The 72,089-nt window shown below is 36.3% G+C and overlaps 1 protein-coding gene across 1 annotated transcript; it reads right to left on the reverse strand.

Annotated features, from left to right (window-relative positions):
- Positions 1–631: 631 nt before the first annotated feature.
- On the reverse strand, positions 632–46,981 carry LOC149805764 (N-alpha-acetyltransferase 20-like). The gene is made up of 6 exons (XM_089950437.1): positions 46,798–46,981; positions 42,565–42,589; positions 37,213–37,303; positions 31,685–31,814; positions 25,741–25,877; positions 632–868 (listed from the first exon to the last, which is right to left on the reverse strand). Exons 1-6 carry the CDS (start codon positions 46,848–46,850, stop codon positions 783–785), a joined length of 522 nt encoding a protein of 173 aa, XP_089806563.1. The 5' UTR covers positions 46,851–46,981; the 3' UTR covers positions 632–782.
- Positions 46,982–72,089: the final 25,108 nt, after the last annotated feature.

Below are 72,089 nucleotides of genomic sequence, written 5' to 3' on the forward strand. Positions count from 1 at the left end.
ACACACAAATATATCTGATTTTAAGTCAGATGAATATCCATGGACATTTCAATCGATTATTTACACACAATAAACTCCCCTCTTTGTCAAGAACAATCCCTTTTTTTAGCTCAATGAGATACTTTAACATGGAGCTTAATCTAAGAACTTTAACATTACTCTCACCTTTGATGTGAAATGGCAGACACAAAAGTGATCACAATTAAGCTTCCAACATGGTGGGCAAGACAGAAGTTGGAACTTTCACACAACTGATAAAATGACTGTCCAGACTTTGTTACAGTTTAGCATGATTTCTTCAATTCTTGTTAAGTCTTTTAAATTTTATAATGAAATGAAAAGTAAAGATTCCAAGGAATATTAAAATTATAATCAGTATCAAGCAACATGTTCTAATCTCTTTTGGCAACCATTTATTTCCATCACGCCATACCATCATCATACAAAACTCCCCTCTTCCATACCCCATCCCTTGCCCCCAATTCTAATCAGTAAAAGTTCTAAGAGCATTTTCTATATCTATCAATCATCCCAATTATTTTGCAAGGTTTTAAGTCTCATCTCAAGCAATCTGAGATAAACTGTTTTTCATTTTACTCTGTCATCATTCATGGCCATCTGTCAAAGTTCATGTGAGTGCTTCAAGTGTGATAATACTTCGCTCTCCAGTCTACTGTACTTCTCGTAAATTAAAAGGATGGCGAGAACCAGTGCTACGATGAGGGCTGCAATAGGACTGATCCATAGAAAGCCATATCCATGGAAATTCACCTGACTCATTGTTAGTCCAACTCTTCTGGGTGTACAGGATGACTCAGTGGAATGATGGACTTTTTCTCTACATCTCGAGACAAGGCTTTACGCATATCTGAGGGAGAAAAAAAAAAAGAAAATCCCTTATTTTTCAAGCTCATTTATAACATTAAAATTTGAATCTGAAAGATCAAAATTAAACTTCCATATTCAATGAGATAGGATGGAAAAAAATTTGTTGAACAAAGACAACAGCATAACATCTTGGCTGTATGAAGTTTGAACATGACACTGAACTTTGATCCTTTTGGACATTTGATTAAACACTTGAAAAGATATTCTGACTAAACTGACTAACATGTGAAAAGGAACGACTCCACTGTAAAGAAGAAACTTTAGAAGTCAGGTTGCAAAGTCAAATCAACAAAAAAAATTAATGTGAAAGTTTGTGAATTATACAAAAATAACATTCATAATTATTAATTCCTTTCATAGATTTAAATTAACACATTCTCTTGAATTATATTATATCAGTAGGATGGGCGAATCAGACACAGGTACAAAGAGTCCATTTTACAAATTAACATTTCAATCAAGGGTGGTTTCGACAACGCATAGTGAGAGGATACTGATTGCTGCAAATATAAGATTCCACAATTTTCCACACTGAAGAAAAAAAATGTGGCTGAGGCGAACAAGGTCTCTCAACCAGAAATTGTATCGAGATCAATGTGATATGAAGGCTGAAGATCATGTAAATTTATGATAACTCCATGAGGAATCGCCTGAGCATGTGAAAAGAAGTTTTTAAACTCGATTATATCCATGTCACCAGAACACCAAGTCTGATAAATATTTTGTAGTCGATGTGTATCAACACCAGCCAAATAATTACAATTATCTCTGATAACTTTTGGGATCTGAGAGTATCTCTGCGTGATATATATATCAGTGTTTCTATGTCTGCCTTGAGAAAAGATATGAGCTGGATCTGCTTGTTTGTCGAGTATTACAGTGTCGTATACTACTAGATTGTTGATGTCCTCATTGACAGATGGAGCATCATCGATATCAGTGATAAAATCGATAATTTCATTGGATGATTTATCACCCACGTTAACATCAGTCAATGAAGTGTCAGTATTATCAGTATTAAGAGATGATTATGGTCTTCCATAAAAAAAGCTGACAAAATTTGAAGGGGGCTTTAAAGGTCCTCCCCCAACGGGGTTTCGAGGGGCAGTGCCCCCTGATAAAAAACTGCTCCTGGTGCAACTTATACTCATAAAATAAACCAAAATAGTCATTTGAAAAACTAATAAACTTACCAAAAATGTTTAACTTGACTTTAATAATTTCACAATATTTATAGTCACATGAATTTGTTCTCTATTACTATTGATGATGAAGTTATTTCATGTGCATGCTAGTGTTCACATCGCAATTAAGATGCAATAATTTCTCAATTTTTGCAGCAAATATATTATACTTTTCTCTTTTCATGACAAATCTGTAAAATAAACACCCAATCAGAGCCTTTTTCCTTTCATGCTGGTGCTTATACTGGTGACATGCAGTGCGCATATTCTGACAGATGGCTACATCTGTTCCCTCATGCAAGAAATCTTTCTTCTTATGGTAATTAATTGCACTTTTTCCAGTTGCCTTCTGAGCTTTGATTTTTCCATATGCAGCTTCTTCTGCAGGTACTGTTCTGAACTCTTCCAACCGCAATTACCGAAATTCAGATCATTCTTGCAGAGGTCACAAAATGCCAGTCCTATAGCATTCAGTTTTCTTATAAACTGATCAACTAAATTTCTGTCAACTTTTCACTCCAGCCATTCCCATAAGGTTTTTAAACATTTATCTAAACTTTTCATGTCATGGTCTCTCTCAACAACTTGAGACACCATGTTTTGCAAGCATGCTTCTTCTTTCCATTGTCATCAGTTTCCATTGCACGAAGATTCTTTGGATTGAATTTAAACCTTTGACCAATCAGAATACTCTTTACGCGAGTCATCTGCATACTAATATATAGAATGAATAATTCTGAACGGTCGTTGCAGAATAGGAGCAGACAGACATTTTTTAAAAAACCAGGATCCGAGATGATATAAAAAAAAGACTATATCAAGAAAAATCTGATTCAAGTCAGGAGAAAAGCAGAATTCCGCTTTAAAACGGAGAAAAATCATGTCCGATTTAACTCTTAAGCAGTTTCATTAAAATCTTTCAGAACATTACAACATCACTGATCATCTACAGATGGTGCAACTAAATAAAGCTTGTCCCACTTAAGCCATCTCATTATCAGGTTAAGTAGCAATCGAGTCTTCCCAGATCCAATAGAACTTATGATAATTGCCCAGATAGAATTTGGTAATGCTGGATGATGCCTGACTGGCTCTTGCTCTTGTGTTGCTGAGAAGTCAATGATATTCATGTTATAGAAATATACAAAAATATATAAGTTTATTGTGTTTGAGCCAGAGCACCAACTGATACCAGTGGATTAAAACCAATAAATAGGAGGAATAACAAGTGAGCAATCACAGGTAAGTGCATGAAATGTGGTACAAAAAAAATACAAATTTGTTTCCCATTCACATTTAAGTTGGGATGGGGGTGATATTGCTGCCTCACTGAGGAAATTACCAGGGACTCCAAGGGATATGTATCGTGGTGAAAAACATCTTCCAGAATATAACTATTGTGGTCCTGGAACCTGACTTGATATCTGACTCAGTGAGAAAGATCAACCACAACCTACCTGGAGAACAACCAATAAATGCAGCTGATCAAGCGTGCCATGTTCATATCGATGTAAAGATCTGCAACAATGACATACTGCAGACTTGAAATTGATTCATATGCTAAAGCTGTAAAAAAATATATCTGCGACAATCTCTGGCCAACTGACTGACAAGATCTGCGATGAAAGGTAAAATAGTGGTTGGCAATTAATCACTGATAATTATAATAATGGAATCTATTTAATACAGACCAAGAGGATACTGGAGGGGCAGAGCAGCTATTAGTTATCCAGACAAGTAATATGGCAAATTTATCTACCATACCTAGAAAGATTGAATACCCCCAGTAAAGTCCATAAGGCAGATATTTTATTTTTATCACATAACACTATTAAAACAAGTAGAAGTCACATGCACACATACAAATATGCATTAACTGTCGTCGATGTTGCAAGTAGATATAAAGAAGCAGAGCCACTATCAAGTAAAACAGCAACTGAAGTTGCATCTGTGTTCGAACCAATTTATCAATGAGGACCGCTGCGACGGCCACATTTGCTACAGGTTGATCCAGGCTAAAAATTTCTTGGTGCAGTAATGTCATTTGAAGCAACATAATGTCAAAATCAGATGAAGGTACACCACGTTACATCACAGTCAGACAATCGTTGAATGATGTAATTGAACACTTGCTGAGCAATTATTTGGAAATCAGCATGCTCAGGAAATTTCCACAGACGAGATCTCATGAACAAGTTACAAGACTTTCAAGTGAGATAGCTGCACTAAACAATGAAGTTACTTGTGAAATTTTTATGAAACCCATCAATGCGATTGCAAAGAAATGCATACAAATCAATCAATGTGACTCTTCCTCACAACAATTTTTAATCTGTAACATGACTATCAGGTATTTTTATGAACCTGGTGAACTTAAAGGTGGTTAAAAAAGAGCAACTGATCTTATTTGGAGTGTGACCACACATAAAATTTCCAGCGTGGTAAGATCTACAGGCATGCATCCAATTTACCTATTAGATTCAACTACCCCTCAACGTGGATTTGTCTGTGAACAATTACAAGTAATTCCTGATAATACACAATTACAACTGCCTTCAATTCTGTGAAGAATGATTCGCTAGCAAATCAATGCACCAGCTCCTTGACGCCGATTACAATCAAGACAGGTCAGCATCACATTTTTACATGTGAGGCCAAGACTATTATTAATTCGGTCCACGGTAAATTGTCTTGGATTATTAGTTGAATACTGCCACAACATTACTGTGTTACTGCAAGCTCAGTGATCTTTTGTTCCTGTTTCAGTGTCAGTAAACATACATGAAAGCTGTGTGACATTGTTTTGTGAACAGGACTAGTAAAGATTTGGCAGGAATAGCAAATTTCGCAATATACTAGTCCTTCTGGCTACAAAGAAATTTGTGTTAAATTCGAGCCATGCATAATAAAATCAATAAAGATCAAACTCATTTATTTTTTTGTTGGCCATTTTGCTGATAACCAGTTAATTTTTTCCTTATTACTGTAGTATCATTTATTCTCATTGGACTAAATTTTCATGTTTTTTTTTTCTATAAAAAAAACGCATTTTCGTGGGTACTTAAATTCATGGCTTTGGCTGGCAAAATTTGCATATTAGTAGGTATTTAATTTCATAGTTTAACCTCTACAAATACCTAAAATAAATAATACAAAAGAATAACACTATATCGATGCAAATGGTGGTCACTTTAATGTTTAAAGCAAAACTACCACTTGTATGAGCACAAATAAAACACCTGTCAAGATCAATCACTTTAGGCATGTTTTTATTTGAGTGTTCAATATCAAAAGGAAGCCGACACAGCCAGCAACACTAGTCCATTTCGGTTATTAAAGTACATATGAATGAGCTCTTACTTAAACCACTGTCCATCAAGCTGCACCATCAGTACTTTCTGATGATCATGACATTAACCCAGTGGCTTAATAGTGGTAAAATTCAACTGAGACCGCCCCCCCCTCCCCAGCTGAATGGATAATGGAAGAAGAAGGAAAAGGTAGAGAGATAAGAGCAGGAAATTTTACAAGTGTATACAAAAAACAGCAGACAGATTCTATAGAAGAGAAGAATTAAAAAGGGGCAGGAGTGTATTTAAAGTTTGAAAATATAATGAGATAGCAACGGTCAAAGGTAAAATCTTGAATCACATTAAAAACTACTACACTGGTTTATACAAAACAGAAGAAATAGAAGATAAATCAATTGATGATTATTTGCAAGAAATTGAATGCGAGGTATATTGTCAGAACACAAAGACTTGTGTGATGAACTCACCTCGACGGAAGACATTTTAAATACAATCAAGATGCTAACCAAAAGGAAATCCCCAGATGGAGATGGACTCACCGCAGAATTCTATCAAAAATTCAGTGGTGAGTTGTCGTCCATTCTTGAATGGTTGTTCAACATTATTTTACTAAGAAATGAAACCATGACAAAAAGTATGAGGGAAGGAATAATTAAATTAATATATAAAGGGAAGGGTCATAGAGAAGACCTAAACAATTGGAGACCCATCACTCTCCTAAATACTGACCATAAAATACTAAGTAAACTACTAGCAGAAAGACTTAAAAAGGAGATGAACAAAATAATTAATAAAAATCAGTCTTGTGGACCGAAAGGTAGAGATATTCAAAACAATATGTTAAGTATAAGAACAATTATAGATTATATAAATGAATGTGGTCAAAAAGGTGCCATGGTACTTTTTGACCAGGAAAAAGCTTTCGACAGATTAGAGCATAACTACATACAAAATGCGCTAGAAAAATTTGGAAACAATTTCCAAAAATGGACCAAAATCCTGTATAACAAAATAACTTCTAAAGTGCAGGTCAACGGAGCTAGTACTGAGCAATTTGAAATCCAAAGATCAGTGTGGCAAGGATGCCCACTATCTATGCTATTATATGTAATAGCAATAGAAATACAAAGTATAAAAATAAGACAAAATACAAGGATTGAAGGCATAAAAGTTCCAAACATAAAAGAGGAAATAAAGATGTTACAACACGCTGATGACTGCATAAACATCATAAAAGACGCTAATTCCTATAAATACTTGATACAGGAATTTGTCAAATTTGGAAAGGCCTCAGGTTCAAAAATCAACCATGAAAAAATGGAAACACTAAAAATAGGAAACTGGAGGGGAAATCACCCTTACTTACCCCACCCCCATTAGATCTAGAAGAAAATCAAAGCACTACATATATATTTCGGAAAAGGAGAAGAGAAAGCAAACTGTAAGGAAATGAGAGAAAAAATTGACAAACATGTGAACATCTGGGCACTTATTCAACTCTGCCTCATGGAATGGGCCAAGTGGCCAAAACATACATATATACAAATATTAATTATATACTAAAGTCAAACGACATTAATAATACAACACTGCAAAAAATGTATAATCCCATCATTAACTATATTTGGGATTTTAAAACAGAATATGTAAAAAAACAAACTTTATATAAAGCAAGGGAAAAAGGAGGACTAGCAATACCGAATCCAATGTTAATTAAGCATGCTAATATTCTAGATAGATTTTAAAAAATACAGAGCCAGAATACCCTTGGGAAGGGATATATGTATATTGAGAAACAGAAAAGACATTCATCAAAATAATAAACTTGTAAAAAAACTAAAAGTACCTAGAAGATTTAGATATATTAAAGAACTACTACAGATGTATAGAGATAATAAAGAGCTATGGGAACTAGATGATAAACTTACATACAAATGGATAAGGGAAATAACTACAAAAAAGTACAAAAATAAAGTAGATGAAGATAAGCTATATATTAATTGCGAAAGAGCATGGGGGCACTGGGTTAAACCAGGCTCCCTTCAAATACTAAGCATCTGCTTCAAATACATGCATGATGCATGGTTGACGGGAGAGGTTGCAGTGTGATGGCATATGGTCCGAGTACCGCCAAATTGTCCACTGTGTAAAAAAGCTATTTTTAGCAAACATCATGTTATCACTCAGTGTGAGAAAAGAAAAGTAGAAAGACTCAGAGTTATAGAGAAAATTAGTAAGAACGACAGATATAAAAAAGAAAACTTACTATACTTAGATGGGAGATTTGACAAAGAAACACTATATAAAATAACTGATTATACTGTAGACACAATGAGAGCCTGTGGCCAGATCATAGTGATCGGGAAATAAAATTAAAATAAAAATTAAAAAAATTTAATCTTTTAATCGCAATTAAATTTCAAACATTTGACAAGTAAATATACAAATCTCCCAGTCATATAACTTCCTAAAACTGAATATTTGTAGAAATATCCCACACACAAATTCTTATTATGACTCTCAAATCTTTAAGTCATATAACTTATAAAACCTAAAGAATTTTTTTTTCTTTTCATCTTTCTCTCATTCTTAATGGGTATAGGAAATGAGAAAAACAGGGAGGGATAGGGATCCCTAATGGGGGAAGTACAAGATAATAACATCACGGGGCTACATCACATGGCGCTGCGCGAAGCGAACAGGCCCAGGAAGAAGTTTTGGAAATCACCCCAGGTGGGAAACTCAGGTATACAACACAAAGAAATAACTGCTCATATATACTCTCAACCTAATTCACTCTGTCTCTGTTATACAGCTCCCGTACAGTGTATCTATCCCCATTTAGCGGGAAATAAATTAAAAAAATACCTTTTGGTTTTTTTGGGAACATAATCTTAAATAATGGCGGACTAACTCGAGCAGGGAGAAATACAGTAAATAAAGAAAGTGTGGACCCCTGCCTGAGCCCAACCAACCTAATCATATTAATCTAAGCGAAGAAAGACACAGACCAACACACACATGAAACAATAGTTTCTTTTTTTTTTCAAAACTAATAGTCCACTGTTTCTTCGCCAAAATTCCAAATTTGAAATAAATATAACCATTAATAAAATATAAGATTGCAAGACAACTGGGTTAAAATTTGAAATAACTGGCTATCCCTACAAAGAAAACTATATATAGCACACATACATATAGCAATATACACATAGCACACACGGGATATAGGTGATCTCTAGCCAAGGTCAACTAGAAAATCAGGGATGGGACTTTGAGTAAGGTGACAGAAACCAGCTCGGAAGAACTACCCTGTAGAAAACACTAGGAAATCCAACAAATACCTCATCAAAAATTATTTTAAAATAAATTTTTGATTGGAATTCTTTTCTTAAAAAAAATATACAACACACCTGGGGGAAAACACATACATATAAACACTTTCCTTTTTTTGGGATAAGTGGGGGGGGGGCCATCTCTCTGGTTGCCCCCCAAAAAGAACGGATAATTACAGCTCATGCATGCTGCAGACATGTAGCATGATGTAACACCCAGTCACATTATCCTGACACCAGGCTGACCAGTCCTAACACTAACCTCTTAATGCTGAACGCCAAGCTTGTTAGCTGTTAGTACCATATTTATAAGTCTCTGGTATGACTCGGCCAGGAATTGAACCCACGACCTCCCGTTTCCGATGCAGACGCTCAAATCACTAGGCCATCGGAGTGGTGCACAGTGGAGAGTGAAAGATTGAACCTAATTATCAGTGGTTTTGAGAAATCTGGAGTTGCTTAATTCAGCAATTTGGGGTTTATTTATCTGAGAAGCATTTGTGAGTGCCATGAGACTTGATTGACACAATGTTGATACAGTGACTTTGTCTCAAAATATGTGAGATTTAATACTGTGCTGTAATTAGTGTATATACATAGTGTTTCATTAACACATTAACCCACGAGTGTTTTTGTCATTTTTACCTGAAATTCAAGCAGGAAACACATTTTGAAAGCTATTTCTGAATAAATCCTAATAAATCAACTTCCAGGTTATTTTCCAATAACATAATGTCTACTTGTGTTAAAAACATCGTTTTTCATTGGCTATTTGGCTTGCGCATGAGCAGAAGGGTCAAAGTTGGAGTTCTTTTCTTTTTTTGCTTAACGGACCCATTATTTTCGTATTGAGACCACTCTTTATTCCAAATGCCTATCTTATCCTACTTTTTGCAAAGGTTCATCTGTCTGTTTGCAGTTCATACCAGTCTACCTTAGATCTGAGACCAAAAAGTCTAAATTTCGGGAACAATATTGGATTCTGACCACGGGCAAATTTTGGGTGGAAAAAAATTGGGTAAAAAAATGAGGTTTTCCCTCTGTATTTTGTAGTGCAACTAGAACTTCCAGATTATTTGGTATCATTATAGAGCTACATCTGTCTACCTTGCTATAACACCACCCACTTTAGTGTATCATACATGACCTTGACGCTACAGAGCTCGGCAGTAGGCCATTTAAACTCGTCACCAGGGGTTAATGTATTAATAACAGAGGGGCCCCGAGTGGCCGAGTGGTCTAAAGCGCTCTTCGTTACGGATCACTGCCATCTCACCTCTGATTGCGGAAGTTCGAGTCTAAGATTCAGCCAATGTGGGCATGTGAGAAAGCCTGCCAGTAGCTTCTCGTGGGTCGGTGGTTCTTTCCGGGGTTTTCCGGGTTCTTCCTCCACCATTAATACTGGCCGCCATGTATAGCCTATCGTGCTGAAAAATGGCGTTAAACCCCACAACAACAACAACAACAACATTAATAACAGTGTATTAAGAAATAGTTATAATATTTTACAGGATTCTTATTCTTTTGGATTAAAAATGCATTGATACAATGTTATGATCTTTCAGATTTGTTTTACCTGATATTCGTCGATGAAAATTTTAAGTAATCAATTGAGGCATTTTTTTGCGACAAATTCCAGACACCACCTGACCAGTATGTCGCTGTGGTTAATTATTTATCAGCTAGTTCAAGTATAAACATTTCCTCAAATGCCTTTTTTAACACAATAGACATGGTTCCAGAAAGATTACTGGTTGAATGACACCATAGATATATGGTAAATATCCTAAATTTTTCAGCGCTAAATATGGATAGCCTGTACACACCAGTGACTTCGGCAGTATGTTTGAGGGTGTTATTTTGCTGTGACCATGTTGCTGATGCTGATGCTACTGTGTATACCACGTTGATCAGTCTTGTTTGGAATGCAAAGCATTCCAATACTTGATTTGACTGCTGATTTTTCAACGATGTTAGGTATTCCACTGAATATATCTACGAGTTTCTTTTTAGCATCTTCAATATCTTGTTGCACTATTACTCCGATGTTTGACTCAGATCTTGTATCTCGGATAACACTGAGTTGTTTATTAATTGTTTCAACGTTTGACATAGCTGTTTTAATATCGCTGAGTTTTGTATTAATTTCAGTTAGTCTCACGTCAACAACCATCAGATTTCCAAAGAAATCATCAGTGATTTTATCAAGTTTCTGAATGTTTTTACAAAGATTTGTAAACATATTCACGTGAAAGTCATAATCAGCGCATAATGTGGCTAGTTTGTCAATGACTACTGCAAACAATATCATCCACATATTTCTTTGTTGTGGCTTCTTCATCATTTGTTGCTTCTCTCAAAACAACAATTTTATTTCCATTCATACTGAGTTCACCTGTCATTGTATCACCAGTGGATCGTAAATGATCAGCAGCACTTTTTAAAATTTCATTTCTGATAGTTGCGATTGATACACTTGGGTCTCTGATTCACCCGCTGTCAGTAAATACAGGAATACAGGAAAGTTATCCACTGTAGTACTAATAACTCTAAGGATAATATCAATCCACTAAATATTGCTCATCTTTAACCTGTCGTACCTATCCCGAAAAATAACAACTTCATCTGGATCAACAACAGCGAGGCTCATAAGATAAGCAAGATCATCTTCAGTTGCATATACTGATAGATCAATGTCATCTATTTTTTTCCCCCTTATCTCTGATAGAGGATCTTCCGTAAATACCAGTCATTATATGAAGTGCTTTACACTCTAAGTGGTTATTTAAAATGACGGTTATGCCTGGGTTGCTAGCGACCTCACAATTGTGTAGACGTGTTCAACTTTTTGAGGTGGATCTGATGATCTCTATATAGCATTGAGTAGAGCAAGTGATTCAGGACCACATATAGGTGGATCTCTTAATGTCTGTGTTGGTAATGTTGAATACCAGAGTGGGATTGCTTGAATTCTACCAACATACATGAGAAATCAATGTGGGGCTAGCACATATGAATCATAATAAACAACACCACGAGGATCAACAGCATATGCAACCCAGTGAGTACATGGGCCAGAATGACCATCAAGATTAATAATACCTGTCTCCTGATTATTTGGTCGGTCCGGCTGTTGATCACACATAAAAAACTAAATTTTTTAAAATTTTTAATTGATGAGTAGCATTAGGAAAATCAAAATTGGACATCGGGATTTTCAGAAAGGAATTCCAGGTAGTCTTAAGCCTTGGCCATACCATGTTGGAAAGTCCCTGGTAATCGTATACCCGTTCTGCTTGTGGAATTGCTGCACTTTATGTTTTTTCAAGTGTCATACCAGCTGCTGTTCCAACTGCACAGAGTGCAGCTGGTTTTGCAACAGCTGCAGCTGCAGCAGCTATTGATGCTGGTATAGCTGCAAGAAGTGGAAATATAACACCTGTTTTTGCTAGGTCCTTAATGGCAGACGCAGAAAGATCAAGTCATATGCCGCTCTTTAATCGTTTGGCATCAATGAAGTGTTTCAGTTGACATTCTGTCGGTGACAATTTGTTTAAAGCCGCTGATTTCAGGGATATTTTCTTTCTCCAGAAATCATTTTTTGCTGCTAATTGTTTCTTTTCCTGTTTTACTCGTTCAGTATACTCATCTACTGCCTGGTTAAAATGGGTAAAATCTACATTGTCACTTCTAACTTGTAAAGCATTGAAGGCAATGCATTACACATATCTGCGCCAATTATCACAACTTTTTATACTTTCAACACATTCAGGTTTGACATATAGGTCTTTTTTTTTACCAAACCCAAATGCAGCAACATGAACTATTTGGTCTGATTTGATATCTGTAATACCTTCCTTGATAAATTTATCAATCATATCAACTTTGACTTTTGGTGGTTGATCTTCTGTTTCTGGTTCTGGTATACTATCCATAACTGTGTCGCTCTCAACAAGAGCTTGGTCAATACCCTCTAATAACTGTGTTTGAGTATCAGCTATCTCTCAAAGAATCTATCTGGTATTTTTAGTTCACTCTTGCAATTTTACCAGTTGCTTTAGCAGTTTCTTCTAGTGATGGAAGAAAACCTTTAGTAGTCTCTGTAACTCGTTTAAATAATTCTGTCGCATCTTCTGCAAATTCCACTTGAGCTTCATGGTGTTGTTGTAGTTGTTGCTTGACGCTATCACAGATGGGGAGATATTTTTTAATTGCCTCTTATCGTTGTCAAGCTAGTTTAGCTGTACCAGATTGCACAGTCAGTGCAGAATCACTCATTATTATTGGTATAACAATGATTTAATCACAGACCTTACTCACCGCAACCAAATATTTCTTTACTTCTGTGTGGAAAATAATGGAATCATATTTGCACCAAATGAGTATCCGCACACTACACATTGATTGTCGAACTCGTCACCCTTGATGTGTTAATTTGTAAATGGATACTTCATACTTTGTTGGATTTACACACACACACCCCTGCTATTTTATTTAATATTACAGATTTAAGAAAAAGGTTTTCAAAATTTTTATACTGATTTCTCTACTCATTGCAATGTAATCATTCCTCGCAACATTATAGTCAAGATAATGCATCTGATGTGTACTTACTGTAACTTATATGTGCCTGGTTGGGTTTTAAGTTTTAGCAGTACTTTAAACATATTACAGGCCAAATCTTGTGAAGGAAATGGGAAGGAGATAAGGTCCTTCTCAAGGATACAATGTTGCATCCAACATGGGCTTGTCTGGGAGGGTATCAAACCCACAACCTCTGGATTAGGAGGCTGATGCTGTATCTTATTTCTTATGGTTAATGTATGTGCTAAGTAACAGTAACCTTTTTCCTCTACATTTTACATGTTCTTTTAAGAGTCACCAGATTTAATGCAAAGATGTAAGGTACATGTCATGCAGGTCATGTATGCATGTGACACTGGCCATTTCTGATATTTGTGTCATTTCAAAAATATGATTAAACACACCTCTAAATGTGAATTATATAACCACACCATGAAGTACATGTGACAAAATAAGTGTTAAAATACGTGGACATTTTCAGACCAGGCCAACCAAGAAGTATGTAGTGACCAAGACAGGCACTTAAACCTGAAGTATTTACATAAAATGTCACATGAGAGAAAAGAGAAAGAATATAGTATATGTATTACAGAGAGAGACAGATTTAAGGATGAAAGCACAGAAATGGCCACTGACATAATCCAAGTACTGCTGAACAAACAAACACGCATGCTGGTACTCTACTTAAATATTTCAAGCTATACATATTATTAGGTTTCAAGGGTTGTCATCGCCGGGGGCAGATGTGGGAGATAAGCACCCACTTCCCTTGGAAATCTCCCAATGGCTTGCGTCTGATAGAACCTCTGACAACCAAATCCAGCTCCAGACCTTCACGAGTGGCGGAACCTGTTTAAACTGACTGGAGAAGGGATGACAGGCAAGCTTCTGGCACTTCAAAACCAGATGCTTCGGGCAGATGGGGCTCGTTAACCTTGGGTGGTGGCCCATCTAGGAGAAGGCAAACTCCGATTTCAAACCTTCACTGCCTTGCGACTATACCCTCTCGTGGGAAAGGCTAAGGGAGTAAACCCCAACAGAAAATCCAGAGACAGAGTCCCTAAGGCGACTTGGCATTGATTTCAGTGTCATCTCGGCAACTCCTGTGACGCAGCTGGTGCCATGACATATCGGCTTGTCCTTTCCCTTGGATCCATCAGCTGCATGGAGAGGGGGGATCATCTGCATGGGCAACAGTTGATTCTCCATATCACCCTGCCCAGGCTTGTGCCCTGGAGAGGACACTCCAGCTTCACTCCATAGCATCGACACAACACGAGAAGCAGCAGTTTACTGGCTATAAGCCACCGCTCGATTGGCATAGAGCCAGATGCCAGGGGTTGCTTCTGATGGTGGGAGAGACCAACATGTTTCACTGGACAGCTACCGCCTGCCTCAAACTGGGCAGCCCCCAGCCAATAAGGTGCTGTCCAGCCACAGTTCGCCTGCCATGCTGGGTGTGTAAGGCTTAAGGTACGCGAGTACCTGACAAGTGGACTGCAACTACTGCACCAAGAAATAACAAAATAAAAATAAAACAGAAGACTTCAATCCTCAAGCTAGGTACCTGGAATCATAGCTGCCAACCTTCCAGGTTCACAATTAGTGAAAATAGGGATAAAAAGTTGTGAATTTGTACAAGAATTAGTGAAAAATACCATGACAATAATTCCATCCACTCTGACCATCAATACTACATTATATCAAGTTCGCAATATAAAACTAAAACTCTACATATATGCAGAAATATTTATTTATCAAGACATGATACTGTGGCAGACTTGAACTTCCTCAACTGCTTGATCGTAAATTTGTTTTCTAAACAGTTCAGACTTCTTGCCTGCTGGTTGATCTTGGTGACTAAAGTTGCTGACACATTTTCTGCAGCTAAGGAGGCCCTAAAGTCTGTCTTTTTTTTCCCCTCACTAGAGAAAATACTCCTTCGCTGTCACTGTTGCTGTGGGGAATGCACAGGAGCTGCAGCACTTTATGGTTCTACAGGAAAATTTGGAAGCGATTTTCGAGTCCGGGAACATTTGTCAGAACAAATGTTTAGCATGGTCTCCAGCTGATAAAGGTAGATTGTTTTTGACAAGAAAACTCACAAATAATGCTTCAGCGTTGGTAGCCTGCAGGTCTTCTGCCAATGGCTTAAAATATTCCAGAGCTGAAATCTGCGAATTCTTAATTTTCCCAACTTCTATGTGTTTTTTGCAACCGACGTGCTTCCTCACATAGTCTTTGCGATGGCACACTGAGTGCAAAAAAGCATGATGAATATCAATGTTTAATGGCAGAATACATGGCCAATTTTTGATATATTCCAAATCAAACTTCACTTTTTGAGTAATACATTTCTTTTTCCTTGGTGGTGAAGACATTTTCAAAATCTTACATGCGATGCTGAACCGTAACTCAAATCAGTGTTGGTGACACATGCGCAGAGCAAAATTCCGGTTAGGCCCCAGTTTCTCTCAAAAGCATTTGTAAAACTACTCTTATACATGTAGATTCAAATAGGCTAAAATGCTTGCTACCGGGACAACTGTATTAATTGGCTGTAGACCTACTAATATCGTGACCAGCAGTACCGAACCGTTTCGGCAACTGCGAATATCAATACTAGCGCTTAACGGGAAATCGGTTATTTTATAAAGATTTAAAATAATTGAGGATTGGAGAATTCGTGAATTTTTGTCTTGCGGCATGAATCCGTGAATCGCTGAAAAAGTCATGAAATTCACACCAAATTCGTGAGGGTTGGCAGCTATTTGGAATGTCCGGACCATGCTGACTGGGCTTTCAGATGATCTCCAGACAATCAGTGATGTTCGTAAGACTTCAGTCATCAACAACGAACTTGCAAGGCTCCAGGTCAACATCGCCTCACTACAGGAGACACGACTACCAGATTCTGGGTCCCTCAGAGAAAAGAACTACACATTCTTCTGGCAAGGACAGAGTGCAGATGAAGTCAGAGAGTTTGGTGTTGGATTCACTGTCAGAAACACTCTGCTGGGGATGATAAAGCCCTGCCAACAAGGAGATGGAAGACTGCTATCCCTCCACCTCCACACCTCAAACAGGCCTGTCAACCTGATCAGCACTTACCCTCCCACACTAAGATCATCCACAGATACACAGTCACATGGATCTTTGGTAAGAAGCAATCAAAGAACAATGACTGGTTTGAGGCTAACTCTGCCACACTCATGCCAGCCATAGAAGAGCGTCACAGTGCTCACCTGCAATACAAACGATCCCCCTGTCAGAAGACACTACAGGCATACAGGTCCACTAGAAGCAAAGTGCAGAGATTAGCACGGCAGTGTGCCAATGAATACTGGCTTCAGCTCTGTCAGAGTATCCAGTCAGCAGCAGATATTGGAAACATAAGAGGCATGTACGATGGCATAAAGAAAGCAATGGGTCCCACAAAGAAACTGACAGCACCACTGAAGTCTGCCACAGGCGATACCATCCACAACAAGGGCAAGCAGATGGAGCGTTGGGTGGAATACTACTCCGAACTGTACTCCAAAGAGAACCATGTGACCAATGATTCCCTCACCGCCATTGAAAACCTCCCTCTCATGGCCGAACTGGATGAGAAACCTACTGTAGACAAACTAAAGAAGGCCTTATAGAAACTGTCCCTAGGTAAAGCCCCAGGGAAGGATGGCATCACAGCAGAACTCATCAAGTGTGGATGTAGCGTGCTGCTCACACACCTGAACGACCTCCTCTGCCAGTGCTGGGATGAGGGTGCAGTGCCTCAGGACATGAGAGATGCTAACATCATAACCATGTACAAGAACAAGGGCAACAGAAGCAACTGCAACAACTAATGGGGCATATCACTTCTCAGCATCGTGGGTAAAGTTTTTGCACGCGTCATCCTGAACAGACTGCAGACGCTTGCTGACAGAGTTTACCCAGAGTCGCAGTGTGGGTTCCGTGCAGAAAGGTCCACAATCGACATGATTTTCTCTATCAGGCAACTGTATGAAAAATGCAGAGAACAACACAGACCCCTCTTTCTGGTCTTTATAGACCTCACCAAGGCATTCGATCTGGTCAGCAGAGACGGACTCTTCATAATCCTGGCAAAAATTGGTTGCCCTCCAAAGCTGCTAAGCATAATCCAGTCCTTCCATAATGACATGAAAGGCACAGTGCAGTACGATGGCTCAACATCCGACCCCTTTGACATCCGCAGTGTAGTTAAACAGGGCTGTGTCCTTGCCCCCACGCTCTTCGGCATCTTCTTTGCAGTCCTGCTCAAGCATGCCTTTGGGACGTCCACAGAAGGGAATTACCTGCACACACGATCAGACATCAAACTGTTCAACCTGGCACGACTGAAGACAAAGAGCAAAGTGCGTGAAGTAACCATCAGGGACATGCTCTTCGCAGATAATGCTGCTCTAGCGACCCACACAGAAGCTGAGCTTCAGCGCCTGATGGCCCGCTTTGCTAAAGCATGCGATGAGTTTGGGTTAAGCATAAGCCTAAAGAAAACAAACGTGATGGTTCAGGACTCGGACCCCCCAAGCATCATCATCAACAACTACGAACTTGAGGTGGTGAGTCAGTTCATGTACCTTGGCTCTACCATCACCAACAACCTCTCGCTCGATGCTGAGCTCAACAAGCAGATTGGAAAGGCATCAACAACTCTCTCCAGGTTGTTGCAGAGAGTGTGGAACAACAGCATGCTGACCACGAACACTAAGATCACCGTGTACTGTCGATGCATGTTAAGCACTCTCATGTATGCCAGTGAAACCTGGACTCTGTACGCCTCACAAGAGAAAAGACTGAGAGCCTTTTACATGCGATGCCTCCGACGCATACTCAGGATCACCTGGAGCAATCGAGTAACAAACAACAAGGTGCTCGAGCGTGCCAAGATTCCTAGCATGGTCACACTCCTCCGCCAACGCCGCATCAGATGGCTGGGCCATGTACATCGGATGGTTGACGGACGGATCCCCAAAGACATTCTTTATTCGGAACTCGCCTCTGTCAAAAGGTCGATCGGACAGCCACATCTCCGCTTCAAGGATGTCTGTAAGCATGACATGAAAGCCCTTGATATCGATGTCAACACCTGGGAAGAGCTCGCTCTAGACAGATCAAGCTGGCGACATGCTCTGATCACTGGTCTGAAAGCCGGAGAGGACAAGCAATGCTTGCTAGCTGATGAAAGACAATCGCAGAGGAAGAAGAAGCAGCTCCAACCAACACATGACACAACTTTCAAGTGCAGCAAGTGCAGCAGGGACTGCCACTCCCGCATTGGACTACTTAGCCACAGCAGACGCTGCACAACCACCAACCGGGACATCTCTCATGGGCGCAGTTCCATCGTCTCTTGAGACTAACGGATCCCAACAAGACATATTATTAATTGCCCATTCAACCTCTTCCATCCAAAATTGGCTTCCCTGTGTTAGCTGACTTTGTATATAAAGCAAAACATGCACAAAGGTAGGCTTCTGGGGTTGGCTTGATTTATAATAAAAAAAGGTTTTGTATTTTATATCCTACCAGAAGATATTAAAAAAACAAGTTGATGTTAACTGATTACTACCAGGTGTGTTTATTCACCACACAGGTTTCTATTTGTTTCATTTTGCTACAAATGGGCATTGAAGTTTACGGGGTAAATAGTATACACATCATACTATTACACAGTAATAACAGTTTCTGTAATCCATGATAAAGAAAAGTTTGTCATTTGCACTCACAGTGAATGTATTTTCTAATAATGATTTTTATTTATGAGATATCTGTTATACTGTTAACATGTCATGCATAAATGGGAGGTGCCTTCAAGCAATCAGTTCATATCTCTCTCTCTAGTGATTTTCTGGATAAAGTTTTCAGTCTGATAATATATTTAAACCTTTAAGGCCAACCAAAACATTAAATCAAATAAGCATTTTATTTATCTATTTGATTTTTTACTGTGATATACAGTAAGTCAAATAAGGATTTTATCTATCTATTTGTTGATTTACTGTGATATACAGTTGCGGAGGCGCTATTTCAACACAATTTATATTTCGTAAGTCTTGGAACATTTAATCAAGATGAAAAAGTCTCATAGGTTAAATACAGAAAGTTTAACAACCCAATCTATTTGAAATGTGGTAAATCAGAGGATCCAAAGAAAATTATTACACTTCATTCCCATTAATGCAAATATTCAAGCCACTTTTATTTATGATTATCAGCCAGTTCATAATCAATGGAAATGTTTCTTTGGATTTTATCGATTTTTTGCACCTGATCATGCATATCAGAGAGTAAATGGACAGACTTGATTGATAACAGCTGCACGAGAAAATGGAAACCTGTCACATCTAACAAATTCAAACTATTTTTGCATGGGTTTGGTGCAGAAATCTGATGATGATTTTTTAATGAGTAGCTTAGTATGTGACATCAACCACATACTAAAACAAAACTATATTGAGTTGGGATATATTTTCTTAATATTCTAAGCAAGTAACACTTTAACATATAATGAACTTCACAGATGATTATGTGTAAGCTCATAATTGGACACGAGATGACTTATATACATGTATTTGACTTAATGCCTTAAACAATGTTCAAACTACAAAATCATTATTCATTAGGGCTTGTGTGTCTATTACAACAGTAACCAAAATACAGGCAATTTAAAAGCAAAGTGCAATTTTCATTCAATCAATTCAGCACTGAGGGATCTTGTACTACAAAACTATAGAGCATTTCAAGGACTAAATGTTTAATAGAAAACATATTTCAGTTTGTTTTATACTGAAATATCATTTTCCAGCCATTTTATTCAGGTTTATATAAATTGATACCATTATTTTCAATTAGAAAGTTGGCATGTATGACTAAGTATTATCTTCTTTAAAGATATTGCCTGGATCATCTCTTATTGTTGTTCCTAAACTTTTTGACAAGATATTCTCAACTGTACAAGCCAATTCTTCAGGTAAACTCCACCATGGAAGCATTCTTTTCTTTTCAGAAAAAAACAATACGCTCTTAAGATTTTACTGTTGCTTTAAATTTCTTTAATTTTCAGCAGACTCATGATGAAAAATAGTTTTACAATTTCTTTGCAGGTGAAAAATCTCTTTTTCCTGCTGTTAAATTGGCCATGTACATGCAGCTTTGGCGATGTCATCAGTATGAGACCCATGTGCAGTCAAGCAGTGCATACAAGCAAGCAGCAGCAATAACCAGTGTTGTGGATTCATGAAAAATAATTAAATACTAACACAACAGTGTAACACCAGGAAAATGAATTTGAAAAAGGAGAACTTAATAAGAATTAATTAACCTGTGATATTATAAATACAATACTGTGAAATGAAACTGTGGAACATAAATGTTTTTTCTGGTATCAATGTTTGCTGAATCCTGGTGGTGGGGGTGGAGTGAGTGAGTGGGAAACAAACATCAGACATGATTAAAAAAAAAGCTGAAATTTGAAATGGGGTTTGAGGGTCCTCCCCCAACAGGGTTTCAAGAGGCAGCACCCCTAATCTGGGGGGTCCAGTGGGCCAAAGGCCCCGGCCAAAAATGCATTTCACAACCATAAAAAACTGCTCCTGGTGCAACTTATGATCATAATATATAAAAAAATAATCATTTGAAAAACTAACAAACTTACCAAAAAGTTTCAACTTGAATAATTTCACAGTTGTTATTGTCACATGAACTGGTTCTCCAATACTATTAGTGCGTTAAGTTATTTGATGTGCATGTCAGTGTTCACATTGTAATAAAGTGACAATAATTTCTCAATTTTTGCAGCAAATAGATTATACTGCTATCTATTTCATAATAAATCTGTAAAATAAACACCCAAGTACATCAACTATATACAAATAATCCCATACATTCACTGGTCTTATTCTCCAATGGACACAGCCTGTTAATATTCCAGTCAAGCTCTTTGTGCAGCTTTGGCAATTTTTTTAGCCTTCCTTTTCTTGGTTCACTGTGCAATCGTTTCTTTTCCTTCTCAATGAGAGCCTTTCTCCTTTCAAGCTGATGCTTGTATCAGCAACATGCAGTGCACATATTCTGACAGAGAGCTACATCTGTTCTCTCATGCAAGAGATCTTTCTTCTTATAGTAATTAATTGCACTTTGTCCAGATGGTTTCTGAGCTTCAATGTTTCCGCATGCAGTTTCTTTTGTATGTGCCGTTCCTAACTCTTCCAACCACAATTAACGTAGAGGAGAGGACACAAAATGCCAGTCCTCTAGCATTCAGTTTTCTTATAAACTGACCAACTAAATTTCCATCGACTTTTCGCTCCAGTCATTCCCATTTCCATCTGTTTTTTAAATCTTTATCCAAACTTCTCATGTCATAGTCTCTCTCAACAACTCAGGATGCCATGTTTTGCAAACACGCTTCTTTTTTCCATTGCCATCAGTTTCCATTACACGAAGATTCATTGGATGAATTTAAACTTTGGACCAATCAGAATACTCTTTATGAGAGTCGCTGGCTAACTAATATATCAAATGAATACATTACAAGGGTCATTGCAGAATGGGACCAAACAGACCATTTTTTTAAAAAAATGGATCGGAGATAATTAAAAAAAAGAATATATCAAGAAAAATCGGATTCAAGTCAGGAGAAAATTTATGTCTGAAACAAGATCAATATTCTTACATAAAAATATAAAAAACAAAATATTTAACCAGTACAATGGCATTGCTTAAACACTTTTTTTCAGGGCAGCACATGCTCATAATCTGCTGATGAAAATTGGATAACCATTTTAAAATAGAGCCATTTTGTAAGATCTATTAAGAAATCACCACTTTAGCAAATTATTCAGTGTAATATCTTAATTTCCTGAGGAATAAAGCTGCTTTAAGATGTTTTGCATGTAATTAGGTGAAATCAGTCAGATTTTGAACCATATTTTGACTTATTTGCAAACGAGAAAACACACCAGTTTCTGTGACTGAAGATAAGTTTACAAATCATTTTGCAGGCATCATTTCTATCACTCTTAGTGACATATTTGACAAGTTATATCAGAACTTTTTCGTAACCAGAGAAACCAATTTTTTTATAGTCAAATCTGTTTCTTCGACAATACTTACTCAATCATAACACCAAAGGAGAACTACTACCTAAAAACTCCAGCCCTTAAAGCTAAAAGTTATCTGTCCACCCAAGTGGCAGTCAGAGTGATCTCCCCTTGGTACTGGGATTGGCACAAAAACTTGTGAAGTCGTCAATTACTACTCGAGCAAAAGGCCTGCTCTTGAGATGGATGTAACTGCAGGGAGGCTGTATATGTATTATGTTTGGGTAAGCATTAATGAAGAAACATATTTTACTAGAACAAAATTGGTTTCTTCTTTAAAATAAATTACCCTATCATAATACCTTAGAATAGGTAAGAAATGGAGGAAGATACATCCCCTTACCCTAGAAAAAAAATGTCTGGTCCCCTAAGGTATGTGAGACTGCTTATAGATAACCAAACTAGAAATAGACTCCATATGTCAGGGAGTAGTTTCAAAAGGGAAACATTTTCCCTCCCACAAATCCAGCACAAGTTGTGAAACCACATCTTATGAAGATGTCAAATGACCTGGAAAGGTTACCTTCTGCACTATGGGTAAAGATTCCTCCAGAACGAACCGAGCCTTTTAGGATGAAATATCTCAGTCAAAAATTGCAAAAGTGAGCTTGGATCTCCATCCAATGGCATGGCTAATTACAGTTAGAGAATAGTATCACTCATATGCAATGTATGTGGTAACTACCCTAACTTAGTGAGCCACATGTAACTTCATTGGTGTGGCTTTACTCTGGAATGTGGAACAGACAGCTCATTTTATCTGGGACAAAAGTGTCCACATTGATATATCGTCATTCCCCTCTTTTGAAGGTAAAATGAGGCATAATCTCCCTCTTGTATGATAGGTGAACTACGTAATCTCTGGAGAGCAGTTGAACCAGTTAATACCTATGATAAATTCCAATTGTATGCTCCTAAGGTGGATGGCCATCTCACTTAGGAATTCTCAACCAACTGTTGTGTGAAGTGTTTGTTCTTAAGGGTGTATACAATAAGAACCCAACATGTTAGTTCAGTAACTCTGGGTTGGGGTGAAACACCTGCCATTGTGGATGTTTAATTCCTGGTCATCCTGTAGCAAGATTGATGAGGTTAGTCCAATAATTCCTATTTGAGTGAAGTAATCAGGATGAGGAGACATTCAGGTTCTGTTGATTACTGTATCATGTTCAGAGGAGGTGTTGACGTGTATACATTTGGCCATTCCAATATATAGAAAAAGCATTGATTATCCAGGCCTTTTGTGTCCAGGACTGGTGAGACAAAGGTTGGGGTTTTTGGTATTCCACCCTGTCACCAATAGGTCCATGATAGGTCAATCCCATTGAACATCTATTGAGTTAAAACTGAGGGATGAAGTATTAGTTACTACTTGCATAGCAATGAGTATGTCAATACCTTAGCCAGCCTAGGATACATCAAACTTAAATCTGGATTATCACTGATGACACCACTTTAGAAAATCCCAGACAAGAATACAAAAATCTGAGCAATTGTTTCCTATATGCTCTTGGAGGTAAGTCACCATGTTGAAGTTATAGTATAGAAATGAGAACTCCATTCTCGTGTAGGTTCTCTAGCCACCAACATAAACTTTCAAAATGGTTGCCATCTTGAGGAAGAAGATATGCAAGTAATGATCCCGAGAGGCCACACTCCTATGGCATTTTAACATGGTAGTAGACTTGCTCCTCCAGTCATCTGCATTCACATCTGTAGTGATTGTGATTGCCATAGGTTGTGTTTGAAGAGGTACCCCTGACACAAGTTCAAAGTGGTTTCATTGCCTTCAAGATGCAACCTCATAACTCTTCCCCATTTATTTATTGTAATTACATGCATGAAGTGGAAGGTGAATAATTAATTGTAGTAACAGCTTACCCATAGGAAGGCCAATTTGTTTGATTGCCTATGCAGGTGAAATCACTGAAGCATCACTTATAGTAACATGTATGAGCTGAATGCTACCGAGTAAACCATGTATAGAAAACTTACCTGATCTTATCCAACCACAGCAGAAGGATACAGTATTATAAACAAGTTTTTTATGTTACACACAAAAACCTGCACATAAAAAGGAACAACTTACAAAGCAGATGTTACAATATCAAAGCTGATGTTACAATATCCATCTGGAGACAATTTTACCCGCAGGAAAAGGTCCAATGACATTTTATACTGGTAAAATCAGTAAAGAGTCACATATATGACTATGAATAAGGCACTAAGTGAAGATAATATAGAAACTGATCTGTATGCATCCCAGTTTTCTATGTCACACACCAGACATGCACTTGTTATTATGGTCATAGCGATGCAAGAGTACACCATTGCAACATGTGCAGGCATTACCAAAGATACCTAATTGTGTGTGTGTACATGTGTGATTTGGATTTTTAACGTAGCTTTAAAAAAAAATCAGTCATATCACTACAATATCTGTGGCGTGTCAGTTTATAGTGATGTCTAGCACTGGGGCATCATGCTGCAGACATGTAGCATCATGTCCCACCTAGTCACATTTTCCTGACATTACTCCGACCAGTCCTAATTCTAACCTCTTAATGTTGAGCACCAAGTGAGGCAGCTGCTAGTACCATGACACCATATTGTGTTAAGACAGAAAAAGTGATAGCATAGGAAGTGAGGAAACTTTGTTGCCAGAATTTGTTTTTTGAGGTAGAAAACTTCCAGACTGTTTATATGGATTTTGTGAGGCCTCTATGTCTGTAGAAAACATGCTACTCAGTATAAGTGGGATTTGGTGCTGATAACAGCATTGAGGGGAGACCACTCTAACTGCCATCTAGGTGGGAAGATAACTTTCAGCTTTTTAGCTAAAAAAAGTTTAGCCAGGGAGAGCTGGGTTTGTGAGGTAGTTGTAGTTCTCCATAGGTATCATAACTGGGTAACATTTTTTTAAGAAGAACCTAACAAGATTGCATCTTTTAAGTTGATATACACACAATGTGGAGTGCAGCCGTTTGTTTGGTTGTACCCCAGATAAAGGATAATTGTAACAACACACCAGGCATAAATGATCCATGAAATCCAATACTGATAAATATATATGGCCACATTCATACATCTTGTTCATCAATGCTGCTGACTCATTTTTATGCAAGAAAAAATGCTGGGATGTTATTTCAAATATCTTACTATAACTGAGACCAATGCCTCCACCTTATGAGTGCAGTGGATTTCATCAGCATATCTGAACTACACTCAGCATCACTCTATACAAGTGCAAATGCAGCGTGGGTGGTACACCATCATTTGCAATGTACATGCAGATTAACATAATTCTTACCATAAGCATCTTCATCTACATCCCCTGAGTAGTACTCTAATACCCTCCTATACACACTGTATCCCAGCTTGTTGTACATATCTACAGCCACTTTGTTGGAAACCCTCACAAACAGATCAACAAAATAACACCTCTTCCTGAAAAAAAAAAAAAAATCTTGTGCACATTTGCCAATTTACTTTAACTCAAAGAATGATGATCAACAGGATTTGTTGGAAGATTATCATATATATATATATATATATATATATATATATATATATATATATATATATATATATATATACGGTAAATTCTGCTTATAAGCATAGCCTCAGGACCGGACTCAAATTATGCACATAAATGGAGTACGCATTTAAGCGGAATTCATGTATATTTACAATGTAAAATGGGACCATACTTTTGCTATGCACTTAGGCGATCTATGCAATTAAGCGATATGCATTTAAGTGGAGCCGACTATAATCACTGTAAAGTCCCACTGGAAGCAATATAGACCCTTATCTGCCATCACAAGAAATGTCAGCAGATCAGAGTTTATGTTGCTTGTTCTGCTGATTATTCCTAACAAAATACATAGACCTGGATCTGCTGGCACATTATGTGATGGCCGATCTGGGTTTGTGTAGTTTGCAGTTGGACTCATTTTATGAATACATTTGGTAGTATGAGGTTCTATCAACTGTCTTAAATATAAAGCTAGTAAATAAACACACTGGATCATTGATGGGGTCTATTCAAGAGTTACACTTTAAGGAAGAGAAACCCTTGACAGCATATTGGAAACATCATTGCAATGCAATTGAGAAGTTCAAATTTTAATTCCCTTATCCTGTACTTGCAAGATTAATGGCTAGTACGTGACTTAGTAGTTTCCTCGAGGTTATCTAATTACAGTAGATAATTGGGTACATAACAGTGAACTATGTTAAAGGTGAGGTCACTTTATAATGGGGTACATAAGTCCTACTACTACTTAATATAACTAGATTCATGCCTATACCTGCCTTATAAAACAGAGCGTTGTAGTGAAGTAATTTAAAATGAAGAATAACTGTACCTACTGCACATTCAGCTTAAGGCCACCTTATGCCAGCCATAAGCATTTAATTTATAATGACAACTAATATGAAGGCAGTAATCCAATAGTTTATAAAGAATTAATCTAGCTTTAGGACCTTTATTACCATATTTGACCGCTTATAAGTCAATGTGGAGTTTAAGTTGAATGAGCAAATTTTCCATCTTTCATCCAGATATAAGTCAATGCATATACTATGAGACCAGATCAATAACTATGCTTTATCTTTTTCACTTCGTTCCACACAGCATTGCAAATTTTATCCTCTCTATAACTCAGTAACCTTTCAGGTCAGGATCATTAAATGTGATTAAAAGTACCAATTTGTCTCACACAAAGTATTTTTAATATATTATGTACTTTTAGCTACATGTAATGATACTGACCTGAAAATGCATTTAGTTACTACAGATAGGATAAAATTTGCGATGCTGTGTGGAATTGTGGAATTAAATTATAGTAACTTCCAGTTTCATTAATATTAAAGGTATCACTGTATGCTATTCCAGACTAACAGCAATAGGGAAATTGTATCATTAATGCTAAAATGCTATTTCCATAGTTCTTTTCTTAACAGAGATGCAGAGGCATATGTGTTCATTTGCATTTTTCTTCTTGCTACTCGTGATCAAAATAAATTATCGCTCAATCTGAGAGTGAGAGAGATTTCAGTTATTCATGGTTTTTTTTGTATCTTACTGCCCCTGTTTAGCTGAAGCTTTTGTCAAAGAGAGAAAACATCAATAAATTAAATAGGAAATGTAAACTATGAAAATATATACCATACTCCTTCAGAGTTTAAATATTCACAACATTTATATAAATAGACTCAATTTAGGTTAAATCCCAAGAATGACCATTTCTCATGCTAATTTTCTTTGCAAGTACAATGACCTCTCTATTCCCAACAAATAAGATTATTTTTATAAAAAATTTTAGTGCATGTACTCTTCCTGTACTTAGGTGGCAATTTTATTTTGATCTTGCTGATACATCACTCCCTTGTTAACTTGCGAACCTGCTTATAATGCGGGGTCAGTGTGGATCCCATTTTTTAAACCAAACAATACCCCAAAACTGATTCCTATTTCTTGAACCTGAACATAAATCATGACAAAAATTGGTAACAGAAACGTTGATATATCGCTTGATTTATGGTCGAAAATGGTAGATATGACCTGGAAACTTTAACATTTTGAAATTATCAACTTTAATGTAAGTGGTCATTCAGCTATACATGTTTTTGTAAAATACCTCACATGGGGAGGCAATCCATTGCCAGAAAGGGCGGTAACTTATACAATGCAAAGATAAGGAATTACCAGTTTCATCAGACAGTTAAGTAAACTACTGTTACCATGAATATATCAAAAAATAGCAGTATGCCATGCCTGTGCATGTACATATCATAACTATATTAACTGAAATTTACAAAATAGAATTGTATTATTGCCTGGACTGAGTAAACAATAAAATAATATATGAAATTAATGGATGGAATAACAGAGATCTGAGCAGAGATGTAGAATAGGACAACACAAGTCCCTGTATGTAAAATGAAACAAATTATTCAATTACATAACAAAATGAAATTGAATGTGACATTTGAATGATTCACTTTCTCTAAGAAATAGAATTAAAAATTATACGGAATTGAATTAGCCTTTCTGTTATACTCAGAACAAATTTCATCATATGATCTTGTGACTGATTGAACTCAGATTGCCAGCATGACGGCATTTGCTGGTGCTTCTGATCTATTCCAAATCACTATTCCAAATCACTGCTGGTGATAGGTCAGCATTTCTGTATTTCTTTCCCTCTTTATCTTTCTCTCCAGCCATTGCAGGTCATCAACCTGTTGGTTGCAGAATGTGTTCTTGTCCCACTGTGCATGAAGTATGTGAAGAAATAGTCCAAAATTTTCCATCTTTACAGCTGTGATTTTAACATTCTCACTGGTTATGGGCTACTCAAGTGTTATGACAGTTGACTAAAGGCTTTGAGAGACCCACAGCAGATGGCCGCCGTGTGTTTATTCAGTAATAAAGTCGGCTAGTAGCTTCAAAGGGATTAAAGTCTTGTGTCACTACAATGGCCAGATCTCTGCATTCACAGGTACCTGTGAAACTGTGAAAAGGGGTTTGTGGCAAGCCACAAAAATCAAACTAGGCATACTCACCAATTAGAGACATTTAAAAACCCACTAGGAGGAGGAGCTAATATCTCATACAGACAAGGGAACAATGAAACATCTAGCCAGTACCTGGGTAAAATTAAACAGTGCTTCCTGACCTTTTGAAAGGAGAGGAAGATTTATAAATTATAAAAAAGAATTCTAGACCATTCCAAGCATGAGACTCATAAAAAAGGGAAAGAGGAATTGAACTGGGAAAGTTTATGTGTGTTTTGGATTTTTAATGTTTCAAAATCACATTCTAGAACCCTGTCCTTGCCGCAGCACAAAGTTATTTTATTTAATGAAATGTACCATTTATCTTAAAATCAGGTCTCAGCAGCTGAGTGGTATTTCATTTCTTTTTACTTTTGGTAATGAAATTTTCAAATTTCAAAATAATATGTTCGACTAGAACACTTGTAAAATATTGTCAACATGATACATTATATCCCTGATCAGCTGATTGAAATGCAGAGTATTTGTTTTTTAAATAGCATATGGAGGTAAACTGTACCTGTAGACTGCATCTTAACAGACTGAGAACAGTATAATAGCTGAAATAAATTAATTTTCATGAAATTTAAAATTTAAAATTAAAATATTGGAATGTTAGCCATGTTGCAGCAGGGAGGATGGCAATGTTGTTCAAACTTGCATTATGATGGGTTTTTTTAAATTTTTCTGATTATTTACAAATTTTATCCCATACACATGGTGTTGCTATGTTTCTTATGGCATGTCTTAGACTGACATGATACAATTACATAATTTTTTTACAGCTATTTGTAAGCAGGCAAATTTTCAGGCAAAAGATTTACCAAACCCAACCCCACAGAATTAGATCATTGGTCCCTTACTCTGTAATATCTGATTTCTACCAGTATTTGCAGTAGGTGAATACCAACACACCAAACATGTTTCATAGAGTCAAACTCCATTAAAAGGTCAACCAGTTCTTAAATTAGTTTTGCTGGACATGAATCCATTTGCAGATGATTTCATCCCTGAATGAGAGCTGCAATTTGACATTTTGCCTTCAACTATGAAATCTCTCATCTGTTGAAACTAAAAAAATAATAACATGCATATCCAGTACACTCCTACACCCCCAGCCATACAAAAATGCGTCCACTGATTTAAAAAACAAACAATAATTTTAAAACAAGATGACTTAAACATTTTGTTCAAGGCAGAGATGAATAGCTTATTTTATTTCTTTAACACACATTATCTTTCATTTACCAGTTTACCTAACTTCAAACAAATTGAATTTGTCTATTTTACCTATGCAAATTACCATATTGGGCTATTCCATTAGAGTGACTGAATGACTTGTAATTTGATAATACAAAGAAACAGTTACAGTGCTGTTAGCCAAGATCAGAGACTCACATCATTGCTTATAATTTGCCCTACAAATCATACACATACTAGGATTATATAGTACATGCATGGTTTGTAGGAAAACTGTAAGCAATAATACAAACCCCTGTGGAGTACAAAGTCGAATGACCTAACTATGACTGTAATTTAAAGTCAGTTTTTTTAAGTCAAATAAATAATGTATGCAATAATGGTTGTTAAATTGGCCCCATACCAACATCAATGTGCTGATGTGCTGTTAAACACTGATGTGAATGCATAAACCATTCTATGGCTATCTTTACCATCTAATAGCCTATATGACAAGTGTATGTAAATTTAGCCCATCTTCTTTTCCATGAGCACTATTAATCACTGTTACTATTTGTACAGGTTACATGCTTATGCTGTGGTGTCAAAAAATTTCTCTCTCTGTGCTGTGAAATTCACCTGCCCAAATACAATATCCAATCATTAAGACCAATGTTTGAGTGACATCCAAATCATTTCTGGTAGAGTCAAACCTAGGTAAGGATGTCAGAGTTGTTGTAGCTTTGTATGGTACTGTGTAGAATAAGTTCATAAATAACATGCATGCTGTGTTTACAAGACCCCCCTATACAAAAAGGAAAGTGTTTCTTGAGAAAGCTTATTGCACTCAAGAATGAACAATTGAAATGAAAAATAGAAATGCTGAAGCAATTGGAAAAAGAATATATTACTGCAGGAAAAATCTGAGCTCTTCTTTTTAAAATTGTATTTAACAATAAAAAAAGAATATAAAATAAAAACTAAAACAAAGCACTAAACTTAATTTGCTACTTCTTCCTGTCAAACAATCTCTGGTCAGAAATAGCAAATTACCTGTGTGTCATGTGATGCAAGCGGCATACATGCAGAAAATATTATGAAAAGGCACAATGACACTGGTTTGATAGGCTAGAAATAATGTGAATAGGTTTTTTTCAAAGTCACGCTAGGTCTGTTGAAATAACAGAAATAGGTTATTTTGAAAATCACTAGTTAGACACCTAATTATTAAACCGACAGTGTTTTAAATTTTAACAACTCAGGCCATGGGCATTAAACAAATGAATATCATGTGGACTACAAATGTCAGGGTGGAACAATCTTTCAAAGACACTTTCAGAAAAATTTCAAACAAAGTAAGTTTTTTCTTAGTACCATGATTTCAAGGAGTTAACGGACTAAGTTTCAAATAACCAAGAGGTAATATTAATGTTATGGTAATGATATAACCTGAAGGAGCATAAACTACTGGTAGTATGTCAATGCAAGCGTCATACTCATTTCTTGCTCACTTTTCCGAGATCTCTTCCAAAATGTTCATAAGCTTGGCAGCTAGTCCCAGTCTCCTGAACTCTGGAGCAACTGTAAGGGCTGTCACATGACCATGCCACAACTCTCCACTACCCTCAGCTTTTCCCATAACTGAAAAGTATTATATTCAATGTTATCTAAACTTGGTAATCTACTTCAAATTCTTGACATCATTTGTATTGCATTGACTAGTAAATTTTATAAAGGTTTTTAAGTTAGTTAGTACCCTTTACAGTGTATATCATCATAAAATTAAAGAGAATTTCAGTATAAAATATATGCTAACTCAGATTATAAAGAATGCAATGATTTTTTTTCTTACCAAAAACTCCAAAATAGTGAAAAATATAATATCTGAAGGTATAAACAAGACGTCATTCTGGAAATAAACTATCTCAGTTTGTATAATGTACAAAAAGTACATTTATTAGAGGAAGCACAGCCACTAACTTACAGTTCACATGGTGATCATTCAAGTTTTTGAGAAAAAATTATGCTACTAGTAACTACAGTCAATGACAGTAGTTAAGTGTGAAAATTACAAACATTTTTCAAATAATGCATCTGCATGGTGATTGGCTGTTGGACACCAAAGGTTAAGTCATAAGAGCATAATCCGTATCAAAAGAAACAATGCTAATATTAAATAAGTGCAGCCATATTTGCACCACCAATTTCCTACCAATGCATGTTGCGCTTGTTAATATTACATGATACGATTTGTTTTTCTTGTGATTTTTGTTCTTGCTCTGATGTGTGCTCTGTTCATAGAAACACCAGCTACTGCATCCACATGCACATTTTTCAATGTCAATAATGTATAATAATGCTATGTGAGCGAGGTACCACAAAATATTTTGTACTGTGGTAGTTTTTAATGTACTGCACTGTGTACCATGGTATACTGAAAGTATATTAGGGACCAACAATTCAATGTTCATTGGCAGGCGCCTGATTTTTTTAAAAATTTCTATCTGTCAATAGCTGGAAAAATTATCTTTCTGTGATTTAAAGAAAATAATGATATAATATCCATGGTATTATAAGGCACAAATATTAATTATCTTGAGATAAAAGAATAGAAAACTGTTAAGCTCAAAAGAAAATCTTAGCCCCCCCATAAATAAATGGCAATAGTATATGAATTTGCTCTGCATGTGTTAGTTGTTGTACAAGTTGCAATTTAAAAGCTGTAACTAAAGAGGGATGAATAACTTACTGTGAGACACATCATGATGACATTTGAGAGCCTACTGATAAAAACAGGCATGGAAAGCGAGGGTTGGTGGGGTGCCAGCACCCAGCAAACAATATATTGATCAGAGTGGGTTAGTAAACATAAAACACTCAACAAACAAGAAAATATTTAGTAGATATGAGAAATTACATAAAGTTCAGACAGAAAACAAATGCACTCCTGAAAATCATAGGATGATTCGCAACCAGTCTAATACTTAACACGTTCACATACACTAGTAAAAATAAAAAATATGACCTCTTTTGTGGTGAAAGTTTAACTGTGTAGTAATATTCATATTTGACAATGTTTTTAACTTTTCAACTACATATACAAACAATAGAGAAAGCTAACCTGAAGCTTTCATCCTCACACTAAGGATACTAAAAGTGAGATTTAATGACCATTGCAGACCAAGTTCAAGTTTGTCTTAAGTATTACGACACATCCATATTTTTTGCCCATGCCATACTATAATTTGGAACTCAGTAAAAATCCTACATCGGGAACAAGCCTGGTTTGATTGGGGGGGTTAAGGAATCAATCTACAGCCATGTGCACAAACTGATGCTGAACTTTATAGCATCTCGACCAGAGTGAAGCAAGGCTGTGTGCTCGCACATGTGCTGTTCAACCTCTTCTTCACTTAAATCCTGCTCCATGCAGTGAAGGACCTACACATTGGAATCTACACCAAGTATTTCCTTGATGGATTCATGTTTGACATAGGTCAGCTCTCTGCAAGAATAAAGACACTGGAAAGACTACTTCTAAAAAGGCTCTATTTGCAGATGACTGTGCACTTATGGCACTCAAAGAGAACCAGCCACAGACCATTGTAAATAAGTTCTCTGGAGCATCCAGGTTGTTTGGTCTGATAATAAGCCTGGATAAAATTGAGGTACTCCTTCAGCCAGCTCCTTACACAAACCCACCGACAAGATGAAGGGGAGACAGTTGAAGAACGTGGAGAGTTTTTCATACCTGGGAAGCACAATGTCATCAGATGGGTCTCTGGACAATGAAATCCCGAAAGCAAGTGAAGCCCAAGGAAGATTTCATGCCAGTCTTGTAGGAAAAAGACATTTGGATGCCCACCAACATCAAGGTCTATAAAGATGATGTCCTCGTCTCCCTGCTCTGAAACCTGGACCATATACAGCAGGCATGTGAAGCAACTTGAGCAGTTCCACATGCACTCAGTATGGTAAGATTGAGTGTTCCCAACATTGAGTCACTGCTGCTGAAAGCCCAGCTCATACTGTTTGGCCATGTCATTCAGATGGAGACTACAGAATACTGAAACAGGTTTTCTGTGGTGGGCTCAAGCAGGGACAGTGGAAGCAAGGGTGCCCCAGGAAAAGGCACAAGGACAACCTTCAGTAACCTGGTGTGGAATACAAGCCAGTGAGCTGGAAGATTTGGCCATGGACCAGTCTACCCGACACACACTCATCACAAAGGCTATCATACTAGTGGAGAATGGCTGCCACCAACATCTCACAAGCCACAAGAGAAAAACAGTACATCACAGTAACCCAGACCATCATGTCAACAGACTTCCCATGCCCAACCTGTAACATCCTGTTTTGGACTCAGAAGACAGATGCATAATTAACATGAGCTAAAGAAGGTGTTGGAATGGGTCTTATACCAGCAATATTGCAAAGAATGGTGAACGTTGTCTCTCGGTAAAAAACAAAAGATGGCTTTTGAATTGCCTGGGTCAATGATCTTGTTGGATACTCTTTGCAATTTCTCCAATTCTTTACAACTGCGGGGGAATATGGACCGACTTTGTCTTGAAAAACAACTGAGGCCTTGACCTTAAATGCTGGTGTAGATGGGTTGGCAGGCATTCTGAGTTTGGCAACACCCCATAAATTCCTCTATTGTTGCCATAAAGCTCTATGGTGGAAACTGAGTAGGAACCATCATCCAGTATATTCCTACACACAGCGTGTGGGTCACAGTTAGGACAAAATTATATATATATATACACACACACACATATATATATATAATACATTCTTGAAGGCATATGTGAACAATACATGTACAAAAGTAAAGGTATGAACATTATGTTCTAGATGGAATGATCGATAAGGGTGAGGATCTTTATTTTCTCACACATGCGACAGAAAAATCTAGCTGTTTTGCTAACCTTACTTATCTCAGTCTAGTCATCTCAGTCAAGGTGTCCACGTGCTCAGAACTACTTTTACAAAAAGAAAACCTTGTTTTATTCTGCAGTGCCTGACGTAGTTGTTCTACAATCAAACAACAACAACAGCAAATATATAATAAAAACATAGTAACTTAAGGTCAATCCATCTATGAGTACACATAATACAAAACCATTTCGAGACAAAGAAACACATGCATATGATGTTGAGCTTTTTGGTATTATGTTAGTTCATTCCACACTGCATAGTCAATTTTTTCCTATATGCAGGCCTAGCTCAGTATATTTTCAGGTCAGCATCATTAAATATATTTTCAAAGAATCCATGAACGTGAAAGTTTCGCACATGGTTATCCACTAGGGTCCGTATTTGGAGGGTCTTTTATACACGTGGGTAATTTTACAATCAATATTAAGGACAACACAAGTATGTCACACACAGTTTCACCTCCTCCAAAGAAAAGGAGAGTTATACACAATAGTGACACAGATCACTAATTACCTGTGAATAACCCAAGAATGGACACTCATGCTACATGTAACTTTTCATTATAATAATAGCCTATACACTACAACATAGGTGTGGGCCCAGTATCATTCCATTATTTACAATATTATTTTCTAAACTGGAACTTAAGAAAATGAAGGATTTTCTTGTAATAAATATTAGTTATTTATTGTTAATTTCATATAACATCCATATATTAAATGTGATAATACCTCAATACTATGCAACACTTTATGTTATTTTTCTTGCTCATGCATAAAAACTGTGTACTTCGGATGACACGGCCACGCCACAATCCTCATTAACATATTTGTACTAATGCACCACATGTAAACATTTGTGCATGAACTATATTGCACAAGTGAGAAGTTCTTTTCCACTTTAAAGAAAATTATTGTGTGAGAAAAAGAATCTATGTTGGGTTTTGGAATGTGTGTGTGTGTGTGTGTGTGTGTGATTTGGATTTTTAACGTAGCTTTAACAATTTTTCAGTCATACCGCTAAGATGTCTGCAGTGTGGCAGTTTCTAGTGATGTCTATGCACTGGGGCATCATGCTGCAGACATGTGGCATGATGTCCCACCCAGTCACATTATCCTGACACCGGGCCGACCAGTCCTAACACTAACCTCTTAATGCTGAGCGCCAAGCGAGGCAGCTGTTAGTACCATTTTTGTAAGTCTTTGGTATGACTCGGCCAGGAATCGAACCCACGACCTCCCGCTTCCGAGGTGGACGCTCTAACCACTAGGCCACCGGAGCGGTCGGGTTTTGGAATGAGACAAGGAAATCCAAGTCATGGGGTTACATTAATGCCCCCACCCCACCCCAGCAAGCCTCATGGGGAGACAAATAATGTAACCCCTTGACTGGGATTTCCTTGTCTCTGTCCAAAACCCAACATAGATTCTATATAGCTCCCATTTTCCAAGCATGATATAACCAATAATGTGTTAAAAGTGCCATTAAAAACACAAACCAAAAATGTACAAAATTCTTTTATACATAATTTGTTGAAATTAGATAATTCAACATTTAGAAAAACAATTATTGACAAATATTAAAAATCATCACTTGAACCACTGTATTGTATATATGAAAAAATTAACAAGATGAAATTATATAGGAAACATGAAAAATTATAACAACAGCATCACTTTTGGGTAGTTATGTTACCAACTATTATTTCAAAGCAATGCACTTCATATACTTTTGCAAATAAATGAAATCTGCACTATATACATGTATAAACACAAAAATACAATTTCCATATCACATAAGTACTGGGCAATATCAGTTAACATAAAGATCTAATGTCATGTGATACAAATATGGCTCACCATTTAAATCTGTAACACAAAGATTCAGATCCTGGTGTGAATGAGTACTAAAATCACCTTGGTGATTAGCCTACAATTAACAGCTGTCGTATTATGGTAAGTTGGGCAGTCTCCAAGTCTATTCACGCAATGAAAATCTTGAGACAAGATCTAGCATTCTCAGCCACAATATGAAGAAAAAAACCCACTCAAACAGCTCTTAACAAAATACATTATATGAACCTAGTTCAAAAACTTACTGTATCCCATGATTTCCCCACTTGGAGACTCAGCAATCTGGAAATATTCTGGCCAGTGAGCCAGATACTGCATATAGAAAGGCAGTCCATACTAAAAAAGGAGTTAAGGGTGGAATTTAGCAATCCAAAGTTTATGTATCTCACATTCATTCTGTGACAAATTCTAATAACATGTACATCATGTTCTCAATGGATCTGATGTTGGTGTAAAGTGGACTTTCAGGTCGAGGGACAAGAGAACCTGGAAAAAATAACAAGCCTTGGATGGATGAACAATTACTTTTGCATATGCCAGAATTGTGGATCAGATCAGAGACAACAAGCTCAAGGCAACTGCTTTACTGCTGCCCTGGTCATGACCAAATTTCATCTCGTTCTATACATTAAAGAAATGATCCCTACGTAAAATACTTATGGACTACAGGACCTATGAAATCATTATTCAAGTACACATGGTAAAATATGGACAATAAGCATATATGCTTATTTGTATGAATAAGTGAAGGGAATATACACTTTGTTTTGATATGTGTGATAGTGAAAAATGACAGGATGCATGTACAGTCAAAACTGTCAATAGTGGTCACTTATGTGAAAAGGTCAAACTGGCCATTGAACACAGGTGACTGGTACATACAGGCTCACCTTTGAAAACTGATTTTTGAACAAATACCATGCAACAAATATTGCTATTATTATTATCATTATTACATTATTAAAATTGTTTTATGTGCACTGTTTAACAAAATCATAATTACAGGTACATGCTGTTCTCTCCCAAGTTTATGTTCCATACAAGGTTATTGTATCCTGCTCACTTTAATCCAACCTAGAAATGAAATCATTACCAACTTAAAAATATACAACTATCTTAGTTTGTTCACTCTATAATAAACAACAACTAGATTAGTCAGTTGATCAAAAGACAGTCAGCTTATGTGAGATGCATGTGATGAATACTGAATGTTTTGAATACTGAATGACCCCAGACCCTAATAAAAAGGGATGTAACTCATGTCTTTCATAGATGAACATTTTTTCTTCAGAGATAGCTTTAATTCACAGGTAAATAGATGTGAAGATATATAACCATACCTGTCACACTGGCACAAAAAAGATGTCTTCCATTTCTGCTTTCTAAAACAACTACTTTTCCCCAATATCCAACAAATGAATTGCTTCAATCCTCTCCTGTAAGGATAAAGAGTGCCTTTCTTTCGAATTTGACATATTGACACGTTTGAGTATGACAGTGTGACTGGTGTATGGTAAATACAATTGGGGTATAAAACGCTTAAACATCGAGTCATATGATAAGCTTTTATCAAAAACAATGCCTTGTTCATCAAACAAAGTAAGTATTTTAATTTGAAGACACTGCTGATAACTCAACTGACCATTTAAGGCTGGGTAAAACCATTGTTTGGTTAGGGAACACTTGGTCACTGTCTGCAGAAGGCGAATGACCATTAAATACATTGCATTTGTATAAGACATTTACAAAGGGGGCATCAGAATGGCCATTGTGACCATGTGACAATTAGGACAGGTTTGACCAGGAATGGTAAACTTCCTCCAGAGCATAGGATGGAAAAGTGATTTTTAAAGCCAAACCCTATGATGTAATTTAATTGATATAACAGGTTGCATGCTGAATCCGGCCACTGGGCCATATTTTGTCTACTTGCAATTTTTTTAATGTTTACGCATACTTATGAAATTCACGGGCACATTAAATAAAGATGGTAAATTTAAGAACAACCCATAACAAGAAGAAAAGAATCAAAACAAAGCAAATACCTGATAGAGAGAATACTGAACACTTAATTAGCATCAGAACAATTTTCAGCACTCTGACAATTATTTTATGATTGTTATGTTACTTTACAAATATACATAAAATATTTTCTTCTACATTATCATGATTTTATTTCATCATGTGGTAAAAAAAACTAATATTTATCTCTTTTCATATTGTTTTTGGCACCAGTGATGTAAAAGAACAGCAGATTTGGTAGGCCCAAGTCTGTTGCAATAAATTAATTTTGTAAATTATTTTACCCCACAAAAGTCTAACTGTGCAATGCAGCACATATAGGGCTTCACAAATCCATTTGCCAGGACAAGTTAAAATTTGGTTCAAGCAAGCTAAAATCTGCAGGGTACTTCCCTATGGGCAAAAGAGAGTGAGAAAAAGAGAGGTCTTGTTCAGTTTGTATTGTTCTTTGTTCAGCAAATTTTACACTCTGTCATCACGCCAAAGTACATATATCAGCACCTTTATTTAGTGCCTATACTGCATAACTGGCAACAATTTCTTTCATCTATCAATCTGTTATTTCAATGACATATACTGTCAGCATGTCATTTCACTTTTTATGTCAAGCCTCTCATATTTTCAAACAAATGTGATAATGTAAATATTTACTATTTAATGCAAGTTTGGACAAATAAAGATATTTTACTGGGTAACTTAGTTAGATTTTAATTATATTATTTGTAAGCATTCACTGATGTTTGCAGTACTAAATAGCCTCTGGCAGTGTGTGAACTTGCCTGACTTGAAAAAATGGCTTGTCAAAGATTGTGTTGAGGCATGTCACCGATTTCAATGTGAGTAGGTGATAACTGTTACTAAAATGACTTGTGAGTTTTCTTTGACTACTGTTTGAAAACAAAAACACTTGTCCCTAATGATTAACCAACAGAATTTTGTTAAAAATATGATATAATGAAAATTAGCACCCACAAGCATTATTTCTGATGAAGGCAGGACAACTATACATACTTACAGTTTGGCAAAAAATTAAATGGATAAAATAACTGTTCCCAAATCAGTCTGCTTCTCAAAGGTTTTAATGCATGTTGCTGATTGCAAGGTGACTAGATGATCCCAGTAAATGTTAAGTAAATAGATAAAGTATGTCTTCAAAAATCATCCGATTGTGAGTATCAATAAATCATTACAATCAATCTAGCTATCATTATTTACTGATAAAGTTGAAGAAACGAGTATGCTATATTATTTAGGCAAAACTAGAACAGTTAACAAAGTTTCTACAAACAAATCTGATTAACCCACTTTAAAGAAAAATAACCAGTCTGATGCTATGAAACGTGCTAAAATAGCTCCAACCACTGTGCATTAATGAGTGCCCCTACCAAGTGTATAAGTAAATGATCAGATATTCTACAGCAAATTTTATGCAGTTATTATGAAAATACCCCAAAACTGCACAAAAAATGAGATGGCGAATCCATTTTCCATTGGGGATGCCAATTATAATAAAGACCAATCAGTCTTTAACAAAAATATTTCTCTCTCTTACTTAAAGATGTAGCCATTTCTAAAACCTTCTATCTCTGTATCTACCTATGTGTCTGTCTTTGCTCTTCTAACTATATCTGCTTTTTAACCATTTCTCACATATCTACATGTAATATTTACATATATCTATTTTGACAACTTTAATTGATTGCATATGGTTTCAAGGTGCAAAGAAAGAAAAAAAAACACCAAAAGTTAAATCTTTGCAAAATAAATATAATGTGATTTACTTAAAATATCCCATATTTTATTTTACCTTATTTTTTAAACTTCTGGTTGGGATTTTGTGTTTGGGACAAGCTCAGAACTGCCATGTAATATATAACCACCAACCACAAGTCTGATGTTGATACAAACTATTTTATAAGAATCTGCTTTCACGTATGTACAGATTACTTTTAGTTTTAAATTTGTTGTATTGGCTGGGTAAAAACAGAAACAAGTCTCCTAAAAAAACTAGAATCAGAAATGAAAATTCTACATGCATTCAGTACAACTCACATATATTTTTGAAACCCCACACGTCACGGTGGTGGACTTAATCCCCTCCACTGTGGCTCCATGACATAGTGATAAATACCTACAAATCACCATTACACCTTGGCTAGCACACTGATGGCATCTCCACTATGGTAGGGCTGGTCAACTTTACTAACTGACATGTGAACAGCCAATGAATGAAGACCACCCATGGAACGACTAAGACATCATGAGTGATTTACAATCAGTTACCATTTCAACAATCAGTGATCTTTATTTTGATCATATAAATGGACAATAAAAAATTATTTCAAAAGTCTTGTATGTTCAGTATATTTAGAAAATGTTATGGAGCTTATTTTGCAATAAGTTAATACTTTTACTTTGTTCAAAGAAATCTGAATAAATTTACTCACCAATGTGGTGAGAGGCACACCTTGTTGAGCTTCTCTTGAATAGTGTAAATTTATCCTACTGTTAAACATTAAACATAATCCTTTGAGGTACGGAGAATTACAATCCTTACGACAGTTGCTTCTATTGAAAAAAACAGATAAACAGCTAAAAGGGAAAAAAAAAAAATTACACTTAAATGCAAATGACATGTTTAATCCACAAACAGTAATGAATCCATCATGAGGCTGAATATACATACATATTCAGGTGTAGGTTAAGCTTTTCTTACTTTTTGTTTGTGTTTTTTTAACAGAAGCTACTGTTCTCAGGAATTTAAGTATCCACACCTCAGAGGATTATGTTTTTTGTTTAAACAGTAGGACATATTTACATTGTTCAAAGGAAGTTCAACAAGGTCTCGTCAAGTTATTGCATAAGTCTGTTCATATTTGTTTGTGACTTGTTAATATTACAGTATAGCTCACGTGTATTTTTGAAACACCATCAAGGTGGGGGACTTAGTCCACTCTACTTTAGCTCCACAATACCATCCCCATGACAAAGCAATAAAATACTTACAAATCACCATAGCAACTCAGTTTCTGAGGCACTGTAACTATGTTAATATTATCTAAAATTAAATGTGGCATTATATCTATTACATAGTCTTCATTTGAACTAGGACATGTGCATAACCATCTGATAAAGATGTAGATACATTCGTGCCAATCTCTCTCCCTGTCCATAAACCTCTAAAGAGCAATCTCAGCATGCTTACAGGAGTCATACACAGCAAACCATGCCCATTTCATAGAGACATAGGTCATCCTAGAGATGGTGCAGTATTTTCCCTTAATCTCCCCACCCCACAGCGATGCATGGCGTGCCAAAGATAATGCTCTGTGAGCCATTGTGGCAACTTTATCAGGACAAATGGAGAGATAGTGTTTTTTTTTTTTCTTAATCCTCTCCACTCTCTCCACCCCCCACCACAATGTGTGGGGTTCCAAAAGTTTACTAACAAGCTGTACTTTATCTTCTGTATCTTGAACACAATAACGAACATTATTCAAATTTAGAACTGCCATGATTCGTTCAATGAGTTCAATTTCTTTTTACATTATAGTGAAGCAGAAGATTAAGGATACAGTCTCTGTCAATGGATCCAGATTCCTGTAAGAAAACAAAACACAAGTTACAAACTTACATTAAGGTACCTTGGGAAAAATTATCTAGATTTTAATACACTACTGTTACAAACTAGGGTACAGGCTGCAGGGTTTCTGGTATGCATCTTGAACCAAACATGATAGCTCAGGGATCGTCCTGGGCTTCGCCAATGTCGCAAATTGCGATTTTTTTTCCTTATTGGCGACAAAAATATCCCATCTGGCGATTTTTTTGGCGACATACTTTTTGGTTATTTAATTTGTACATACAATCAATGATTTGGACTGGATAAATTAAAAGGCAGAACGAAAGGAAGCCACAAACTTGACTAAGCAATGCATTGGAATCAATCTGTTACACAAACGATCCTTTGTTCTTATTGACAACCCCATCTTTACAGTGCATTGTTACATCATAATCTGCTTATGCTGACATCTGGGCTGAGTACTGTATGCTGCAATACAGTCAATCATGATACCGCACTATACCTACAACTGACCGACTTCTGAAGACGCGAATAGAACAGATACAATTAATTGTATGGCTAATCCTTCTGGTTTTTTTATACATATACCAATACAATAGTTTTGCTGAACCTTCATAGAAAACTGATAAGCTTTGAAGTACCGACTACTGTGTATAAATACAAAGCAAATGCAAAAAATCTAAATCACAATTACATCTGTCGCCAGTGCAGCATTTTACTCACTGATCTTTTCCTTTTGCCATCAGTCCTGATTTACGGCTGCAGAGACTTAAACTCCGCAACAGGAAATAGCAAAAAAGAACAGTTTTGCATAATTAATAATAATTATTTATTTCTCAAAATACAGGAGTGAAAGAATCCCTAAATTGGGTGTGAATTTATGCTTATATATACGGTCCAATATTGCCAGGTGTTGACTCGTGTAAGTTTCATTCGTGGGAATGGAGATCCTATTTTTCTTGTCGAGAAAATTTATACAGCATTCAGTGATCATTCTTGGGATTTAGGAAGCAATTCACTACAAGCTTTATGAAGCTAGCCATGGGGGGGGGGGCTGCTGAGAGACTACTGGTGTCACCTGTCAGCACTGAGGACTGTGAACGTGGATTCAGTAAGATGAACCTCATAAAAACTGACATCAGAAATAAGCTCTGCATCTCATCTCTCGAGAATTTAATGAGAATCAGCATGTACAGATGTGAAAAATTAGACTTTGAAACTACATTCAACAAGTGGGCAGCCCTAAAATCGCGACGGATCTTCATGTAACACTTTGTAACATTTTGTTAATGCTTGTTGTAATTAAAGTATTAACTAATCCATCTTTGTAATTTTCATTGCCTGTTACATTAATAGACTAAATTAACACTTGGAAAAATGTACACTACTTTTTTTGGCGACACTTTTTGAAAATTGGCGACAAAATATTGAGGCTGGCGATTTTTTTGGCGACAGCTTTTTAAAAGCCAGGACCATCCCTGATAGCTTAACAAATACAACCAGCATCAGGGATCATTGTATCATAGTTATGTCAGCTATATTAGCCAAATGTTTATGGGATAACTGGGAATAAATTACTTGTACCATGAAAAAAAATTATGTGACATTGTCAAGGACAAGCCTCAATGATGAACCCTGCATTATTATCCTCTCCTTAAATATTGATATATAATTTACCAAAATAGTTCATGGAAAACTGAAAGATAGGTTTAAACTCTGTATTTGTACATCTCTTTTTGCTTCACTGCCACACAAATGAAAACCTCTGCTTTATTTTTTCATGTCCGTAACTCTGATTGTCCATCATAGTTCTTCTATTAATAATACAATCACATATTATAATTGCATGACAGTCACACCTCATCCAGTCTCATCATCATACACAGGCACAACACTCACATGCACTTCTAACAAACTACCCTTCTTTACTGGTACAACTGTCACCACTTTCACGATCTTTCCAGAAATTAGTTTTAGCTCAGCTTTTTTGTAAACGCTAATACTAGAAATTTTGTATCAAATGCTGACCTAGTTCCTGACCTTGATTCAGAATCAGTAAGAGATGAAGTAAACTTTTTAAAAATATTTTTTCTCACAGTAAATCATTGGTTTTACTTGAAGCCATACCAGGAGTACATGATGTTAGGTATGTAAAAAGCTTCTACGTTGTTCTAGAAATATGATCATGTGACCCTCATATGGGAATCTGTTTTGCATCTTAAATTAGTGTATAACTATTTTCTAAAGAGAATTTGGTTAGTTGGGCTCTAAACCATTAACACTTAAAGGTGTTTTGTTGTGACCAGTTTGAGACGAAATTCTATTTTATGGAATTAGTAGTTCATTTTCCTGGAAATATTTAAGTGCTCATACAGAATTCTTGGACAAAGACATTTATTGAAACTTTATTCAGAATTCAAAATTCGAATATTATTTTCTGTGGTTCAACAAGGAACTGTTGACACATCAGGAAAACACTGACTACTGCATTTGTCATCATCCTCCATCTTGGATTATTTATCAGGACTCAGATTCATTTAAGACTTTTATTACTAGGACTTCTATTTTTTAATTCTTAGATTATTTTTTTATTTGATTCATAGAACCGTAATTTCTTTTTCTCATTTTTATCTTATTTTCTAGGAAAATAATTTGTTACATTTTGCAAAGCTTGCTGTCTGCACTCTTTCTTGTTACTGTTTTAAAAAGCCTAAAACGTAACAATAAACAAATCTGTACAACCCTGAATTGTGATGATTCCACTCGACATGCTCTTTTCTTGAGCTAAGTTTAGTACATGGCCACCATTGTAAAATATCATAGAGATCGATACTTTTCATCTTGAAGTATCCCGAGTACAGTTAAAATTCAGAGCATTCAATAATCAGGATTTAATAGACTTTGGTTAAATCAAAAATTAGTGTTAAATTTTTGAAAGAACAATTTATATTTAACTTAAAATGGGTAAATACGGTGTTACAAGAAACACTGAAATACACTATAAAACCTAAATACATCGAAATTCACATATTTTGTACTAAAACACTCATGAAAATAAATGTATTATAATTTGCAAATGTTGGAATAATGATAAAAAAGCAAAATAGAATCTGAATTTAGTGATTTTTATAGGAATTGTTAAAACAAATTCTATTTATAGCACCATTCATTAACTGAAGTTACTTGGTTGTACTTGATTAGACAGCATTTACATTGTTTTGTCTGTTATGTCTTTATTTAATTTAAATATGATATTTCCACAGAAAATATGTAAAAACACATTTTGGATTCCCACAATCATAATCTCAAGTAAGTGTATTTCGGCGTTTCTATAGTACAAGTCACATGGGTCATGTATGTGCATTTACTCATTTTAAATATATATTGTTCTTTCAAAGTCTGTTCAATCGTGATTATTGAATGTTCTGCACCTAACTGTCACCAAGAAACTTCAGACGAAAATTATCTACTGCTATGGACTTTTACAATGGTTGCCATGTACTAAACTTGGGTCAGAATAATAGTATGTTTACTGGAATTGTCACAATCATGGGTAGTATGAATTTGTTAATCAATATGTGTAGCTTTCATTGTGACATCACAGTGCGTGACATTCAATCCGGATTGTATTCGATCACACCTTTAAGTTCATCTCGTCCAAAAATGTCTACATACTTTAACATTGATTTTGCCATATGCATCTCTCAGGCGTCTAAATAATTACCTTCCCTACGAATATGGATGCATACGAATCCAAATGAAGTGAATACTTGCCACTTAAAGGTATGTATAATCAAATTCTAAAAAATGACACCCATTACTGAAATAGTCGGTGCTGAATTCCTACATGAACCGTGTGACTTGTTCAACAGTAACCGGTAAATACGCATGACCCGTGACTTTTATTATAGTCGACATCAAAACACGCTACACAGCACCGTTATTTGGGCAGGAAAACTTCGACCCTCAAAACATAAATATAAAGGTCGATGTCTTGAAGTGCAGGACTAAGAAAGCGTCCACAGGCACTTGATTCTGTGGAAACTAAAGCGTATACTCACTATATAGTGAGTATACGCATTAGTTTCAACAGAATCAAGTGCCTGTGAAGGCGTCCTACATTGCCGGACTATCTGACCCCCACCCCAGTCCTTTTATATGAAATATAAAACATTTCGTGAATTTTCCCCGACTTCAAAACTCACTATGTAAACAAGAATCTTACACATTGTTGAAACGAAATAGATCATCACAAGTAAATGATCTTATAGTTGTCATTTTAACCAGCGAACTGCGTCAATCGAACATCTTTTAACCCTAATCTGGAGTATGATTCTACAGCTCACAACCCCTATAGGAACCAAATGATCTGTGCTCACATCTACCTAACATCTGCGCTGGGAGCCACAATGGCTATACCTAAAGCGCATGTCGAAGCAATATTGAGTCCGGTACATATGACATTATTCCGGATCATATTTATTATTATTATTATTATTATTATTATTGTTGTTGTTGTTGTGGGGTATAACGCCATTTCTCAGCACAAGATAAGTTATGAATGGCGGTCAGTATAACTGATGGAGGAAGAACCCTGGAATACGCTGGGAAGAACCATCGACACACGAGAAGCTACTGACAGGCTTTCTCACGTACCCACGTTAGCCGAACCTGATTATTGAACCCACGCAGACAGAGGTGAGATGGCAGTGATCCGGAACGGTGAGCACTTTAGACCACTCGACCACTCGGGGCCCCTTGTTGTTGTTGTTCATGACCACACTGCTCCTTAAAGTTAAAAATAGTATCATTGCCCAATTATTTAAATAACAAAATTATTGTGAGTTTGTTACTGATGTAGGGCCTTTCTTCATATTTAAAGATATCATATTTAACATTTAAGAAAATACCATTTACTTGTTTACTGATTTGCCTTAAAAATTAAAAGTTTTCTGATGAACTTACCTAGGATCAACTTCGATTAGTTCAAAATCCAGGTAAAACTGACAGAAAGTATTCCACTATTTACCTGAATGGGAATTTAATATATAATTTAATTCATACTGATTACAACGTTGTAGATTATAATGTTTTCATTTCATATTATTTTAAAATTTACAATGTATCTCTTCTTCTTGCTTTTTGCAATATAGCAGAATATCATCATCATCATCATCAGTAGTGAATGGGGATAGTTTACGGACAATATAGATCCCAGTAAAAAAAGTCGTGGGAACGTTTACGGACAAGGTTTTTCTGACCCCCCACTGGGAACGTTTACGGACAATGGTTATTAACATGGGGAATATTGGGACTATATACGGACAAAAGGTTTCGGTTGTTGTATAAGGACAATACGAACGGAACAGGTCACGGTACTGAAGATTGGTAACAATGAAGCGAGGGGCTGACCTCAATCGGGACCAAAGAGCGGGAAAAAAACTAGAACGTTTGGCGAGACAGATACATATATAACACATACAATCTACAACATACAAACACAAACAACTATACAACCGACTTACAATAATTTAGGCAAGAAAGGAAATCTTTTCAAGGCTTATGAGTGGCCCTGAAAAGGGCCTTTGGGTTTTTGTTAACACCATTTCGTTAACATAGAGGGCATCGCATAGGTCTTCTTCGCTTCCTCAAATTTCTTCTGACTTCTGGTCCGTATATAAGGAGTCTCTTTAAAAAGCCTTGTCTATCCACATAAATTCTTCTTTCCAAACACTCGTATCGGTGATCCGGATAATTGTCCATGATGACGTCACATACATGGGTAAGTCCGTACGGAACAGCATAGACGATTCTACCATGTTGACACCTGATAGCCTCATCCCAACACATTTAGTTGGTTCAGACTTAAAAGTGACACCCTGGTTTTCTGAAGATGTTTTGAAAGGTGCTAGGTTTTCATGTCCACCGGATTAGTGTTGCATGTTTTGTTGTTAATACAAAGTAATAATGAAAATATAAAATAAGTGTAATTTCAATAGGGTTGCTCCCTGTTTTGTTCGTGTTCAGATAAAAACACATAACGTCAAAATCAAACGAGGTCATGCCGCAATTCATCGCGCCCAGGCAATTGTTGAACGATTTAATAGAAACACTTGCTGAGCGCTTATTTGGATATCAATTCAACGTCGATAATTTGCCGTCGAGTATCTACTGGCGATAACACAATGGTACAAGTAGATTTGAAAATCACGAACTATCCTTCTACTTGCAACTTTCAAATAGGCAGGACACCATAAATTCCAAAAATCATTCACATGAGTTTCTTGAATAACTTCGCGCATTTTTTCACGCTGTGTTTTATCTGGTTGTAGTCTGATTAAATCCTTAAAGTCTCTTAATTCTGAATCAAGCGCTGTATGCTCATCAGTTATCTCCTCATAATAATCTACAAACATTTTTAGCCATTCATGTGGGGATGATCCAACAAAAAATGTTGGTTGACCATGATCGCCACATAAGATAACAGCAGTATTATTAATCAGTAACCAATCAAGAAATATTTTTTCTTCATCGGCACTGTGCAAATTTCATCCCAGATAATAATCTTTGGAATATATTTCTCATCCATTCGTTCAGGAGTCCATGTATCACCCTTCCGTAGGAAAAAAGCTATGATAAATATGAGATTTAACTTTTCGTTCGTTCATTTCTTTGTTAAGTCTGTGTGTCGGTGTCAAAATAACAATATCAAAATTCCGTTAACAATTGTTCAGGAATAATTCAATCACATGTGTTCTTTTACCAGAACCTGCAGGCCTATTGAAATAAACTGTTGCATATGACAATTCTGACTTCTATTTATTTTTGTAATATATTTTTTTTGATTCAACATCGGCAGATTCAGAATAAAAAAGTATCCTCTCTTTTTTTTATTCTCCATGCGCCCCATAATCCTTCATATTCTATATTTAATTGTTCTAGCAATCCTGTATGTTTTATTGATATCGAAATGCATCTGTGGCGAATCTAACAGCGGTATCAGAAAATGAGTATATAATCGATAATAAATTTATCGAAACGTACGCGAGCATTGAAGATCTTAAATGAGTAAACTGTGGTGAATCACCATCAGTGTAACTCACAATTGTACCTAATTTAGTTCCGTCTGATAAGTTAACATTATTTTGACTAATAAATGTTTCTCTTTGTTGTATCAGCAATTATAAAATCTAACTCAGCATCGTCTGTAATTAATCTTGTACAATGTCGTTTATGATCATATGATCCTCCTTGCGTAAATTTACCAATCATTTTTCTGCCACGATCTTTCGCGAATTTACTCTCAAAATCAGTTATATTAGGATTTTCATCATCAGAATTTTTCTTTCATCGTGGTAACCAAACTTGTTTCTGCGGACAACATAATATAATTGCCTCACTCACTGTTAACGACATTAATATGTTGACATCAAACATGTACCATTAATAATACTACTTGTGCTCACATTTGTGTTTATCAAAACAGACAACAATGACAAAAATCGGATGAAGACCTTCTGCAAACTTAAATGATGTAATTTGTGCGAACCCAGTTATATCAAAATTTGGTAGAGGTCCATTTATCGCAACTCTGGTCTTCTCGTGTATTGGATATCAAAATCGTTTAAAAAATCCAGAACACTCTCCTATTCTAAGAACACTTCCCGAATAGCATGCAATCATATCAGCCGAGATAATATCCTTATCGTATTTAGTAATCCACAATCCTCCGTGTCCGAATTCGCAGCAGCTTAGCTGCACATCTTTAAGAACTTCCAACCGTGATGGTTTCCATGAATTTTCCTTCTGAGCCAAATGAGTAGCAACTGACGGAACGGTAAAGCAATTATTCAGTAATTGTTCAATTTTGACAACATTGTTGTCGGCGTTGTATTCAACGCAAGATTTTTCATTTCTTCGTAAAGAGATTCTGTACGATAAATATCTCTATTATGTCGTACAAAATGATCATTGTTTTCATCATCGGAACATGGAAACAACCACACGGATACAGGATCGCTTTTACTGATATTTCTGATAAAATCAAACATGTCACCGTTATAGAATTTAACAGTTCGACTTCGTGGAAATAGTGTTATATCCGAAGTCCACGCGTGTGAGTTGTGATCAGTAACATCTACAGAAGCTCCATTTTGTATATTTCGATTCGTTCCAAATCACTCCGGTTAATGTCTTCACTCTAATATATAAAAATCTTAATAGTTTTTTCTAGTTCAGCATAATCTTTGATGGACGCTCCGGTATCCTTAACCGTTTCTACCCACTCATTTTTTATGTTTTAAATCGGTTAAACTATTTCGATGTATCGCGTTTGTAAAGTGTTATGTAATTCGCACAGCTACACAATTAAATCTGGACAGTTTCATCGTTTTCAGATCATCATTGCTAGGTTTATCAGTCAACAGATATATCGCATAAACAACTGCAGTAACAGGATACGATCGTTCATAATATGGTTTGTCGATACCAGTCAACATTCATGGTTTCGAATTTTTATTTAATATAACAACATTTTCAGTGTCATGTTGTCGAACAGGGTCACGTTTGTCACGGATAATCCAAGCATCGTCTACATTCGCAATAAACGTTATCCAGAAAAAGTATATTTGATTGTCGAGATAATTAATAATCATTGCTGCCCGCTGGTCATTCATGGTAGCATCAAGAACACCTTTTGGTGTCGCGTGTATAATTATGAATGTTGACCACACATCAAATGATTCAAGCAAAGAATAAATGCAAATGTGAATATCACCTACAAAGCATACGAAGACTTAGTCTAGGACAAAAACCGTGTTGAAGTGCGGTGTTGGGGTTAAAAGAGAAACGTAGTTGTGTCTGTAATGTGCTGGTAAAAGATACAGAGAGCTGAGACGATATTATGATAAAAATATTAAAGCCGATGAATTTCCCATAAGAAATGCTTAAGACTATCTCGCCAGACTTTCAAAATGATAATTTACTCAAATAATAATATTATATAAATGGAACAAAATCAATTTACGAAACATCCCATCATTAAGAATTATGAGGAATCTTGTGATAGTGTAATCAGGAATAAACGACAACAACAAAAAAAACAGTCGATAATGTTGTAATGCCGGTTATCTCAGATTTACTGTTGAAAAAGAAAGATATTTAAATAATAGATTCGTTTATGAATGTTTTCCTAGACTGATCGAAGACGGTCGTGTGATTGATCATATTAATTCAGATACGAAAGATACATTTTTAGGCATTTACGAACTGTTACCCAGAGTCAGAATTGCAAATTTGGTTGCACTGGAAAACAAAAAAAGAGCTATCAAATCTGTGAATGCAGAGACTGGAGAAGAAATAATATTTCATTCAATCATTGCAGCTAGAAAACATTTTGATATTTGCCCGACTTCACTAAAACATGTCGCATATAAAATATATGGATCGACGTATTCAAATAAATATAAACAATAAATACCATTTAGGTATCTCACTCCTGAATAAAGTAAGTGCGCTAAACGATCTACATGGTGAAGCAATTTCTCTTCAAAAGACGTGATTATTATAAAATATTTAGTATCATGGCGAGGATGCCTACCAAATAATATATATTTCTTCATTATATTATACAATTAGCATAACACTAAGTTCAAGAAAATGTTTTACTTACCTGTCCACTCCGGGGCCCCTAGTGGCCGAGGTGTCTAAAGCGCTCTCCATTACGGATCACTGCCATCTCACCTCTGTCTGCATGGGTTCGAGTCTAGGATTCGGCTAATGTGGGTATGTGAGAAAGCTTGCCAGCAGCTTCTCGTGGGTCGGTGGTTCTTCCTGGTGTTTTCCTGGGTTCTTCATCCACCATTAATACTGGCCGCCATGCATAGCCTATCGTGTCCTGAAAAATGGCATTAAACCCAACAACAACAACAACAACAACAATAACATGTCCACTGCCACAAATACACTTGCAGAATTACTACAGATAAAAATTCTGGTTTCCTTTTATAATCGTTATAACGCCAACGCGTAATTTCCAGAATGACTCAATCAATCACGTGATTTTCTGGAACGTTCTGGAACATAACTCTATCAGGTAAAATATAGAGTTATAACGCCCAAGCGAAATTTTCAGAATGACTCAATCACGTGATTTTCTGGAAATTCGTCATAGGCGTTATAGCAGTTATAAAAGGTAACCACATTTATTTTTCTCCTGGTTCAGAAATACACTTGAAACAGATATTTGTTATATAATGATGTCACGTTTGCCTGCCCGCGATTACGTAAGTCGGGAACAAAGGAATGGGTTAGCGCCATGAGTATGTCGTCCCTGCACTGTCGTGGCGATTCGTGTTTATACAAGAGTTCTCTTAGTTAGGTGTCAAAACTAACATGTAGACGTTAGAAGCTTTGTTCTAGAACAAAGGACCCTCGATGCTGTTGTAAATCTCCCCGCGTTGACAGACGGCCTGACGCTCGTCTGTTAATCTGGACCGACTGGGGTAGAATTAATATCCAATCAGAACTGAGAAAGGGTGGGGCCATCAATTCGAACCAGAATTTAACAGTCATTTGGGCTGGGAACGAATTAGTGATTGTAAGCCATCGTACTGGTCAAGCAGAAATATACTCACTCCGGGAGCCACTCGTGATTTGGCGGGGAAAACCTTAGTACATTCAAGGACAGAAAGCTTCGTAAAGGTTAGTGAGTTATTTGCTCGATTGTTGCAGAATGCTACGACATTTAATTGTAATTATGTGCAGCATGTATATTTACTTACTAGAATCGTTAGTACGTAGAATTACCTTTGTATTGTTTAATTTACATGTGTACTTGAGAAATGAGCTATGATTATGTAGATTGCTCGCTCGTCAGAATTAATATTGTAATTCGCTATCTAGTTACTTCGTGGTAAACTAGTGTATTTATTTATGTTATATTCTAGATTTTGCAATTGTTAAATTAAATTGTAACTTTGGAAATGGTTGCAGTGTGTAAATTTAAATAGTATGGATATTTTAATATTTGTGTACACTTGTGGGGGTGTAATGTACAGAAATGCGTCGGATTGTTGTGATATTGTCTAGAATAATGAGATTAAGAATATATATATATATATATATATATATATATATATATATATATATATATATATATATATATATATATATATATTGATGTGACGTAATTTAGTGATGTCTGTATGTTAAGTAGGTTACCGCTCTTTATTGGAACGTTGTTTTCTATAAGAACGTGTGTGGTTTTCGATGTGCACGAATGCGTGACTGAAGATGTAGATAGCCTTTATCTGATGATTGATTGTTGATGTAGTGTGTAGGCGAGATGGCTAACACAAATGCTAACTTCCTTGTGTTTTTCGTAGGAAGCTTTTGGGGGCAGAACTACCGGGTAGTCAAGTCCCGAGTCTCAGAGAGACAGCATAAAACAAGGCAGTAGGCCGAGAACAAGCCTAGTTGCTGGAGAAAGAGAGAGAGAGAGAGAGAAGGAGGAGGAGGAGAAAAGGAGAGAAAAGGGGAAGAGGATAGGAAGAATCGGAGTACGGAGAATGCCAGAAGGAGGAAAGGAATTGGTGGAGTAAACACAGATGAGTAGAAACCAAGTACAGGGGAAAGCCATCTCACACTATAATCACGTGATGAAATAGGTTGTTACATGGTCAAGAGGAAGAAGACTGGTTGAGAAATTAATATCATTTAATTTGTATTAAATTGTTATTCTTTGAATTTCACCTTTGTGTTCTTAATAATTTAATTGTCGGTATTGCTGACTGGGGGCTCGGAGCTTTACCTCTCTCTATCACTAATTTCACTTCCTACAAAACGAGCCAGGGTGGGAATTCCACAGTAATTCAAATAAATATTGGGAGCATCCCACCCCAACGCATAACAGTGGGTCACATAGAACTTCACAAATGAATTTCAAAAACATTAATGCTATTATTTCTGTATTTCAAAAATTACAACATAATGGTACACAAATTTACGATTAACTTGAACCTGAAAAAATTATTTGTCATTTTGAATCATTACCACAAAGAAAGGTCTGAAAATAGAGATACATTATGCTGATTTAGCAGTCCATTTTACGATCTTTGGCGACAGTCAAAGATACGCAAGTTGAACAATTCGTTTCACTCGCACACGCTATTGAGGCAATTAGATCAGAATGATTGTATCAATAATACGAAACAAAAAAGATTGTGAATACGCGCGTAATAAATCTGAGTAATATACCCATCAGTCTGAAGAATTTGACCAATAATCATAATAGTTACCGGATATGTACCAGTCAGATAGGATAACATTGATAAAACCATTGGGTCAATGATCAAAAACATTATTAACAATGAATCAATCATTGAATCTGAAATATAAATATTAATAACAATCATAAAATCATTGAATCTGAAATCATAACTAATTTGAGTAATATGCCCATCAATTTGATGACATTGTTTATAATCTGATTTATTTTGGGCAATATATCCATAATTTTGATGAAATCGTTTGATAACTGATTTAATTTGGGCTATAAACCCGTTAAATCTGTGAAATTAACTCAATGATAAATCATTAACTCTGAAATCAATGATAAAAAGCATTGACGATAAAATGATTCTAGAATCAATGATAAAATCATTAAATATAAAATCAATTTTGATGAAATTGTTTGATAATCTGAACAATTATTGGTAACATACACATCAATTTGATTCAATTAGATTTTTATTCTGAATCAGGTTCAATGATTGTATCATTGATATTTATTTTTATTCTGATAATAATAGTCATTCAAAATCAGATTATAATATGTGTTAGCTTTGATGTTTATCGCAAACAATCGTAATAAAGTTCTCGCTGCAGCTCATTTAACTGTTCCTGATTTAACAAAAATTCTTACTCAGCCTTAATCATCAATAATTATATTAACACTTAATTTTTCCCTGAGTGGAAGTGTATATATTGTTCTTACGGCACTTTCAATCATCTCCTTCTTGTATACAAAATCTCTCACGTGTTGATAGATTATAAATGTCACATAAATAATTGTTTGTAGTGTTTGTAAAATGCCAACTTCGACTAAGAAACAGATTTAGTAAAATCCTCTATGAACGCACATGCAGATTTCTAATTAAAGCATTATATCGCAAATCAAACGCGGCCCCGTCTGATCAGCAAGTTTGAAATGTATATTTGATAATAGCGGATTATGATATTTAAGATAAACTGGATTAATGAGTTCTAGAAAAATTAACAATCCTGGGTGTATTTGAGGGGTAAATATATATAAAGTGAATCCTTGCTGGGCTTGACTGGTTTTTTCAAGATCGAATTCATATATGCCATCAATAGCATCACATACGAGATTAACTGCGATCGTCGATGTTATATTCACAACACTTGATATATGATGACCTCGATCATATGGATCCTTGTAGTATATGAAAATGCTTGCTATCTGTCTCCACGCGTCAACGAGTTTGGGGTAGTATTCATCGATGATATCGCTGGTGGGGCTATCTGTCTCCACGCGTCAACGAGTTTGGGGTAGTATTCATCGATGATATCGCTGGTGGGGCTATCTGTCTCCACGCGTCAACGAGTTTGGGGTAGTATTCATCGATGATATCGCTGGTGGGGCTATCTGTCTCCACGCGTCAACGAGTTTGGGGTAGTATTCATCGATGATATCGCTGACGCTGTCAACATCTCCAAACAATTTGAATTTTGGTCAATCAACTTCAGATACTACCATTACCTTTCAAACTCTTGGTATAATCATTGGTAAATGTGTGCGTTGAATTAATGACAGACTGTACAAATTTGCTGTTTAAAAATGTATGATCATTGATGATTTTAATTGTGTTTTGTGTGCTAAATAATTTCCTCGCTAAGTGTCTCACTGGGATACTCTATTACGTACATGGCAAAGTGGCATGCGTAGTTCATATATAATCGCATTGTAGTGGACAACACTATCATCAAATACACTTTTAATAGAAAAAAACTCATTATCTAATGATGTTCTAAATTCTCGGTATATACCTGACCTGTAATAATAATAATAATAATAATAATAATAATAATAATAATAATAATAACAATAATAATAATGAGAATATTTCAGGTAGGAAACATTATTAGGTCTTTAAGTTTGTACTTGCTGTCGAAATAAATGAGTTTTGAGAGCACTCTTGAATGTGATCACTGTGTCTTTGTGTCTAAGTTCAGTGGGCAATTCATTCCACGTTGCTGGGCCCTGGTATGCAAAAGAACGCTGTCCATGTGACTTTGTTTTCATACTTGGAATAATGAGTATACGATTGTCAGAAGAGAAGCGTAAGTATCTTGCTGGTGTGTACACATGGGTGAGGTCAGATAGGTATGTTGGACTAGGGTCCGACAGTGAAATGTAGTACAGAGAACAAATTTTGTGTTTGATTCTGGATAGAATGGATAGCCAGTTTAGGGTACAGAGCAGGGGGGAGGTGTGCTCTGATCGTGGTACTCTAAGTATGATCCGAGCAGCTGTGTTTTGAACTTTTTGAAGTTTCTGGAGTAGATATTGAGATGAACCAGACATAACTGAGTTACAATAGTCCAGTCTTGAAATTACTAATGAACACACAAGTGTTTTAGTGGCATCAACTGAAAGATATTTGCGAATTGAGCTGATGCGTCTCAGCTCAAGATATGCAGCCTTGCATATGTTCATGACATGTTGGTGCAGTGTGAGAGTACTGTCCAGAGTAACACCTAGGTTTCGTACTGATTGTATGAATTTAATGTTGGCGTTGCTGATATTTATTGTTTTAGGTAAAGGATGTGAATAAGAAAGTCTTTGTGTTGTGATCAGAATGGCCTCAGTTTTATCATCATTCATCTGCAGCTTGTTACAAGTCATCCACGATTTCACATCAGAAACGCACCTCTCTACACCTTGGATGGTAGCATCAACTTCAGTTGGGTGGCTAGATTTGTATATTTGCGCGTCATCAGCGTACAATTGATGAGACACTGGATGATGATCTATGACACTTGAGAGCAACTGAGTGTACAGAATGAAGAGAAGAGGTCCAAGAACAGACCCTTGTGGGACAACACAACATAGATCAACTGGATTGGAGTGTATTCCATTTGCAGATACAATTTGTGTCCTGTTGACCAAGTAGGACTTGAACCACAGTAAGGCTGTATCATGAATGCCAAATACATGCTGGAGACGGTGAAGTAATATAGTATGGTCTATTGTGTCAAATGCTGCAAACAAATCAAGGAGGGAAAGGACTGCAATCTTTCCGCTATCCAATGCAGAGAGAATGTCATTAATTACTTTTAGAAGAGTAGTTTCAGTACTGTGGCAAGGGCGATATGCAGATTGTACATTGCTAAAAAGACTGTTTGAATTTAGATGAGATACAAGCTGGGATAAAACAACCTTTTTTAAGATTTTTGAAATGAATGGGGTATTAGAAACTGGGTGGTAGGTCTTTAAATCGTTATGGTGTAGTGTTGGTTTCTTCAGCAGAGGCTTTACAATGGCAGTTTTGAAAAATGATGGGAATTCCCCAGATGAGAGAGAGAGGTATTAATAACATCAGTTAGTGAAAGCAATACTGGATCTAAGCACTCAAGCAGAAGTGATGTTGGAATTGGATCAAGTTCACATGACTTTGGTGCACTCTTCATCAGGATTGTACGTACGAAATCCATAGAGACAGGTTCAAATGCTGCTAATGATTGCCGCTCAAATTCTGTATCCCAACTGTATGGTGACGACGAGTCAATTGAAATTGTGGTGTCAAGCTTATCTCTAATGGTTTGTACTTTGTCACGGAACAAATTTGCAAATATGTCCGGAAGGTCGACTGGAGAGAAGGTAGTTGGAAGTGGTGTTGATTTGTTCCTTGACATTAGCTTGTTAGTAATCTCGAAGAGCTCTTTGCAGCTGGAACTTTCCATGATCTTAGTAGTGTAGTGGGCTGATTTCGCTGCATGGACTATATTTGTGACATTTTTCTTAGCGACTTCATAGATTTGCTTATGAATAATGAGTCTGGTGGAAAGGCAGAGCCTCTCAGCTTTACAGCGGTCTCTTTTAGCAGTGCGAAGCTGGTCCCTAACACTGCTATACCATGGAGAACACTTTTGAATTGATACTCTGCACTTGGTAGCTGGGGCATGTTTGTCAAGTAATGAACGCAGACAGTTATCGAGTTGTTCTGCGGTAGGAGGTAAACAAGTTGTTAGGTTAGCTTGGATGTCGTGCATTAATTTGGTTCTATTTATCATACTGAGGTTTCTCTTAGTAGCAGATAAAGGTGGAGGGTTAGGGACTGATACGTCAAGATGGCATATAATGCAGAGGTGATCTGATGCAAGGTCATGGGATACCAGGGAGGACCATTAGAATGTTATCATCAGGTCTATGAAGAATCCAGTCTAAAATGTGACCATGTTTATGGGTGGGTTGGTTAACTGACTGTTTGAGGTTGAAAACATTAATGGAATCTATGAGTTTTGATGTATTTGAGTTTCCGGGACAGTCAAAGTGAAAGTTGAAATCTCCAAGAATAATCAGGTTGCCACCTATCGAATTTCCATAGTCCAGGAGATTCGGAAACTGCTCAAAAGAGAGAGAGAGAGAGAGTCAGCCAGCTTGTTTTTTCTACTAGGAGGACGGCGGTATAGGCAGAAAAAATGGACTGACCTGTGCTTCAGTGTGAGTGTGGTTTGGACTAGTTCAAACGATGTGTGGTCGAAATTGAATGTTGTGGTGTAGTTCAGACGTTTTATCATGGAGTTCTTTGAGATGACAGCAATTCCACCTCCGCGAGAATTACGGGGGAACGACTTGATGGATTAACCAGTGGGTGTTAGATGCGCAGACTTGGGTTCATCGCCTAATGTTTTTAGCCATGTTTCTGTCAGGAAAAATATGTCAACATTTTGGTCGTTGATAAAATTTACTACTTATGTGCGCTTTTCCGGTGGTCCTACTGACTGGGCATTGAATAATGCAATGCGCAGAGGTATTTCTTGGATAGTTGACATAAAGGTTGACTAATTAATTGGGATTTGAATTAGGTTATCTAAATTAACGGTCGAAATTTTTTTAAATGGTTGTGCCAAATAAGGGAGATAAACGGAATTCTTCTTCCTATTCTACGCCGGCCAGCTTTGAAACAACGTTTCTTTTTTCGCTTCTCTTTACATTTAGATAATGATGAATGTAGTCCCAGTTCGTTTAGTTTAGAGCACAATGTAGTGTGGAGAGCGAAGGAGTGAACATTTAAAGCATATAATGAGTGTCCATCGTAGCATAAACGGGTTGACAGGCGAGTATCACGTGATGGCGGTTTGTTCAAAAACAGTGGAGCAAGACAGCTGAGAAAAAGTCTAATTATTCTCGTTTCCAAAACAAGGAGATGAAAGAACACATACGAATTTAACAGCCAATACAGAATGAACGCAATAACGAAGATAAAAACAGGCAACAAGCACAAATATCGTGAAAACGGCACTAAAAAATGGAACAGCTGCTTCAAGCCGGTTAAGCGATAGCGGCCATCTTGTTTTTTTTCTGTAGTCTTATCTCTACTAAAATCAGCACCCAGGACATGCATCACCCCCCCCCCCTTACACACTCCAACAGTCCGTCACATCTCATATAGCTTACTTCAAAACATCTTTTCGTCTGAAGTATAGTCACCGCGTTGCGGTACGGACAGCGCTTGATAAACAGGTGCTATTTCTGGCCATCCAAGAACGGTTCAGATCGATCATTGATATATATCGACATGGATATGATATTACTATCGCGGCTGATAATGTTGGTTCGTGAATAGTGATAGCTGTTTTGTATTCTTGCCAATCTTGGGTACCATCTTGTTTATTTTCATACAAAATTACCAGTGAATTGTTTGCTTGTAATCCACAAAATGCTTTTAATCTAATATTTGGCCAACTATGATATACTCGCAGCTGTGCTAGTGCAATTTATTTGGCTGTAATTGCAGTTGGAAAGTTAACACTGAACTGAGGATTGGTTGAACTTGCTGATATCATCGTGGTTTTTGACGGAGTCGTATTAGCGACTATCTGTTGTGTTAATTCTTTCGACTTTGATATTATTATTATTTGTTAAATCCTGATTTTAAATCCTGGTTTTCTAAACCGGGGATCTAATATCGTTTTTCTTAGATTTTGACACATTCAGGGCCTCATGGTAAATCTTAACCATTTATGTGAACTCGGTATCTTATATTATTCCATCATTGAGACCTGATTAAATGAACGAAGATAATTTGGAGCATGCTAGCGTCGCTGTATGCAACTTTATTGTCTTCTCGTATAGTTTATTTTCGCTGCACGTGGATATATTTTTTAATGACATTAAGAATACCAGCAATGCCCGTTACAACTGCGACGCCGATTCCTATCACTGGTGCTATTACGTATGTAGCTGACAATGCACCGATGACCGTTACTTCTGCAGCGATGACCGCAGATGCAGAGTATGCAATAATATCAGTAACAACGACATATCTGTCGTATTTTGTTTTGTTTTACTGTATACTCATCGATTATATTTTTCAGTTGACGCTGCCACTTGATCGTAGCTGTAATGTTGAACGTCGATTGGGGTCTTCATTATTTTTTAAGTAGATGATAATTCAGCGACTAATTCAAGACACCAGTAGTACAACACGGGGGTACCTTTTTCTTCGATTTCAACCGCAAATTTTACCTCATCGTTTTGATCTAATACTGCCAACAATACAGAAGATCCAGTTAGTGGATAACGCCGTGAAATTGTGGTAGATATCGCAAATTTTGTAACACGGAGTACTTAGAACCTGTATATACCGGTAACCTAAGCGCGATGTTTGATGAATTTATTGCGTGGTGTCCATAATGCTAATCCAGACGCTACGGTGATCTGTTTTATTTCAGAGAGCTTAATGTCGATGACTGCTGGCTTTCCAAAGAAATCGTTAGCGATTCCATTTATTTGTTTGCAAAAATTTGTAAACGCTTTTATATGATTAGAATATTCAGATCTAAATGTGGTCATTCCATCATTGATTTTCATTAACGAGGTCATCATCGGAATGTTGATATTGACGATGTATTTCTTCGTTGCAGCGTCATCATTTGATTCTGGTCTTCCAAGACCGGTAATTTTATTATTAGCCAGATTGAGAGAATCATTCATTGTATCTCCTGCGGATGGTAAACGATCATCGATGTCAGTCTTGAACGTGTTGATGTTGCTGTCAACGTATCATTTTGTTGCCACGATTTCGGTTATCTCACATTAATAATTGTATTTTTGCTCATGTTCAGTTCGTCATACATGATATCTCCAATTCTTCTGATACGTCCAGTAACCTCTCCCATGAGTCTTAAGATTGATTCCTCCAAGTTTTTAATTTTACCAATTTTAGTAAACACCACAAAGTTATCTTCGGTTGCATCTGGAACTCGCAGAATATCTGTCAAGGGGATATTGCTCTTCTTTAATAGTCCTTGCTTATCCTGAAAAACAACGACATCATTTTGGTCCACATTTGCGAGACTCAAAATATCAGCGATTCATTCTTGAAGTTGCATCTTTGGATATGTTGACCTGCCGAGATTTACTCAAGCGAGAAAATCTTCCGTATACATCTTCCATTGTATATTAACTAAGACCTGTTTAAAATGCTGGACGACGTGGTACATTCGTGCACGACTTTATGAGGTGGTATTATGGACTTTAACACATCGTCGAGTACAGCAATCACTTCACGTCCACATATCGGCGGATCGGTTATTGTTTGTGTTGGTAAAGTTGAATACCTGATTGAAGGAATACTACGTATTCCAGTGCTCACATATTTTAAAAATTCTTTTGGTGGTGCCAGTCCATGCGAATCAAAATGAACAATTTCACATAGATCAATCGCGTATGTAACCCAATGAGTACATGGACCAGAACATTTATCGAGATTAATGATACCGCTTTCCTGGATATTTGGTTGTTTTGGTAATTGATCACGCATAAAACACCTCTGATGTTTTTATGTTTAATCGCTTAGCAGCATCAAGTAAATCAAAATTGGACATGGGAAGAATCAACGAAGTGTCCCGTGGAGTATTAGACCTTTTCCGTGCCACTAAAGGGGTGTTCCTGTCAGTCTTAAACCTTTCCTATGTTTGGGTAGCTTTTATTCCGTGACCTGTTGCTTCTTTTAATGCCATCTCAGCAGCAGTTCCAACATCACCAAGGGCAGCTGCTTTTGCAACACCTAGGGCTGCAGTGGCTATCAACGCCGGTATAGCTACAAGAAGTGGACATATACCACCCGTCTTAGCGAAATCTTTAATGGCGCCCGCAAAAAGATTAAGTGGTACGCTTGATTAAATTGCCTGAGTTTACATTCTGACAATGATAGCTTATTCGGACTACCTGCGATCTGTTCTTTTTTTAGTGATATTTGTATTCCACAATTCCTTTTTGAAACTGATTGTAGATTTTAATCTGGCCATGTGTCAGCGTAACACTAACATGATGATATGACATTATAATATCATGAGTGATTTAATTATATGTTTTCTACTGGGGCATCAATAACTCTCCTTCGTTCACAAGCACCTTCAAGCAGCATTGTTTTGACTTAGAGTATGACAGCGATTGCTCTGTAATCAGTAACACCGGCTGGTAGTGCACTTACTCGAGATCGAAACTGTATGTCAACGACTGACTGTGTAAACAAATCTAAATGTTCAGCGAGAAATAGTAAATCGGATACAACGTCAAGAAATCCCGCTTAGATATTTGCAAACCAGAATCTACATTCTGATCACGCCCATGAATGTCATCAAATGATGATAAGCACCTGCTATATGATTATTTTCAAAATCCAGCAACACTTCTTCAGACGGTTCTTGATATCCATTTATCCTTAAAGAAAACTTCACTAACAACAAGTGGGTCCAATACTTTATGATTTCGTATTTGAGAATCACGTCGTCTGACATCATGAAAAGCCATAAATATATGACGTGGAACTGAAACTCCCTGTTGTGATGCGATCTGCCATGCAAATGTGAGGCCATTGTTCTTCAGCGAGTGATGGTGACGTTACTGGCATCCACGACGAAAGTTTTGTCAGTGTCACATTTCCATTAAGTGCCGCGGTTGCAGCTGGATCTGTTGCTTCAGCATGCCAGATAGCATCATCGTCCGTGGATTTTTGAAGAAAAACAACTGTATGTTTGCCCCCAAGATAACGTTTCCGAACATCTCTGCAGAAAACAAAGATATGTGACAGTAGTATTGCACAGTTTAATCTTCTCTGATCATCAATTTGATTTTTACGTGCTGCGAATCACAGGTTAAAGTTTCCGTTTGCAAACTGTAAACCTTCAACATCGGCGTCGTAAGCTGCCTCAGTAAGTTTATTTGGTCTCCAAAGAGTATAAGGTCGGCCATCAGCGCGATCAATGGTATCTTTCACAAACATCATTGATGCACCAGCAGACCGTGAAAAATCATCGCTGTTTCGGGATAACCCAATATGGTCGTAGCAACATCAACATGATTATGACAAACCTCTATTTCCATCATCAACAGTTCCAATACCATTATCACGAACAATATCAATAGCCTTCATTCCCAGTTGCTTTACGATTTGTATTGCTTTGGGGGCTATTCTTCTAAATAGGCATTGAACAACATCACCGAGTCCATCTCTGTAGGTAGCCTTATATGTTGGTAATCGCGAATTTATCACCCTGACCATTACAGGTCCACGTTGAGCATTATGTATATTCATCTTATTTTATTGTCACTGATCTAATTTCATACCTCAATCACTATGGTAATCATCGACGATTTTATCAATGAGAGACCGATAAACATTAGTGTCCATGATACCGCCTGTATATAATCTCTTAGAAATATTGACTGCTTCATTAATGATTTCTGGGGAATTATTACCGGCTCGTTTTCCGCCAACCAGAATTTCTAATCGTTCAACATCGGCAAGGACGTTGCTGTGACATGGAGTAATAAGACCACTTCCTCGAGTGACACAATCGCTCAGACCACTTCAGTTGTTTCTGCAGCTTCTTTCTTACTTGTTAAATGTAATTTCTTCCTTCGTCTAATTTCTTCAAATTCCAAATCTTCTTTTTGTTTCCTTGTTCGTTCAACCTCTTTAATTTTTTACTTCAGTTCTTTTTCTTTTCATTTCCTTGATTGTTTAGCTTCTTCAAGTTTCATTTTTATTTATTCTTCTTCTTTTCTCCATTCCTTCCTTGATCGTCTAATATGCTCATCTAATGCCCGGGCAAAAATATTAAACTGATTAACATCTTTCTCAGCTCTGATGTGCGGAGTATCAGTAGCGATGCGATATACAATTCTAATCCAATCGGTAGATATCATCGTTTTAATATGTTCGGGTTTTACATATTTATCTCTTTCATAATATCCAAACGCGACAATATCAATTACTTGGTCTGGGTTATGGATAGTGGCAATACCTTCGGGCGTCTTCTAACTTTTGATGGCTCAGGTTGCGGTTGAGGAGGTTGTGGTTGTGGTTGAGGAAGTTATTGGGGTGGTGGTTGCGCCCCTTGAAGACGACCGACAATATCGACAGGTAATTTTGTTGGTTCGACAATTGGTTTAAATAACTGTTCTGTACCTTCTGTAAATATCACCTGAGACTCCTGACGCTATTGTAGTTGTTGTTGGACAGAATCACGGACGGGAATTTATTTCTTAATTGCCTCTAGTCGCTCTCGAGCTAATCTAGCTGTGTGAGATTCGATTACTGATATAATAGTGATTTAATTACACTGCTCTACAGCAGCAGAGAGGATGACGACAAAACTTTAGAGTCCAGGTGGGTAAACAAACACGCATAAAAATTTGAAAACACAAAGGTCAAAAATAAAATAACAAAATGAGCTAAACCAATTAGAGAAATTGGTTAGAGGCTTCGGTTAGGCGTTATTAACCTTGTACCTTTATTTTTTGTAGGCCCTTATAGACTTTGTAGGATTCAACCTCTGCTGCTTAAGAAGATTAATAATTATTATGGTTTAAATGAAAGTTAGATATATGGACAAAACTGAATACCCGTGTTGCTTTGACCTGTGAAATGAACGAGTTTAGTATGGCATAAATATAAATAATATTTAACAGAAGACACCAAAGTAGTTCAGTGCTGGATATATGATACGAAAATACGGATTAAACATCTTAACGAATACCGTATCAAGCATGTAAGTTTAAATGTACAAAATGTGAAAAATAAAGGCATCCCAGACTTTAATGCTACCTGCTTTATTGCAAGTCATGCTACAAATCAAGGAGATCGAAATTATGACTACTTTACAAATTGGAATCAATTAAATAATGAACACCGGAATACAGTACAACGTGTATTAAAGTAATTTATCCCACAGAAACAAATTAAAGCTAAATCACGTGTCAACAGTTAGTATTTTACACACAGGCCTTAAATAAAAACAACAAATAAGATACAATGTTAAGAATCATTCCATCTATTACCTTTTACGGGAGGTTGTACAATTTTACTGAGCATTATAGTGTTGAGGAGGAGGATTTACATACAGGTTCATGTGTTTATTTTTAATTATCATATACAGAACAGACAAGAAAAATGATGTATCAATAGGTATAAAAAGCTAGTGATAGCAAATCTGACAGGTCTAAAATGTCATCACACAAATGAAATACTATACCACAAAACGAAGATGTTGTATGACATTCATTAGTGTCTTATCTCAGCTTTCTCAGCAACTTTACTACACAATTCATATACACTAATATTCATCATAATTATTGCCACTATAAACTGTTACAATGCAGACATCGTAGCGAAGTGACTGAAAAAATTCTTCAAAGCTTCGTTAAACATCTAAATCACACACACACACACACACACACACACACACACACAATTAATGTCAAAAATATAAGACCATCGATTGGGAAACTTCGGATACATATTTATGTAGCATTATTTTCTGTGCTTTGTTTTCTGTTATATGCATTTCATCTGCGGATTTTAAAATCAACTCTCTGATATCATATAATCTTGTTTCATCTTTGTAATGCATTGGAATCATCATCTGGTATAATTACTTACAGTTGTTAGTAACATGATAACAACATCTGACATTGATTTAGATAATTTGGATGATCTTGCGCTGACAAATATTTCGTTGCTTTTCATGCTAATACAAACTATCCCCGACTTTATTAAATGGATAAAATAATTAAATAACGTTTCTCAAAATCGGGCAAATAGTACATGAATTATCCAGGCACAAAGTTCTTTTAAATTTATTGTTTTGTGTATTTATTTATGTTTCACTGTCTAAGGGTCTTTGTGTTATGCCCTGTGGCATTTAATAGTATAATGCAAGCATTTACGATAGAAGACTTGTGCAAATTTAAGTATATTATTTCATCTTATCTGAAAAATGAAAATATATTTATATTTAAACATCCGTCTATTCTTTTATAATTCAGTTCAATGAGGAGTTTATTATGACTAATAAAACATAAACAGAAGCACAAATAAGTGCGCTATGTACTTTTAAATTTTAAACCAACGTCTACAGGTTATTGCAAGCAATATTCCTTTTATCTTATTCGTCCCTCCTTTTTTAAAATAATTCACAATTCTTTGAACACTCTCTAGGTACTGATTATCTAATACTTATCAGAAAGTAGCAGTTACTATAAAGAAATGTGTCATATCAAACGGCAGTATAAATAAGTGTGTCATATCATAAAGCCATAGTTATTATAAATAAGTGTTTCATATCAGAAAGCTGTAGTTACTATTAATAAATGTGTCATATCAAAAGGCAATATAAATGTGTCATATCATAAACCCAAAGTTATTATAAATGTTTCATATCAGAAAGCAGTAGTTACTATTAATAAATGTGTCATATCAAAAGGCAGTATAAATGTGTCATATCATAAACCCATAGTTATTATAAATAAGTGTTTCATATCAGAAAGCTGTAGTTACTATTAATAAATGTGTCATATCGAAAGGCAGTATAAATGTCATATTATAAACCCACAGTTATTATAAATAAGTGTTTCTTATCAGAAAGCTGTAGTTACTATTAATAAATGTGTCATATCAAAAGGCAGTATAAATAAGTGTGTCATATCAGAAAGCTGTAGTTACTATTAATAAATGTATCATATCAGACAGCAATAGTTACTATAAATAAGTGTTTTAAATCAGAAAGCAGTAGTTATTATAAATAAGTGTTTCATATCAGAAAGCAGTAGTTACTATAAATAAATGTGTCTTATCAAAAGGCAGCTTAAATAAATGTGTCATATCAGACAACAATAGTTATTATAGATGAAGAAAGCAGTAGTTACTATACATAAATGTGTTCTGTCTAAAGACAGTATAAACACGTGTGTCATATCAGACTGCAATAGTTATTATAAATAAACATTTCATATCAGAAATCATTAGCTACTATAAATAAATGTGTCATATCCAAAGATGGTATAAAGAAATGTCAGATCAGACAGCAATAGTTATTATAAACAAGTGTTTCATATCAGAAAGCAGTAGTTGCTATATATAAATGTGTAATATAAGAAAGCAGTAGTTACTATACATAAATGTGTCATATCAGAAGGTAATAGTTATTATAACTGTTTCATATGAGAAAGTAGTAGTTGCTATACGTAAATGTGTCATATCAAAAGGCAGTATAAATAAATGTGTTATATCAGACAGTAATAGCTATTATAAATAAATGTTTCACATCAGAAAGCAGTAGTTACTATAAGTAAATGTCATATCCAAAGACAGTATAAATATTTCATATACGAAAGCAGTAGTTAATATAAGTAAATGTGTCGTATCCAAAGACAGCATAAATAAGTGTAAAATGTCAGACTGCAATAGTTATTATAAATAAGTGTTTCATATCAGAAAGCAGTAGTAGTTACTATAAATATGTGTCATATCAAAAGGCAGTATTAATAAGTGTGTCATATCAGACAGCAATAGTTATTATAAAAACGTTTTTCATATCAGAAAGCAGTAATTAATATAAATAAATGTGTCATCTCGGAAAGCAGTAGTTATTAAAAAAATAAATGTACCATATCAAAAGGCAGTATAAATAAGTGTGTCATATCAGACAGTAATAGCTATTATAAATAAATGTTTCACATCCGAAAGCAGTAGTTACTATAAGTAAATGTCATATCCAAAGACAGTATAAATGTTTCATATAAGAAAGCAGTAGTTAATATGAATAAGTGTGTTATAGCAGAAAGCAGTGGTTCCTTTGAATAAGTAAGTCTGCCGTATCAGAAGGACATTGTTTCAATCGATTTAGTTTATGCTATATATAGTATATTATGCTTAATTCCAAATATTTTTTCTTGTAATCCTTGGTATTCATAATTAAACACATTTTGTTTCACCTACGTAAATCTGAGGCCAAGTAAATGACAGGAAAATTTTAAAAAAATATAAAGACACGTACAATTTAAGACCTTATTGTGTGTGCATATGTGTGTTTGAAACATGAACTTATTGGCGAAATATTTGTCACATTTTTAATCCTTATAATTTTCACTAGTGAACAGTATTTTCCTACATTTACCCTTGTTAGAGTACATTTCCCATCATACCCTGCGACGCTGGATTGTGTGTGCCAGAAAAAGTTATACTTGCAGCAATGAAACGAGTACTTTTGTGTGAACTAAAACAAATAAACGGAAACTATATTACCATTCAGGAACGGATATAACTGTGTGTCCTATGAAATGCAACTCGACGCCGTTTACAAAGTTATTTCCTCTGCACAAATTTTACAACACTTTTAAAAATCCAGTGTGATGCATACGCTTTATCGGACACGCTTTGTGATCAGACAAGGCCAAATAGTTCTCAAAATGTCAAAGATGTAGTTTGCTGGAACAGATTACGTCATTACGAACCCACCACTCTATTAAACTGCGATCAGCTTATGACTAGTGCTGAAAGTGATGTGATGGTCCAAAAAGGGAATATGGTGGTTGTTATGTATATCTATATTGAGTATTTTCCTTTTGGTGAGTGCCTGTAGATTGCTGGTTCTGTCAGGTGGGTTCTGTTCCGATGTGAGCTATCGTGACATGAGTCACGGAGGGAGTAAGGAAGTATTGCAACATGGGTCGAGTAGGAAAATATTGCGACACTGAGCCGAAAGTATGCATGAAAGGCCTTAGGCTTAGTTATATGTGCAGCGTTAATCAGTTATATGTACAGCCCTAGCTTCAGTTATATGTATAATATCAGGCTCAGTTATGGTTACAGCCTTAAGTTTGGTCATAGGTTCAGTATTATACATAGTTATATGTACAGCCTAAGGTTTAGTATAGTATTAGGTTCAGTCATGGTTACAACTTTAGACTCGGTTATAGATACAGCATTAGGCACAGTTATATGTACAGCCTTAGGCTCATTTATAGTTACATTGGACAAATGTTAGGCAGTATTTCTTTAGCCAGTAACTGGCATAACTCACATGAATATCTAATCATGTTACTGGCATAACTCTCATGTCTATCGGATCAAGCTATTGGCATAACTCACATGCCCATCGTATCAAGCTATTGGCATAACTCACATGCCTATCGGATCAAGCTATTGGCATAAATCACATGCTTATCGGATCAATATATTGGCATACTTCACATGCCTATCGGATCAAGCTATTGGCATAAATCAAATGCCCATAGGATCGAGCTATTGGCATAACTCACATGCCTATCGGATCAAGCTATTGGCATAACTCACATGCCTATCGGATAAAGCTATTGGCATAACTCACGTGCCTATCGGATCAAGCTATTGGCATAACTCACATGCCTATCGGATCAAGCTATTGACATAACTCACTTGCCCATCGGATCAAGCTATTGGCATAACTCACATGCCTATCGGATCAAGCTATTAGCATAACTCACATGCCTATCGGATCAAGCTATTGGCATAACTCACATGCCCATCGGATCAAGCTATTGACATAACTCACATGCCTATCTGATCAAGCTATTGGCATAACTCACATGCCTATCGGATCAAGCTATTGACATAACTCACATGCCCATCGGATCGAGCTATTGGCATAACTCACATGCCTATCGGATCAAGCTATTGGCATAACTCACATGCCTATCGGATAAAGCTATTGACATAACTCACATGCCCATCGGATCAAGCTATTGGCATAACTCACATGCCTATCGGATCAAGCTATTGGCATAACTCACATGCCTATCGGATCAAGTTATTGACATAACTCACATGCCCATCGGATCAAGCTATTGGCATAACTCACATGCCCATCGGATCAAGCTATTGGCATAACTCACATGCCTATCGCATCAAGCTACTTGCATAGGTCATTTGCTCCCTCGCCTTCATTCAACATAAATTACAGTGTTGGTTTATAGGATCTGAAGATCTAAGCAAGAAATATTCATCTACTATTGAACAAAAGTTTTTATTTATTTTTCAGATCAAATGCAATAACATTGTATATTTATTTTGGAAAACCATTCTTAATTTATTTTTTAAGAACAGGCGAATGTTATCGGGAACGTAAAGGAAAAGGAACAAATTATTCCAGTCTTAGTATCAGATACTAGTGATACAGGCATTATGAACTATAATAAGGTTTTGTATCGAGAATAGAAACCATTTTTACTACCAATCTCGATAAGACATAATATAAAGGAACGTCCGAGTACCATAATCCTGTCAGTTACAAAATTCACATAGCATATTTCATGCTCCTGTGTGTGTGTGTGTGTGTGTGTGTGTGTGTGTGTGTGTGTGTGTGTGTGTAATCAATGATAAATGGTCAGATAAGCCTGCCTTTCTGCATCAGAAATCAACGACACGGAATCTACATTTCTAATAATCCTCTTCTAGTGGCTAAAAGTGTACAGTAGATAAATCATCTGCTGTTTGATTAGTTTTCTTTTGTGATAGTAAATTATATTATAAATAGTGTAATCATTACTTTCCAAATCTCTTTGCTTTCAAACATTTCCCATCTTTTCGAATTTAGGCATTATTTTCTAGCGACTCTTATAATTTCGCACGTTGATGTAGAATGAAACTTGATCCTTGAAAAGCGTTGTTTCTTCATGGCTATGTATACAACAAACCGAAGGCAGAAGCTCAAACAACTGTCCACATGTAATCTGAGCATTCATGTCTAATTGTAAATATATGTTTCTAAACAGAAAATTATTTTCCTTACATTCGTGTCTCGTCTATTATCAGTTCCAATTGGTTTCGATCTATCTGACTTGCGTTGTCGTTGATGTACATAGACGGCTCCGTCTTACACCTACATATGTGATAACAGCTGATTCTGAAGGGCCTGTGGGTGATGAGGTAGATGATAGGGTTGAAA

The sequence above is a fragment of the Sinohyriopsis cumingii genome, chromosome 2 (assembly GCF_028554795.1).
Source record: "Sinohyriopsis cumingii isolate HCF-2022 chromosome 2, ASM2855479v2, whole genome shotgun sequence".
NCBI classification, from domain to species: Eukaryota; Metazoa; Mollusca; class Bivalvia; order Unionida; family Unionidae; genus Sinohyriopsis; species Sinohyriopsis cumingii.

Bases quoted from the DNA above. Each gene is read 5' to 3' on its own strand.
- LOC149805764 (XM_089950437.1), bottom strand. From the start codon at position 46,850: ATGACAACTATAAGATCATTTACTTGTGATGATCTATTTCGTTTCAAC. The intron at 31,815-37,212 runs GTAAGTTTTTGA...AATACTTTTCAG, and splicing joins TGGGGAAATCATGGGATACA to TTATGGGAAAAGCTGAGGGT. The intron at 869-25,740 runs GTAAGAATTATG...TTTCTCCCTCAG, and splicing joins TGTAGATGAAGATGCTTATG to ATATGCGTAAAGCCTTGTCT.